Below are 72,089 nucleotides of genomic sequence, written 5' to 3'. Positions count from 1 at the left end.
ATTCTAACTTTCCGAGATATGTTTTCGCCTTCCACACATTCTTCAATGCTCCCAGATCCTTCGCATCGTCTTCCACCCTGTGACTCACATCCGCTTCCGTGGTTCCATCCGCTGCCAAATCCACTCCCAGATATCTAAAACACCTCACTTCCTCCAATTTTCCTCCATTCAAACTTACCTCCCCAATTGACTTGTCCCTCAACCCTACTGTACCTAATAACCTTGCTCTTATTCACATTTACTCTCAACTTTCCTCTTTCACACACTTTACCAAACTCAGTCACCAGCTTCTGTACTTTCTCATCCGAATCAGGCACCAATGCTGTGTCATCAGTGAACAACTGACTCACTTCCTAACCCCTTTCATCCGCAACAGACTGCATACTTGCCCCTCTCTCAAAAACTCTTGTATTCACCCCCCTAACAACCTCATCCATAAACAAATTAAACAACCATGGAGACATCACGCACCCCTGCCATAAACCGACATTCACTGGGAACCAATCACTTTCCTCTCTCCCTACTCGTACACTTTCCTTTCATCCCGATAAAAACTTTTCACTGCTTCTAACAAATTGCCTCCCAAACCATATACTCTTAATACCTTTCACAGAGCATCTCTATCAACTCTGTCATATGCCTTCTCACATACATTCTTCACAGTAAACACCTGATCCACACATCCTCTACCACTTCTGAAACCACACTGCTCTTCCCCAATCTGATGCTCGTTACATGCCCTGGCCCTCTCAATCAATATCCTCAACATATAATTTCACATGAATACTCTAAAAACTTATACCTTTGTAATTTGAACACTCACCTTTATCCTTTTTGCCTTTGTACAATGGCACTATGCATGCATTCCGCCAATCCCCAGGCATTTTACCATGAGACATGCATACATTAAACATCTTCACCAACCAGTCAACAACAGAGTCAACCCATTTTTCAATAAATTCTTCTGCAATACCATCCATATCCGCCACCTTGCCGGGTTTCATCTTACGCAAAGTTTTCACTACCTCTACTCTGTTTACCAAACCATTCTCCCTAACCACTCTCCTTGCACTACACCTCGACCAAAATACCCTATATCTGCCACTCTATCATCTAACACGTTCAACAAACCTTCAAAATACTCGCTCCATTTCCTTCTCACATCACAACTACTGGCCATTACTTCCCTATTTGCCCCCTTCACCGATATTCCCATTTGTTCTCTTGTCTTATGCACTTTATTTACCTCCTTCCAAAACATCTTTTTATTTTCCCTAAAATTTAATGATACTCTCTCGCTCCAACTCTCATTTGCCCTCTTTTTCACCTCTTGTTCTTTTCTCTTGACCTCTTTCCTCGTTCTTTTATACATCTCCCAGTCATTTGCACTATTTCCCTGCAAAAATCGTCTAAATGCCTCTCTCTTCTCTTTCACTAATAATCTTACTTCCTCATCCCACCACTCACTACCTTTTCTAATCTGCCCACCTCCCACGCTTCTCATGCCACAAGCATCTTTTGCGCAAGGTATCACTGCTTCCCCTAAATGCATCCCATTCCTCCCCAACTCCCCTTACGTCCTTTGGTCTCACCTTTTTCCATTCTGCACTCAGTCTCTCATGGTACTTCCTCACACACGTCTCTTTCCCAGGCTTACTTACTCTCACTACTCTCTTCACCCCAACATTTCTCTTCTTTTCTGAAAACCTCTAGAAATCTTCACCTTCGCCTCCACAAGATAATGATCAAACACCCCTGCAGTTGCACGTCTCAGCACAATAACATCCAAAAGTCTCTCTATCACGCGCCTATCAATTAACACGTAATCCGATAATGCTCTCTGGCCATCTCTCCTACTTACATACGTATAATTATGTATATCTCCATTTTAAACCAGGTATCCCCAGTCATCAATCGTTTTTCAGCACAAAAATCTACAAGCTCTTCACCATTTCCATCTACAACACTGAACACCCCGTGAACTCCAATTATTCCCTCAACTGCCACATTACTCACCTTTGCATTCAAATCACCTATCACTATAACAATCAATATATATGCCTGGTTTAAAAATGAGAGATATTCATAAGTATACGTATGTGAGTAGGAGAGATGGCCAGAGAGCGTTATTGGATTAAGTGTTAATCAATAGGTGCATGAAAGAGCCTTTTCGATGAAAATGTGCTGAGAGGTGCAACTGGAGGGATGTCTGATCATTATCTTGTGGAGGCGAAGGAGAAGATTTGTAGAGGTTTTCAGAGACGAAGAGAGAATGTTGGGGTGCAGAGAGTGGTGAGAGTAAGTGAGCTTGGGAAGGAGACTTGTGTGAGGAAGTACCAGGAGAGACTGAGTACAGAATGGTAAAAAAAAGGTGAGAACAAAGGAGGTAAGGGGAGTGGGGAAGGAATGGGACGTATTTAGGGAAGCAGTGATGGCTTGCGCAGAAGATTCTTGTGGCATGAGAAGCGTGGGAGGTGGGCAGATTAGAAAGGGTAGTGAGTGGTGGGATGAAGAAGTAAGATTATTAGTGGAAGAGAAGAGAGAGGCATTTGGACGATTTTTGCAGGGAAATGATGCAAATGACTGGGAGATGTATAAATGAAAGAGGCAGGAGGTCAAGAGAAAGGTGCAAGAGGTGAAAAAGAGAGGAAATGGGAGTTAGGATGTGAGAGTATCATTTCTATTTTAGGGAGAATAAAATTATGTTTTGGAAGGAGGTAAATAAAGTGCGTAAGACAAGGTAACAAATGGAAACGTCAGTGAATGGGGCTAATGGGGAGGTGATAACAAGTAGTGGTGATGTGAGAAGATGGAGTGAGTATTTTGAAGGTTTATTGAATGTGTTTGATGATAGAGTGGCAGATATAGGGTGTTTTGGTCGAGGTGGTGTGCAAAGTGAGAGGGTTAGTGAAAATGATTTGGTAAACAGAGAAGAGATATCAAAAGCTTTGCGGAAGATGAAACCCGGCAAGGCAGCGGGTTTGGATGGTATTGCAGTGGAATTCATTAAGAAAGGGGGTGATTGTGTTGTTGACTGGGTGGTAAGGTTATTCAATCTATGTATGACTCATGGTGAGGTGCCTGAGGATTGGCGAAATGCTTGCATAGTGCCATTGTACAAAGGCAAAGGGGATAAAAGTGAGTGCTCAATTTACAGAGGTATACGTTTGTTGAGTATTCCTGGGAAATGATATGGGAGGGTATTGATTAATAGAGTGAAGGCATGTACAGAGCATCAGACTGGGGAAGAGCAGTATGGTTTCAGAAGTGGTAGAGGATGTGCGGATCAGGTGTTTGCTTTAAGGAATGCATGTGGGAAATACTTAGAAAAGCAAATGGATTTGTATGTAGCATTTATGGATCTGGAGAAGGCATATGATAGAGTTGATAGAGATGCTTTGTGGAAGGTATTAAGAATATATGGTGTGGGAGGCAAGTTGTTACAAGCAGCGAAAAGTTTTTATCGTGGATTTAAGGCATGTGTACGAGTAGGAAGAGAGGAAAGTGATTGGTTCTCAGTTGATGTTGGTTTGCGGCAGGGGTGCGTTTTTTCTCCATGGCTGTTTAGTTTGTTTATGGATGGGGTTGTTAAGGAGGTGAATGCAAGACTTTTGGAATGAGGGGCAAGTATGCAGTTTGTTGTGGATAAGAGAGCTTGGGAGGTGAGTCAGTAGTTGTTCGCTGATGATACAGCGCTGGTGGCTGATTCGGGTGAGAAACTGCAAAAGTTGTTGAATGAGTTTGTTAAAGTGTGTGAAAGAAGAAAGCTGTCAGTAAATGTGAATAAGAGCAAGGTTATCAGGTTCAGTAGGGAGTTACAAGTCAATTGGGAGGTAAGTTTGAATGGAGAAAACCTGGAGGAAGTGAAGTGTTTAGATATCTGGGAGTCATTTGGCAGCGGATGTAAACATGGAAGTGGAAGTGAATCATAGGGTGGGAGGGGTAGGACGAAAGTTCTGGAGCGTTGAAAAATGTGTGGAAGTCGAGAACGTTATCTCAGAAAACAAAAATGGGTAAGTTTGAAGGAATAGTGGTTCCAACAATGTTATATGGTTGCGAGGCGTGGGCTATAGATATAGTTGTGCGGAGGAGGGTGGATGTGCTGGAAATGAGATGTTTGAAGACAATATGTGGTGTGAGGTGGTTTGATCGAGTAAGTAATGAAAGGGAAAGAGAGATGTGTGGTAATAAAAAGAGTGTGGTTGAGAGAGCAGAAGAGGGTGTTTTGAAATGGTTTCGTCACATGGAGAGAATGAGTGAGGAAAGATTGACAAAGAGATATATGTGTCAGAGGAGGAGCGAACGAGGAGAAGTGGAAGACCAGATTGGAGGTGGAAAGATGGAGTGAAAAAGGTTTTGAGTGATCGGGGCCTGAACATGCAGGAGGGTGAAAGGCGTGCAAGGAATAGAGTGAATTGAAACGATGTGGTATACCGGTGTCGACGTGCTGTCAATGGATTGAACCAGGGCATGAAAAGCGTCTGGGGTAAACCATGGAAAGTTTTGTGGGGCCTGGATGTGGAAATGGAGCTGTGGTTTCGGTGCATTATACATGACAGCTAGAGACAGAGTGTGAACGAATGGGGCCTTTGTTGTTATTCCTAGCGCTACCTCGGGCACATGCCGGGGGAGGGGGTTGTCATTTCATGTGTGGTGGGGTGGCGACGGGAATGAACAAGGGCAGACAGTATGAATTATGTACATATGTATATATACATTATGTATATGTCTGTGTGTGTATATATATGTATACTTTGAGATGTATAGGTAGGCATATGTGCGTCTGTGGACGTGTATGTGTATACATGTGTATGGGGGTGGGTTGGGTCTTTCTTCCGTCTGTTTTCTCGCCCTACCCCGCTAACGTGGGAGACAGCGGCAAAATATAATAAATGATATATTTATATATATATATTATTATTATTATTATACTTTGTCGCTGTCTCCCGCGTTTGCGAGGTAGCGCAAGGAAACAGACGAAAGAAATGGCCCAACCCACCCCCATACACGTGTATATACATACGTCCACACACGCAAATATACATACCTACACAGCTTTCCATGGTTTACCCCAGACGCTTCACATGGCTTGATTCAATCCACTGACAGCACGTCAACCCCGGTATACCACATCGCTCCAATTCACTCTATTCCTTGCCCTCCTTTCACCCTCCTGCATGTTCAGGCCCCGATCACACAAAATCTTTTTCACTCCATCTTTCCACCTCCAATTTGGTCTCCCTCTTCTCCTTGTTCCCTCCACCTCCGACACATATATCCTCTTGGTCAATCTTTCCTCACTCATCCTCTCCATGTGCCCAAACCACTTCAAAACACCCTCTTCTGCTCTCTCAACCACGCTCTTTTTATTTCCACACATCTCTCTTACCCTTACGTTACTCACTCGATCAAACCACCTCACACCACACATTGTCCTCAAACATCTCATTTCCAGCACATCCATCCTCCTGCGCACAACTCTATCCATAGTCCACGCCTCGCAACCATACAACATTGTTGGAACCACTATTCCTTCAAACATACCCATTTTTGCTTTCCGAGATAATGTTCTCGACTTCCACACATTCTTCAAGGCTCCCAGAATTTTCGCCCCCTCCCCCAACCTATGATCCACTTACGCTTCCATGGTTCCATCCGCTGCCAGATCCACTCCCAGATATCTAAAACACTTCACTTCCTCCAGTTTTTCTCCATTCAAACACACCTCCCAATTGAATTGACCCTCAACCCTACTGTACCTAATAACCTTGCTCTTATTCACATTTACTCTTAACTTTCTTCTTTCACACACTTTACCAAACTCAGTCACCAGCTTATGCAGTTTCTCACATTAATCAGCCACCAGCGCTGTATCATCAGCGAACAACAACTGACTCACTTCCCAAGCTCTCTCATCCCCAACAGACTTCATACTTGCCCCTCTTTCCAAAACTCTTGCATTCACCTCCCTAACAACCCCATCCATAAACAAATTAAACAACCATGGAGACATCACACACCCCTGCCGCAAACCTACATTCACTGAGAACCAATCACTTTCCTCTCTTCCTACACGTACACATGCCTTACATCCTCGATAAAAACTTTTCACTGCTTCTAACAACTTGCCTCCCACACCATATATTCTTAATACCTTCCACAGAGCATCTCTATCAACTCTATCATATGCCTTCTCCAGATCCATAAATGCTACATACAAATCCATTTGCTTTTCTAAGTATTTCTCACATACATTCTTGAAAGCAAACACCTGATCCACACATCCTCTACTACTTCTGAAACCACACTGCTCTTCCCCAATCTGATGGTCTGTACATGCCTTCACCCTCTCAATCAATACCCTCCCATAGAATTTGCCAGGAATACTCAACAAACTTATACCTCTGTAATTTGAGCACTCACTCTTATCCCCTTTGCCTTTGTACAATGGCACTATGCACGCATTCCGCCAATCCTCAGGCACCTCACCATGAGTCATACATACATTAAATAACATTACCAACCAGTCAATAATACAGTCACCCACCTTTTTTAATAAATTCCAGTGCAATACCATCCAAACCTGCTGCCTTGCCGGCTTTCATCTTCCGCAAAGCTTTTACTACCTATTCTCTGTTTACCAACTCATTTTCCCTAACCCTTGCACTTTGCACACCACCTCGACCAAAACACCCTATATCTGCCATTCTATCATCAAACACATACAACAAACCTTCAAAATACTCACTCCATCTCCTTCTCACATCACCACTACTTGTTATCACCTCCCCATTTGCGCCCTTCACTGAAGTTCCCATTTGCTCCCTTGTCTTACGCACTTTATTTACCTCCTTCCAGAACATCTTTTTATTCTCCCTAAAATTTAATAATAATCTCTCACCCCAACTCTCATTTGCCCTTTTTTTCACCTCTTGCACCTTTCTCTTGACCTCCTGTCTCTTTCTTTTATACGTCTCCCACTCAATTTCATTTTTTCCCTGCAAAAATCATCCAAATGCCTCTCTCTTCTCTTTCACTAATACTCTTACTTCTTCATCCCACCACTCACTACCCTTTCTAATCAACCCACCTCCCACTCTTCTCATGCCACAAGCATCTTTTGCGCAATCCATCACTGATTCCCTAAATACATCCCATTCCTCCCCCACTCCCCTTACTTCCATTGTTCTCACCTTTTTCCATTCTGTACTCAGTCTCTCCTGGTACTTCCTCACACAAGTCTTCTTCCCAAGCTCACTTACTCTCACCACCCTCTTCACCCCAACATTCACTCTTCTTTTCTGAAAACCCATACAAATCTTCACCTTAGCTTCCACAAGATAATGATCAGGCATCCCTCCACTTGCACCTCTCAGCACATTAACATCCAAAAGTCTCTCTTTCGCGCGCCTGTCAATTAACACGTAATACAATAACGCTCTCTGGCCATCTCTCCTACTTACATAAGTATACTTATGTATATCTCGCTTTTTAAACCAGGTATTCCCAATCATCAATCCTTTTTCAGCACATAAATCTACAAGCTCTTCACCATTTCCATTTACAACACTGAAAACCCCATGTATACCAATTATTCCCTGAACTGCCACATTACTCACCTTTGCATTCAAATCACCCAACACTATAACCCGGTCTCGTGCATCAAAACCACTAACACACTCATTCAGCTGCTCCCAAAACACTTGCCTCTCATGATCTTTCTTCTCATGCCCAGGTGCATATGCACCAATAATCACCCATCTCTCTCCATCAACTTTCAGTTTTACCCATATCAATCGAGAATTTACTTTCTTACATTCTATCACATACTTCCACAACTCCTGTTTCAGGAGTACTGCTACTCCTTTCCTTTCTCTTGTCCTCTCACTAACCCCTGACTTTACTCCCAAGACATTCCCAAACCACTCTTCCCCTTTACCCTTGAGCTTCGTTTCACTCAGAGCCAAAACATCCAGGTTCCTTTCCTCAAACATACTACCTATCTCTCCTTTTTTCACATCTTGGTTACATCCACACACATTTAGGCACCCCAATCTGAGCCTTCGAGGAGGATGAGCACTCCCCGCGTGACTCCTTCTTCTGTTTCCCATTTAAGAAAGTTAAAAAAATACAAGGAGGGGAGGATTTCTGGCCCCCCGCTCCCGTCCCCTCTAGTCGCTCTCTACGACACGCGAGGAATGCGTGGGAAGTATTCTTTCACCCCTATCCCCAGGGATAATATACATATATATATACACATACACACACATACACACACACACGCACACATACACACACACACACATACATATATATACATGTGAAAATGTAAGAAACAATTTAGAAAACTGAAATATATATATGTATATATATATATATATATATATATATATATATATATATATATATATATATTTTTTTTTTTATACTTTGTCGCTGTCTCCCGCGTTTGCGAGGTAGCGCAAGGAAACAGACGAAAGAAATGGCCCAACCCCCCCCATACACATGTACATACACACGTCCACACACGCAAATATACATACCTACATAGCTTTCCATGGTTTACCCCGGACGCTTCACATGCCTTGATTCAATCCACTGACAGCACGTCAACCCCTGTATACCACATCGCTCCAATTCACTCTATTCCTTGCCCTCCTTTCACCCTCCTGCATGTTCAGGCCCCGATCACACAAAATCCTTTTCACTCCATCTTTCCACCTCCAATTTGGTCTCCCTCTTCTCATCGTTCCCTCCACCTCCGACACATATATCCTCTTGGTCAATCTTTCCTCACTCATTCTCTCCATGTGCCCAAACCACTTCAAAACACCCTCTTCTGCTCTCTCAACCACGCTCTTTTTATTTCCACACATCTCTCTTACCCTTTCGTTACTTACTCGATCAAATCACCTCACACCACACATTGTCCTCAAACATCTAATTTCCAGCACATCCATCCTCCTGCGCACAACTCTATCCATAGCCCACGCCTCGCTACCATACAACATTGTTGGAACCACTATTCCTTCAAACATACCCATTTTTGCTTTCCGGGATAATGTTCTCGACTTCCACACATTTTTCAAGGCTCCCAAAATTTTCGCCCCCTCCCCCACCCTATGATCCACTTCCGCTTCCATGGTTCCATCCGCTGACAGATCCACTCCCAGATATCTAAAACACTTCACTTCCTCCAGTTTTTCTCCATTCAAACTCACCTCCCAATTGACTTGACCCTCAACCCTACTGTACCTAATAACCTTGCTCTTATTCACATTTACTTTTAACTTTCTTCTTCCACACACTTTACCAAACTCCGTCACCAGCTTCTGCAGTTTCTTACAGAAAAAAAAAAAAAAAAAATATATATATATATATATATATATATATATATATATATATATATATATATATATATATATATATATATATATATATATATATATATATATATATATATATATATATATATATATATATATGTTAAGATGTATAGGTATATATATTTGTGTGTGTGGACGTGTATGTATATACGTGTATGTGGGTGGGTTGGGCCATTTCTTTCATCTGTTTCCTTGCGCTACCTCGCTAACGCGGGAGACAGCGACAAAGCAAAATAAATATAAATAAATAGAATAAATATATATATATATATATATATATATATATATATATATATATATATATATATATATATATATATATATATATATATATATAATGTTTACGAAATGGCGTCCTAGCTTCGTCTCTTCGATGTATATCAACTGAATGTTATATTTCTCTCTTGTGTCTCCCCTGATGATGTGACTATTACACGAAAGTGCCCTTGGGAACTTTTCGTGTTTCATTTTCCCCGTGGACTCATAGGAATATCTTCATCACGCGCAAAATTGTTTACCAAATGGCGTCCTAGCTTCGTCTCTTCGATGTATATCAACTGACTGTTATATTTCTCTCTTTTGGCTCCCCTGATGATGTGATTATTACACGAAAGTGCACTTGGGAACTTTTCGTGTTTTATTTTCCCCGTGGACTCATAGGAATATATATATATATATATATATATATATATATATATATATATATATATATATATATATATATATATATATATATATATATATATATATATATATATATATATGTATATATATATATTATCTATTTTATTCATTTTTATTTTGCTTTGTCGCTGTCTCCCGCGTTAGCGAGGTAGCGCGAGGAAACAGACGAAAGAATGGCCCAACCCGCCCACAAACACATATATATACATACACATATACATACATACACGAGGATGTAAGGCATGTGTACGTGTAGGAAGAGAGGAAAGTGATTGGTTCTCAGTGAATGTAGGTTTGCGGCAGGGGTGTGTGATGTCTCCATGGTTGTTTAATTTGTTTATGGATGGGGTTGTTAGGGAGGTGAATGCAAGAGTTTTGGAAAGAGGGGCAAGTATGAAGTCTGTTGGGGATGAGAGAGCTTGGGATGTGAGTCAGTTGTTGTTCGCTGATGATACAGCGCTGGTGGCTGATTCATGTGAGAAACTGCAGAAGCTGGTGACTGAGTTTGGTAAAGTGTGTGAAAGAAGAAAGTTAAGAGTAAATGTGAATAAGAGCAAGGTTATTAGGTACAGTAGGGTGTGAGGGTCAAGTCAATTGGGAGGTGAGTTTGAATGGAGAAAAACTGGAGGAAGTGAAGTGTTTTATATATCTGGGAGTGGATCTGGCAGCGGATGGAACCATGGAAGCGGAAGTGGATCATAGGGTGGGGGAGGGGGCGAAAATTCTGAGGGCCTTGAAGAATGTGTGGAAGTCGAGAACATTATCTCGGAAAGCAAAAATGGGTATGTTTGAAGGAATAGTGGTTCCAACAATGTTGTATGGTTGCCAGGCGTGGGTTATGGATAGAGTTGTGCGCAGGAGGATGGATGTGCTGGAAATGAGATGTTTGAGGACAATGTGTGATGTGAGGTGGTTTGATCGAGTAAGTAACGTAAGGGTAAGAGAGATGTGTGGAAATAAAAAGAGCGTGGTTGAGAGAGCAGAAGAGGGTGTTTTGAAATGGTTTGGGCACATGGAGAGGATGAGTGAGGAAAGATTGACCAAGAGGATATATGTGTCGGAGGTGGAGGGAACGAGGAGAAGAGGGAGACCAAATTGGAGGTGGAAAGATGGAGTGAAAAAGATTTTGTGTGATCGGGGCCTGAACATGCAGGAGGGTGAGAGGAGGGCAAGGAATAGAGTGAATTGGAGCGATGTGGTATACCGGGGTTGACGTGCTGTCAGTGGATTGAATCGGGGCATGTGAAGCGTCTGCGGTAAACCATGGAAAGCTGTGTAGGTATGTATATTTGCGTGTGTGGACGTATGTATATACATGTATATGGGGGTGGGTTGGGCCATTTCTTTCGTCTGTTTCCTTGCGCTACCTCGCAAACGCGGGAGACAGCGACAAAAAAAAAAAAAGTCCACACACGCAAATATACATACCTATACATCTCAATGTACACATATATATACACACACAGACATATACATATATACACATGTACATAATTCATACTATCTGCGTTTATTTGTTCCCATCGCCACCTCGCCACACATGGAATAACAACCCCCTCCCCCCTCATGTGTGCGAGGTAGCGCTAGGAAAGACACCAAAGGCCACATTCGTTCACACTCATTCTCTAGCTGTCATGTAATAATGCACCGGAACCACAGCTCCCTTTCCACATCCAGGCCCCACACACTTTCCATGGTTTACCCCAGACGCTTCACATGCCCTGGTTCAATCCATTGACAGCACGTCGACCCCGGTATACCACATCGTTCCAATTCACTCTATTCCTTGAACGCCTTTCATCCTCCTGCATGTTCAGGACCCGATCACTCAAAATCTTTTTCACTCCATCTATCCACCTCCAATTTGGTCTCCCAAATTGGAGGTGGAAAGTCCTTTGACATCATATATATATATATATATATATATATATATATATATATATATATATATATATATATATATATATATATATATATATATATATATATATATTTATTTCTCATGCATGTATTTATACATATTTACTTTCGTCCTTTCTTGAAGCCACTCCCCACACCCCCACCACAGGAAAAGCATAAATGCGTGAAGGAAAAGACAAAAGAAAACATATATTATCTTTTCTCCGACGCTCGATTACCAACCCTTGATGTCATGTGGAACGCACCGAAACCACGGTTCCCTGTCCATATCCAGGCCCCACAGACCTTTCCTTCGTTTACCCCAGACGTTTCACATGCCCTGGTTCAGTCCTTTGACATCACGTCCATCCCGGTATACCACATTGTTCCAATTCACTCTATTCCTTGCAAGCCTTTTATCCTCCCGGATGTTCAGGCCCTAAATCTTTTTCACTTTACTTCCATCTTTAATTTGTTGTCTCAGTTCGTCTTCTCGCTACTTCTGATACATATTCCTATTTGTTAAAGTGTCATTGCTCATTCTCGTCATTTCTCCAAGCTATTTCAGCACACCCTCTTCTGCTCTCTCAACCTCACTCTGTTTTATTCCCACACATCTCTCTTACCCTTTCATTACTTACAGTATCGAACCACCTCACATGACATATTGTCCTCAAACATTTCCATGATATTCGCTCTCCTCCGTACATCCCTATCTATAGCCCATGCATCGTAATCATATTTGTTGGAACAACTATTTCCTTAAACATACCCACTTTTGCTCTCCGATACAACGTTCTTTCTTTCCATACATTCTTCAACGCTCCCAGAACCTTCGCCCCTTCCCCCACCCCATGGCTCACTTCAGCTTCCATGGTTCCATTCGCTGCCAACTCATCTTCCAGATAACTGAAACACTTCACTTCCTCCATTTTTTCCACATTCAGCCTTGCATCCCAAATAACTTGTCCCTCTATCCTACTAAACCGAATGACCTCTATTTTCCTTGCATGTCATAGAAGGTGGCATAAATGGGTGGGAGTGGGGCTGGGGTAGAAAACCTTCCCTTCTGTTTGGCTTTCCTAAAGAAGGAAGAGCGAAGGGGGTAAAGTGAGGATTTGTCTCTCTTAGGCTCTGTCATCTGCACTTGACACTGTCTCACTGACGTGGGAAATGGCGAATGTGTACGAAAATGATATATTCCTGGATTTCTTAAATGATAAATATTGGAGTAGTATTATAGTCGTAGTAGTAGTATTAGTACAAGTAGTAGTAGTAGTAGTAGTAGTAGTAGTAGTAGTAGTAGTAGTAGTAGTAGTAGTAGTAGTACAGTGGTAGAAGTAGTAGTGGTAGTAGTAGTAGCAGTAGTAGTAGTAGTAGTACAGTAGTAATAGTAGTAGTGGTGGTAGTACAGTAGAAGTAGTAGTAGTAGTAGTAGTAGTAGTAGTAGTAGTAGTAGTAGTAGTAGTAGTAGTAGTAGTAGTAGTACAGTAGTAATAGTAGTAGTAGTAGTAGTACAGTAGAAGTAGTAGTAGTAGTAGTAGTAGCAGTAGTAGTAGTAGTAGTAGTAAGGGATGAGTCACATGAAGAATATCAACCAAGCATCAGCTACTTCAAGAAAGACAAAGTGCGAAAAATACATTTGTAACTTTCATTCGAAGACGTAACTTCAGCGGTTGTTATTACGAGGGAAATTATTTGATCTTTTCCAACCGACCATAATAAATTTTGATGAGTGGAACAGCGTTTTTTCTGCGTTAAGTGTGAGATGATCAATCCACAGATGGAGTGTCAGAAAAATTGAAGAGCACATTGAAGGTCAGGGAAGTGTTAGGTTTTGACGTTCGGTTCGGTTCAAACATTCAAACCAACCTAACTCTGCACCAGCCAGGGAGTTGCCGTCCGGTCCCACAGGCCAGGGCTGCCCCAACATAACCTCGAGATGGACAACATTTGCTGTTTGGACACCAGCTGGAAACATTTAGACACCAGCTGGCCACATTTCTGAGTGTGCTCAAACATCGCTTGAGGCTATGCGTGTTGGCTCTTCCGGTATATATATACATATCTTTGAGATATTACTTTTACACCGTAACATTGTCTAAAGAGAAAATACAAACATTACAAAACTTTTCTGAATTAATTATATGAAGGAAAGATGATAAATGATGTTAAAGAATGAGGCATTAATAATAGAATCAAGGATATGATATGCTGCCGGCAAGAGTTGACAACTCCTGCTAGACGGAAATCACTTCTTTGCACATCAAAATAAATAATTGTAAGGATCTCGATAAGTGTAACAACTTTATATGAAATATGAAAAGTCGATAGATCCAGTAATGAAATCTTTCTTAGAAACGTTAACACTGAAATCTAGGGAGGTGTGTCTCCTACAGCGACCGCTTCCCGCCTCTCCCGAGCCACATACACCAAGTGCAGGCGGCGTGGCAGGCAGCCCGTTAGTCGACACAGCGGCCTCAGCTCATCTGCTCCGCCATACCTTACCGTTAACAGCCTGGTAAGCGCCAGTGCACAACGGGGCCTATAGCGCATTCTGTTACCTCCCTCACGACACCTCTGTCTAGCCATCCGTCACCAGTCTCTCTTCTGTGGACCTGGCCCGTGACGAGGGAACCTTCCGGGGTCTGCCACTCACCAGTTAGTCTTGCTCACACGAACAACTTGGACTCTACTGGTGTCATCGTCCGCGAGCCTCACTGGTGCGGACACGTTTCCTTATCAATACCTCTTGTTCACGTCACTTTGTGATGACGTCAATAGTTACTTGATGTGAAAATCAGAGCCTGAGACAAACTTAAACAGCAGCTAATCAGCAGCTCTTACAAAAAACGACAATCATATCTCTTGCAAATATAACGGATACATGCATACATATATACATACATACATACATACATGCATACACATATACATACGCACATCAACGGATTCGTAGTATAAAAATCAGCAAAGACATAACTACTGTGAATTTGGATTGTCAACAAAATTGACATCTTAACGATTTGTTCACGAGAATATCTGAAATGTTACGAGGAATCTGTACTGAGGAGGAGAGGCGTAAGCATCGTTAAGTGTACTGTGTAGACAACAGTGAAATAGCGTGAACACATAGACTGTTACGTGGCACATTTACACAAGTCCATCGCCGATAAAGGACGAATTCCCCAAGACACACAGGGCCTCAAGGGTGGCACAGTTACCGACGTGAACCCTACCTGCCTGCAGGAGTCAGTGCCATACAAGTGTTCATGTTGTGTGACGAGCGGCTGAGCTGTAAGTAAACAAGATAAAGGACACCACTTGTCAGGGGAACAGAGGCCTTAATCAACACTACTATGGAAGGACTCGACTTCCTGCCGGAGGACATGGTGCTCTCCTTCTCTGACCTGACGCAGCTTATGGTGGACAAGGTGACGGGCACACTGCAGCAGTCGCAAACGGCGGAAGAACCAAGGTGAGGTCACCAATATCACCCTGCAGGAGGACACCAACCAGCCTTACTAGCTGTATCAACATGTATCACCAAGCTCTGGCGTACACCACTGATGATGGCTAATGCCACTAGTGCATGTATCACTGATAGTAGCTGTACAGGTGCATGTATCACTGATAATAGCCGTACAGGTGCATGTATCACTGATAGTAGCCGAACAGGTGCATGTATCACTGATAATAGCTGTACAAGTGCATGTATCACTGATAGTAGCTGTACAGGTGCATGTATCACTGATAATAGCCGTACAGGTGCATGTATCACTGATAGTAGCTGTACAGGTGCATGTATCACTGATAATAGCTGTACAGGTGCATGTATCACTGATAATAGCTGTACAAGTGCATGTATCACTGATAGTAGCTGTACAGGAGCATGTATCACTGATAGTAGCTGTACAGGTGCATGTATCACTGATAATAACCGTACAGGTGCGTGTATCACTGATAGTAGCCGAACAGGTGCATGTATCACTGATGGTAGATGTACAGGTGCATGTATCACTGATAATAGCCGTACAGGTGCATGTATCACTGATAGTAGCCGAACAGGTGCATGTATCACTGATGGTAGATGTACAGGTGCATGTATCACTGATAATAGCCGTACAGGTGCATGTATGACTGATAGTAGCTGTACAAGTGCATGTATCACTGATAGTAGCTGTACAGGTGCATGTATCACTGATAGTAGCTGTACAGGTGCATGTATCACTGATAGTAGCTGTACAGGTGCATGTATCACTGATAGTAGCTGTACAGGTGCATGTATCACTGATAGTAGCTGTACAGGTGCATGTATCACTGATAGTAGCTGTACAGGTGCATGTATCACTGATAGTAGCTGTACAGGTGCATGTATCACTGATAGTAGCTGTACAGGTGCATGTATCACTGATAGTAGCTGTACAGGTGCATGTATCACTGATAGTAGCTGTACAGGTGCATGTATCACTGATAGTAGCGTACAGTGCATGTATATGCAGTAGCTGCATGTATGTGTCACTGATAGTAGCTGTACAGGTGCATGTATCACTGATAGTAGCTGCTACTATTGATGCATTTATCACTGATGGTGGCTGCTATCATTATGCATGTATCACTGATAGTGAATGATACCACTGGTGCATGTATCACTGATAGTTCCTGATACCACTGGTGCATGTATCACTGATAGTGGCTGATACCACTGGTGCATGTATCACTGATAGTAGCTGCTACTATTGATGCATTTATCACTGATGGTGGCTGCTATCATTATGCATGTATCACTGATAGTGTTTGATACCACTGGTGCATGTATCACTGATAGTGCCCGATATCACTGGTGCATGTATCACTGATAGTGGCTGATACCACTGGTGCATGTATCACTGATAGTTCCTGATACCACTGGTGCATGTATCACTGATAGTGGCTGATACCACTGGTGCATGTATCACTGATAGTTCCTGATACCACTGGTGCAGGTATCACTGATAGTGGCTGATACCACTGGTGCATGTATCACTGATAATAGCTGCTACTATTGATGCATTCATCACTGATGGTGGCTGCTATCATTATGCATGTATCACTGATAGTGTTTGATACCACTGGTGCATGTATCACTGATAAGAAGTGTTACCACTGTTACATGTATCACTGATAGTAGCTGTTACCATTACTGCATGTATCACCGATGGTCGCTGCTGCCAATGGGGTATGTATCACTAATGGTGGCTGCTACTAGTAGTGCATGTATCACTGATATTTGCTGTCATCATTAGTGCATGCACCACTGGTTGTGGCCGCTCCCACTGGTGCATGTATCGGTGATGGCAGCTGCTACCACTGGTGCATGTATCACTCACTGATGGTGGCTACTACCAATAATACATGTACCACTGATGGTGGCTGCTGCCACTGGTGCATGTATCATGTTTTAAGTAGATTCTGGTCTTCAAAGTTGATAATTGACTTGGGTGACTGTTGTTATATAATTCAGACTTACCAACACATTACTTCGCTATCTCTTTACCTGTTAACATGACTAGTTGACATATACATTTGAAGGAGAAATCTGAGTTAGTAGATAAGTTTCGATTAACATTATCGTAATTATTTGAAATACAACGATGTTATTCGGACATGTTGCATTCAGCCAATCACGACCAACCTGACAAGTGCATCTTCGCCTCGATAGAAAAAAATAAAAAAGACAGAGCATAAATTCCTCATCCCTCCACCCCTGCAGCTTCCTGCTCCAGTAGGATCCTCGTTCCACCTACCCTGTAGCCTCCCACTCTAGCAGATGTCTTATCTTTCCACCCCCGCAACCTCCGCCCGCAGTAAGTTCCTCATCTTTCCAACCCTGCAGCCTTCCCCAACACCCCTACAGCCTTCCCTTCCAGTAGCTCCTCATCCCTCCACTCCTGTCGCCTCCTCCCTCCAGTAAGATCCTCATTCCTGCACCCCAGCAGCCTTCCCAAGCAGTGGGCTCCCCATCCCTCCAACCTTGCAGCCTCCCTCTGCAGTAAGCTCCTCATCCCTCTGTTCCTGCAGCCTCCTTTAGCACGTTCCTTTATCCTTCACTCATGATGGTTCCCCCACCAGCAGATAATTCATCCCTCCTGTCCTGCAGCCTCCACCCTCAGTGGGATCCTTATCCCCCCATCCCTGCAGCCTGTCCTTCCTGCAGGTTCCTCATCCAACCACCAATGCAGCCTTCCTCCCCATTACAGGTTCCCCATCCCTCCACCCTTGCAGTTTCCTCTTCCAATTGGATCATCATCCCTCTACCCCTGCAGCCTCCCCTCAGGTAGGTTCGGCATCGCTCAACCTATACAGCCTCCCCCTTCGGTAGGTTCCACCTCCCTTAACCCCTGCAGCCTCCCCTTCAGTAGGTTTCTCTGTAACACACACACACAAACACACACACACACACACACACACACACACACACACACACACACACACACACACACACACACACATACACACACACACACACACACACACACACACACACACACACACACACACACACACACCATTGATTTTTCATTGATCATGTGTTATCACTATCTTACTATGAGTCGGTTGTGCTATGCATGTGTATTAGCATATATCAGATCGTTGGATCATATGGAAAGTCCCTATTAGCTCACTGTGGAATCTTCCACTCGTGTTGTTTGATCAGGAGGAGCTGACCTCAGCGAAACCAGGGCCGGGCGCTTGTGGGCGCCGGCCCTCAGTATGCGCAGCGAGGCGACTCAAGACAGTACTGACGGTGTGTGTCTCAGCACTTGTAAATCAGAGTGCCATAGATATACATATCAATTCTTCCTAATAAAACTGTATAAAGGCCACCAGATCTTCAGTAAGTAACTACAGAAACAAAGAACGTCTCTTCTTTCCTTACACCTTATCCCTCCTTCTCTGCAGCCTCCCCCTCCAGTGAGATCATCATCCCTCCACCCTGCATCCTTATCTCACTACCCTTACAGCCTCTCCCTACACTGGGATTCTTCATTCCTTCACCCCTGCAGCCTTACTTCCAGCTGGTTTCTCATCCCTTCACCCGTTTAGCCTCTCTTCCAGTACATTCCTTAACATTCTACTCCAGCAGCCTCCCCCTCCAATAGGTTCCACATCCCTCCACTCCTGTAGCCTCCCCCTCCAGGAGGTTCATCATCCCTCCACCTCTGCAGCCAATCCCTTACAGTAGGTTCCTCATTCACTTCATCCCTGCCGCCACCCCCTCATTTAGGTTCCTCATCCCGCTACTCCTACAGCCTACCCCTCCAGTGGGATCCTCAGCCCTCCAACCTTGCAGCGTCCCCCGCTAGTAGGATCCTCATCCCTCCACCCCTGCTGTCTCCCCCTCCAGTAAGATCGTCAATCCTCCAATCATGCAGCCTCCCCCTCCACTAAGATCCTCATCCCTACACCCCTACAGTCTTCCCCTCTAGCAGGATTCTCATTCTTCTATCTCTGCCGCCTTTCCCTCTAATAGCTTCCACATTCTTCCATTCATGCAGCCACCCCTTCCGATATGCTTCTCATGCCTCAGTCTTGAGATCCTCATCCCTACACCCCTACAGTCTTCCCCTCTAGCAGGATTCTCATTCTTCTATCTCTGCCGCCTTTCCCTCTAATAGCTTCCACATTCTTCCATTCATGCAGCCACCCCTTCCGATATGCTTCTCATGCCTCAGTCCTTGCAGCCTATCCTGCCAGGAAGACCCTCATCCTTGCAACCCGACAGCCTCTCCCGCCGGTGAGTTCCTCATTCCACCACTCTTCAGCATCCCTTTTCCAAGAGGATCCTCATGTCTCCATCCCTGCTGCCTACCCTCCAGTAGGATCCTCACCCGTTCCACCTCTGAAGCTTCCAGTCCGGTAGGATCCTTATCCCTCCATCCCTGCAGCCTCACCCTCAAGTAAAATCATCATCCCTCCATCCATGCAACCTCTCCATTCTGTAGAATCCTCATTCGTAAACACCTGCAGCCTCCCCTCGAGTAGGATCTTCATTCCTCCATCCATGCAGCCTCCCCCTCTATTAGGATCCTCATTTCTCTTACCATGTAGCCTATCCATCCAGTAGGATTCTCATCCCTCAATCTCTGAAGCCTTCCCCTCCTGAAAGATCCCCATCCTTTGATTCCTGCAACTTCTACCTCCAGTAGGAGCCTTATTCCTCCGCTCATATAGCTTACCCCTATAGTAGGATCCTAGGCCCTTCACCCTTGTAGCCTCACCCTCCAGTAAGATCCTCATTTCTGCACCCCTGCAGACTCCTCCCTCACATTTATCCTCGTTCTTCCATCTCTGCAGCCTCCCCCTCTAGTATTATCCTCATGCCTCCACCCCTCCAGCCTCCCTCTTCAGTAAAATCCTCAGTCCTCCACCTATGCAGCCTCCAGTAGGGTCCTCATTCCTTCACCTATGCGGTCTCATACTCCAGTAAGACCCATATTCCTCCAACTGTGCAGCTTTCCCTTCCAGTAGGATCCTCATCCTTCCATTCCTGTAGTTTCCCCCTCCAGTAGGATCCTTATTCCTCCACTCATGCAGCCTATCCTTCCAGTAGGATCTTCATCCCTCGACCCCTGTAGCCTCCCCCCTCCAGTGGGATCCTCATTCCTTCAGACCTGTAGCCTCGCCCTCCAGTAAGATCCGCAATCTTCCACCCATGCAACCTCCCCCTCCAGTGGGATCCTCATTCTTCCATCCAGGCAGCCTCCCCCTCCAGTAATACCCTCATCCCTTAACCCTTGTAGTCTTCCCCTCCTGTAGGATCCTCATTCCTTCTTCCATGCAGTCACCCCTCACCATTACAGCTTCTCCCTCTACTAGGATCTTCATCGCTCCACTCCTGCAGCATTGCCCATCGACTAGGATCATCATCCTTTCACCCCTGCAGCCATCCCCTTCAATAGGTTTCTCATCCCACCACCCAAGTAGCGTCCCCTCTAGTACACTCTACTCCTGCAGCCTCCCCTTCCAATAGGTTCCTCATCCCTCAGTTCCTAAAGTCCCACGCTAAGAGGTTCATCATCCCTCCACTCCTGCAGTCAATCCCTTCCATGAGGTTCTTCATTCACTCCTTCCGTTCAGCCAACCCTTCATGTAGGTTCCTCATCTCGCTACTCTTACAGCCTATTCTTCCAGTAGGATCGTAATCCCTCCATCCCTGCTTCCTCCCCTCCAGCAGGATTTTCCTCCTACACCCCTGCGAACTCCCCCTTCAGTAGGATCCTCATCCCTCCAACCCTGCAGCCTCCTCCTCCAATAAGTTCCTCATCTTTTCTTCCCTGCAGCCTCCTCCTAGAGTAGATTACTATATCCCTCCTCCCCTGCAATATACCCCTCCAGTAGGTTCGCCATTCTTCCAACCTTGAAACTTCCTTTCAAGTGGCTTCCTCATCCCACTACCTTGCAGCCTACCCCTCCAGTACGATCCTTATTTCACCATCCCTGCAGCATCCCCCTCTAATAGAATTCTCATCCCTCCAGTAGGATCCTCATCTCTCCTTTCCTGTTGCCTCCTCCTCCAGTAGGATCTTTATCCCTCCAACCCTGCAGCCTCCCCTTCCAGTAGAATCCTCATCCTTTCATACCTCCCGCCTTTCCTTCCAGTAGGATCCTGATCCCTCCAGCCCTGCAGCCTCCCCCTCTGGTAGGATCCTCATTCCTCCACCCATGCAGCCCCCCCTCCAGCAGCATCCTCATTCCTCCATCAATACAGCTTCCCCCTCCAGGATGATCCTTATTCCTCAAACCTTGCAGCCATACCCTCTAGGAGGATCCTCAACCTTCCATTACTGCAGCTTCCCCCTACAGTAGGATCTTTTTTTCTCCACTCATGCAGCCTTCCTCTCCAGTAGGATCATCACCACACCTGTAGCCTCCTTGACTAATAGGATCCTCATTAATACACCCCTGCAGCCTCCTCCTCCTCCGGTAGGATCCTCATACCTCCAAAACTGCAGCCTCCCCTTCCAGTAGGATCCTCATTCCTTCACCACCGCAGCTATTCCCTCTAGTAGGATCCTCATACTTCCATCCCTGCAGCTTCCCTCTCCAGTGGGATCCTCATCCCTCCACTCATAAAGTCTATCCCTCCGTTAGGCTCCTCAGCCCTCCACCCCTGCAACTTCCCCGTACAGGAGGATCCCCATATCTCCTACCCTGCAGCCTTCTCCTTCACAAGGATCCTCATCCTTCCATCATCCAAGCCCTCCCTTCCAGCAAGATCCCTTTTCCTCCACTCAGGTAACGTACTCCTTCAGTAGGATCTTCAGTCCTCCACCCATTGTAGCCTACCCCTCCACAACGATCCTCATCCTTCCATCTCTGCAGCCTCCCCCTCCAGCATTATCCTCATTCCTCCACCCCTCCAGCCGCCCCCTCCAGTAAGATTCTCAATCCCCCACCCAGGCAGCCTCCTCCTCCAGTATCATCCTCATTCCTCTACCCATGTAGCCTCACCCTCCAGTGCTATACTCATCTCTCCTCCCCTGCAGCCTCCCCCTCAAGTAGAATCCTCATAACTCTACCCCTGCAGCCTCCCCCTCAAGTAGAATCCTCATTACTCTACCCCTGCAGCCTCCCCCTCCAGTAGGATCTTCATCCCTCTAACCCTACAGCCTCATCCTCCAGTAGGTGTCTCATCCCAACATCCCAGCAGCCTCCCTCTGTGATAGGTTCCTCATTCCTCCACCCCTGCAGCTTCCTTTTGGAGTACTCCCTCATCGCTTCACCCCTACAGTTATCCCTTTCAGTTGGTTATTCATCCCTCTATCCCTGCAGCTATCCCCCTCCAATAGCTTCCTCATCCCTCAATCCCTACAGCTTTCCCCTCCGTTTGGTTCCTCATCCTTCCATCCCTGCAGCCTCCCACTCCAGTAGGATCCTCATTCTTCCACTCATCCAGCCTCCCCCTCCAGTAGGATCTTTATTCCTCCACCGCTGCAGTTTCCTCCTCCGGTAGGTCCCTCATCTTTCCATCCCTGCAACTTCCCCTCCACTAGGTTTCTCATCCCTCCATAGCTCTAGCTTCTCCCTGCGGTAGGTTCCTCATCCCCAACCAATGCAACCTCCCCCTCCAGAAAGATCATTTTCTTCACCGCTGCAGCACTGCCCATCCACCACGATCATCATCCCTCCTCCCCCACAGCCACCTCCTCCAACAGGTTTCTCATCCCACCATCCATGCAGCCTCCCAACTAGTACACTCCCCGTCACTCTACTCCTGCAGCCTCCCCTTCCAATAGGTTCCTCATCCCTCCACTCCTGCAGTCTACCTTTCCAGGAGGTTCATCATCCCTCCACTCCTGCAGCCAATCCCTTCCATGAGGTTCCTTATTTACTATATCCCTTTAACCATCCCCTCAAATAGGTTCCTCATCCCGCCACTCCTACAGCCTCCCCCTCCGGTAGGATCGCAATCCCTCTATCCCTGCTTCCTCTCCTCCAGCAGAGTTTTCATCATACATCTCTGCAACGTCCCCCTCCAGTAGGTGCTTTATCCCTCCACCCTTGCAGCATACCCCTTCTGTATGTTCCTCATACTCCACTCCTACAGCGTCTCCCTCCAGTAGGAGCCTCGACCCTCCACCCTAGCAGCATTCCCTTCTTTTACCTCCAGTAGGATCCTCATCCCTCCATCCCTGCAGCCTTCCCCTAAAGTAGGAGCCTCATCCCTCCATCCTAACAGCATTACCATCCTTTCCATCCACTAGGATCCTCATCCCTCCATCACTGCAGAATCTCCCTCCAGTATGATCCGCATCCCTATATCCCTGCAGCCTACCTCTCCAGTAAGATACTTATCCATCCACCCATACAGCATCTCCATCCTGTAGGATCCTCATCCCTCCATACCTGTAGCCTACTCTTCCTTCCCCTCAACTACGATCCTCATCCCTCCACCCTCGAAGCCCCTCCTCCAGTATGAACCCATTCTTCCATCCCTGCAGCCTCCCTTTGCAGTAGGATCCTAATTCCTCCTCTGATGCAACTTCCCCTCCAGTATGATCCTCCTCCCTTCAGTCTTGCAGCCATCTCCTCTGGTAGGATCCTTATCCTTCAATTCTTGCAGTTTCCACCCACAAATGGATCTTCATTCTTCCACTCATGCAGCCTATTGCTCCAGTAGGATCCTCATCACTCCGCCCCTGTAGCTTCCCCTTCCAGTAGGATCCTCATTCCTCCACCCTTGCAGCCTCTCCCTCCACAAGGATCCTCGTCCTTCCATCACTGAAGTTTCTCCCTTCAGTAGGATCCTCATTCCTCCATGCCTGCAGGCTCCCCCTTCTAGTAGGATCCTCATCCCTCCATTCCTGAAGTCTCCCACTCCACTGGAATCCTAATCCCACCATCCCTGCATCCTCCCCCTTCAGTGTGATCTTCATCCCTTCACCCTTGCAGCCTTTCCCTCCAGTAGATCCTCATTTTTCCAAAAGTGCAGCCTCCCCCTCCAGTAGGATCCTCATTTCTCCACCCACGCAGCCTTCCCCTCCACTAGGATCCTCTTCCCTCCACCCCTGCTGCTTACCCATCCAGTGAGATCCTAATTCCTCCACCCCTGCCGCATCTCTCTCCAGTAGGATCATAATCCCTCCAACCCTGCAGCCTTCCCCTAGAGTAGGATTCTCATCCTTCCATTACTGAAGCTTCCCTCTCCAGTTGGATCCTCATTCCTCCACTCACGTAGTCTACCCATCCAGTGGGATCCTTAGCCACCCACCCCTGCAGCCTCCCCCTTCAGTAGGATCCTCATCTCACCATCTCTGCATCCTCCTCCTTCAGTATGATCCTCATCCCTTCACCTCTGCAGCCTTTCCCCATAGGATCCTCATTTCTAAACCCATGCAGCCTCCTCCTCCAGTAGGATCCTCATATCTCCAACCCTGCAGCCTCCCTCTCAAGTAAGGTCATCATCCTTCCATCCCTGCAGCCTCCCTATCCATTAAGATTTTCATCCCTCCATCCCTTTCAGCCTCCAACTTCAGTAAGATCCTCATTCCTTTATTGCTGCAGGTTCCTCCTCCAGTGGGATCCTCATCCCACCATTCCTGCATTCTTCCCCTCCGGTATGATCCTCATCCCTTAACCCCTGCAGCCTCTCCCCTCAGTAGGATCCTCATTTCTCCACCTATGAAGTCTTATCCTCCAGTAGAATCCTCATCCGTCCATCCACGCAGCTTCTCCATCCAGTAAGATCCTAATCCTCCTTTTGCCGCATCTCTCTCGAGTCGGAACTTCATCCCTCCACCCCTGCAGCTTCCCCAAGAATAGGATCTTAATCCTTTCATAGCAGCAGCTTCCCTCTCCAGTAGGATCCGCATTTTTCCACTCATGTAGTCTACCCATCCAGTGGGATCCTTAGCCACCTACCCCTGCAGCCTCCCCCTTCAGTAGGATCCTCATCTCACCATCTCTGCATCCTCCTCCTTCAGTATGAACCTCATACCTTCACCTCTGCAGCCTTTCCCATAGGATCCTTATTTCTAAACCCATGCAGCCTCCCTCTCCACTGGGATCCTCATTCGTCCACCCCCGCAACCTTCCCATCCAGTCGGATAATCATCCCTCCACCCCTGCAGCCTTCCTCTCCACAAGGATTCTCATCCTTCCATCACTTCAGCCACCCCTTCCAGTAAGATCCTCATCCCTCTATTCGTGCAGCTTCCTCCTCTTGTAAGATCCTCATCCCTCCTTCCGTACAGCTTCAATCTCCACTAGGATCCTCATCCCTCCTTTTCTGCAGCCTTCCCCTCTAGTAGGATTATCATCCTACCATCCCTGCATCCTTCCCCTACAGTATGACCCTCATCCCTTCATCCAACGCCGCCCTTCCCTCCAGTAGGATCTTCATTTCTCCACCCACGCAGCCTCAACTCCATTAGATCCTCATCCATCTACCCATGCAGCCACCCCGTCCAGTAAGATCTTTACTCCTCCATCCCTGCCGCATCTCTCTCGGTAGGATCCTCATCCATCCATCCCCACAGAATCTCCCTCCTATAGGATCCTCATCCCTCCAGTCATGCAGCTTTTCCCTAGAGTAGGATCCTCATCCTGCTGCCCATGTAGCCTCTCCATCCGGTAGGATCCTTATTTCTCCATCCCTGCAGCCTCCTCCTCCAGTAAGATCCTCATCCCTTCATTCCTGCAGTCTCACCCTCCAGTATGATCTTCAATCCTCCATCTGTACAGCTTCCCCCTACAGTAGAATCCTTATCCCTCCATTCCCGTAGCCTGCCCCTTCACAAGGCTCCACATTGCTCCACCCGCGAACATCTTTTCGAAATGCAAGAAAATGCGGAAACTAGGACAAATGGAATAAAAATCAAAGCTAAGAGATGTAGTATGGACGTGAGAATAGGCTTCTTTTCCTATAGGTATGTTGAGCAGTGAATGCTAAAACGATTAATACCTTCAAAAGTAGTTTAGATAAATATCTTATAAATTCAGGTATACTTTATGAAAAACGCAAGAAATAAACGTATAAACTACTGCGATAAAAGAGACATTAGAAGGAAAATATGTAGCAGCGGGGAGTCAGTGGTAGCTTAAAAAGTACTGAGTGGAATTAAATTCTTCTTTGTCAAGTTAATTTAATTTTTTTCAGGCATCCCAGTCGTGGGCCAGTCAGGCGCTCTTGTTGTCTGTCTTTCTCATCCTTCTCCAATAGGATCTCATCTCCGCCGCTGCAGCCTCCCCCTTTACTAGGATTTTCATCTCTCCATCCATGTTGACTCCCCCTCCGGTAGGATTCTTCTTCCTCCATACCTATAGCCTCTTCCTTCCAGTACGATCCTCATCTCTCAACCCATGCAGCCTCCCCCTCCGTTAGGATCTTCATCCCTCCACCCCTGCATCCTCTATCTCCACAAAGATTCTCATCCTTTCATCCTGCAACCTCACCCTCCAGTGGGATCCTAATCGCCACACTCCTGAGGCCTCCCCTCCAGTAGGTTCCTTATCCTTCTACCCCTGCAACCTTCCTCTTTACTAGGATCCTCATCCTTACACTCGAGCAGCCTCCACCTTCAATAGGATCTTCATCCCTTCACGTCTGCAGCCTCCCCCTCCAGTAGGATCATCATCCCTCCACCCATGAAGCCTCCCCTCCAGTAGGTTTCTTATTGTTTCTTTCATGCAGACTCTCCCTCCAGTAGGTTCCTCATCCCTCAATCCCTGCAGCCGTCCCCTCTAGTAAGATCCTCATCCTTCCATCCCTGCAGCTTACCTCTCTAGTAGGATCCTCATCTCTCCACTCATGCAGTCTAAACTTCAAGTAGGATCCTCAATATTCCATCCCTGCAACATTCCTCTCCAATAGGATCCTCATTCCTCACTCTTGCAGTTTCCCTCTCCGTTATGATCCTCATCCTTCAATCCCTGTAGCCTCCCCCTCCAGTAAAATCCTCATCCGTGCACCATACAGCCTCTACTTCCAGTAGATTCCTCATTCATCCATCCCTAAAGCCTCCCCCTTCAATAGGAACCTCAACCCTCCATCCCTGCTGCCTTCCCTCCGGTAAATTCCTCATCCGTACACCCTTGCATCCCCTCTCCATTAGGATCCTCATCCCTCCATACCTGGAGCTATTCTTTACATTACAATCCTTATCCCTCCATCCCTACAGCCTCCCTCTCCAGTAAAATCCTCATCCCTCCATCCCTTCCGCCTTTCCCTCCAGTAGGATCCTTATTCCTCCACCCATCCAGCTTCCCCATCCAATAGGATCCTCATTCCTCCACCCATGCATATTCCTCTTTCGGTATGATATTCATTCCTCCAACCTTGCAGCCATCCCCTCTAGTAGGATCATTATCCTCCCATTCCTGCAGCTTACCCTTACAATAGGATCCTCATTCCAACACTCATGCAGCCTACCTCTCCAGTAGGACCCTCATTCCTCCACACCTGCAGCCTTCCCCTCCACAAGGATCCTCATCCTTCCATCACTGCAGCTTCCCCCTGCAGTAGGATCCTCATTCCTTTACCCATTCAGCCTCCCCCTCCTTTAGGACCCTCATCCCTCCACCTCTGCTGCCTCCTCCTCCAGTAGGATCATCATCCCTCCATCCCTGAATCTTCCCTTCCAATATGATTCTCATTCCTTCACCCCTGCAGGCTCCCCCTCAAGTAGGATCCTTATTTCTCCCCTCATGCAACCTTCCCATGCAGGCTCCCTCTCCAGTAAGATCATCATTTCTCCATCCCTTCAGTCTCCCCTTCAAATAGAATCCTCATCCCTCTAACCCTGCAGTCTCCCCATCCAGTAGGATCCTAATTTCTCCATCCCTGCCGCATCTCTCTTCAGTAGGATCCTCATCCCTCCACCCCTGCAGTTCCCCAGGGTGGGATCCTCATCATTCCATTCCTGCAGCTTCCCTTTCCACCAGGATCCTTATTCCTCCACTCATGCGGAGTACCACTCCAGTAGGATCGTCAGCCATCCACCCCTGCAGCCTCCCCGTGCAGAAGGGTCCTCATCACTCCACCCTTGCAGCCTTCCCCTCCAATAACATCCTTATCCCTCTGTTCCTGCAGCTTCCCCTTCCAGTACGATCTTCATCCCTCCATCCGTATAGCTTCAACCTCCAGCAGGATCCTCATCCCTCCTCTCTTCCAGCCTCACTTTTCAATGGGGTCCTCGTCTCAACCTCCCTGCATCTTCAACCCCTACAGGATGATCCTAATCTCTTCACCCCTGCAGCCTTCCCCTCCAGTAGAATCCTCAGCTCTCCATCCATGCAGCCTCCCCCTCCATTAGGAACCTCATTCCTCTATCCCTGCAGCCTCCTTATCCAGTAAGATCCTTACCCCTTCATCCCTGCCGTATCTTTTTCAGTAGGATCTTCATCCCTCCAGCCCTGGAGACTCCCCCTACAATAGGATCCCCATCCCTCTACCCATGCAGCTTCCCCTTCCAGTAGGATCCTAATTCCTCCACCCATGCAGCCTCCCCATCCGGTAGGATCCATATTCCTCCATCCCTTCAGCCTCCTGCCCCAGTATGATCCTCATCCCTTCATCCCTGCAGCCTCCCCCTCCAATATGACCTTGAATCTTCCATCTGTGCAGCTTCCTCCTCCAGTAAGATGCTGATCCCTCCAATGCTATAGCCTCTCCCTGCAGTAGGAGCCTTATTCCTCCACAAGCAGCCTCCCTCTACGGTAGGATCCTTTTCCCTCCAACCATACAGCCACCCTTTAGGTAGGATCCTCATTCCTCCACGCATGCAGCCTCCACTCCGGTAGAATTCTCATCCTTCCACTCACCTGCTGCCTCCATCTCCCCAAAGATACTCATTCTTCCATTGCTGCAGCCTTCCCAACAAGTAGGATTCTCCTTCCTCTACCCATGCAGCCTCTTCCTCCAGTATCATCCTCATACCTTTATCCCTGCCGACTGCCCCTCGAATTGGATACTTATTTCTCCCCTCATGCAGCCTCCTCTCCAGTTGGGTCCTCATCCCTCCACCCATGCAGCCTCCCCCTCATGTAAGATCCACGTCCCTCCATCTCTGCCTCTTCTCCCTCCAATACGATACTCATCCCATCATCCCTGCATCCTCCCTTTTCCATAGTAACCTTATCCCTCCACCCCTACTGCCTCCTCTCCAGTAGAATCCTCATCCCTCCACCACTGCGTCCTGCATCTTCACAAAGATCCTCATCTTTTTATCACTGCAGCCTCCCCTCCAGAAGGATCCTAATTCCTCCATTCATGCAGTCTCTCCCTCAGGTAAGATCCTCATCCCTCCATCCCCGCCACTTCTCCCTCCGGTAGGATTCTCATCCCTCCACCCCTACAGCCTCCTCCTTCAGTAAGATCCTCATTCCTCCAACCATGCAGCCTCCCCCTCCAATACGATTCTCATTCCTTCACTTATGCTTCCTAACCCTCCAGGAAGGTTGTCATCCCTACACCCCTGCAACCTCCCCCCCCCCCCCACGGTAGGATCCTCATTCCTCCACTCATACAGCCTCTTCCTACAGAAGGATTCTCATTCCTCCATCTTGCCGCCTCCCCCTCCAGTAGGATCCTTATTACTGCACCCATGCAGCCCTCACCTCAAGTAAGATCCTCATCCCTTCATCCCTGCCACCTCCAACTCCAGTGGGATCCTCAATCCTTCACCCAAGCAGCTTCCCACTCCAGTAGGAGCATCATCCCTTCACCCGTGCTGCCTCTCCCTCTAATAGGATTTTCATCCCTCCACCCCTGCAGCCTTCCCCTCCGATGGGATCCTCATCCCTCCATCCCTGCCACCTCTCCTTCCAGTAGGATCGTCATTCCTCAACCCATGCAGCCTCCCAGTCCAGTAGTATCCAAATTTCTCCACTCCTTCAGCCTCCCCTCCAGGAAGATCCTCAATCCTCCAACTATGCAGCTTCCCTCTCCAGTATGATCTCCATGTGTCCGCTGCTGTAGCCTCCCCCTCTAGTTGGATCCTCGTTCCTCCACTTATACAGCCTACCCCTTAGGTAGGATCCTCATCCATCTATCCATGCAGACTCCTCCCTCCTGTAGGATTCTTCTCCCTCCATCCCTGCAGCCTCCCCCTTCCAGTACGTCCTTATCTGAACCCATGCAACCTCCCCATCCGTTAGGATCTTCATCTTTCCATCCCTGTGTCCATCTCCAAAAAGATCCCCATCCTTTGATTACCGCAACCTCATCCTCCAGTAGGATCCTCATCCCATACTCTTGCAGCCTCCCCCTCCATTGGATTCCTCATCTTTCCATCCCTGTAACCTTCCCCTCTACTTGGATCCTCATCCTTACACCCAAGCCGCCTCCCCCTCCAACGGGATCCTCATCCGTCCACCTCTATAACCTCTCCCTCCAATAAGATCATCCCTCCACACCTGCAATCTCACCCTCTAGTAGGATTCTCATCCCTCCAACCTTGCAGCCTCCCTTCACCTCAGGAGGATCCTCATCCTTCCAAACCCGTATCCTCCTTCTCCGGTAGGTTCTTCATCACTCCACCCGTGCACCCTACCCCTCCAGCAGGTTCTTCATATCTACACTCCTGCAGCCTTTCTCTCCAGTACGAGTCTCATCCCTCTACTCTAGCAGCCTTCTCCTCCTTTCTCTCCTGTTGGATCCTCATTACTCCATCCCTGCAACCTCCCCTCCTTCCCTTCAACTATAATCCTCATCCCTACACCCCTGAAGCCTCCCCCTCCAGGAGGATCCTCATTCCTCCATCACTGCAGCATACCCTCCAATAGGATCCTCGTTCTTCCACTCCTGCAGTCTCCGCCTCCATTATGATCCTCATCCTTCAACCCCTGCAGCCTCCTTCTCCAGTAAAATCCTCATCCGCGCAACCCCACAGCCTCTAACTCTAGTAGTCTCCTCATTCATCCATCCCTAGAGCCTCCCCCTTCAATAGGAACCTCGACCTTATATACTTGCTGCCTCCTCCTCCAATAAAATCCTCATCCCTCCATTCCTGTAGCCTCCCCCTCCAGTAGAATCTTCAACCTTCTATTCCTGCAGCTTCCCCTGCAGTAAAATCTTTATCCCTACTTCCCTGCAGCCTCCCCCTCGAGAATAATCCTCATCCCTTTATCCCTGCCCCCTTTCCCTTCAGTAGGATTCTCATCCCGCCAGCCCTGTGGCCTCCCCCTCCAGTAGGATCCATATCCCTCCACCCATCCAGTCTCCCCCTCCAGTAGGATCCTCATTCCTTCACCCGTGCAGCGTCCCCTTCCAGCATGATCCTCATCCCTCCGCTCTTGCAGCCATCACCTCTCGTAGGTTCCTAATCCTTCCATTCCTGCAGCTACCCCCAACAATGAGATCCTCATTCTTCCACTCATGCAGCCTAACTCTCCACAGGGATCATCATCCTTCCATCTCTGCAGCTTCCCTCTGCAGTAGGATCCTCATTCTTCTACCCATTCAGCCTTCCTCTCCGGAGGGATCTCATCCCTCTACCCCTGCAGCCTTCCCCTAGAGTAGGATCCTCATCCTTCCATCACTGTAGTTTACCTCTCCCGTAGGATCCTCATCCCTCCATCCCTGCAGCCTAAACCTCCTTTCCGTTAATAAGATCTTCATCCTCCACCCCTGAAGCTTCCCCCTCTAGTTGGATCATCATCCTTCCATCCCTGCAGGATACACCTCCAATACCATCCTCATTCCTCCACTCCTGTAGCCTCCTCCTCCGTCATGATCCTCATCCTTCAATCCCTGCAACCTCCCCTCCAGTAGAATCCTTATGCTTCTATCCCTGCAGGATACCTCTCCAATAGGATCCTCACTCTTCCACTCCTACAGCCTCCTCTCCATCTTGGTCCTCATCCTTCAATCCCTGCAGCCTCCCCCTCCAGTAAAATCCTCATCCGTGCACCATACAGCCTCTACTTCTAGTAGTCTCCTCATTCATCTATCCCTAAAGCCTTCCCCTTCAATAGGAACCTTGACTCTAGATGCATGCTGCCTCTCCCCCTTCAGTAAAATCCTTATTCCTCAATTCATGGAGCCTCCCCCTCCAGTAGAATCCTTATCCCTCCATTTCTGCAGCTTTCCTCTACAGGAAAATCCTTATCCCTCCATCCCTGCAGCCTCCCCCTCCAGTATAATCCTCATCCCTCTATCCCTGCCGTCTTTACCTCCTGTAGGATCCTCATCCTTTCAACCCTGCAGCCTCCCCCTCCAGTAGGTTCCTCATTCCTCCACCCATCCAGCCTCCTCTTCCAGTATGGTTTTCATCCCTTCACCCTTGCAGCCATCCCCTCTCGGAGAATCCTCATCGTTTTATATCTGCAGATTATCTCTACAACAGGATTCTCATTCCTCCACTCATGCAGCCTAACTCTTTATAAGGATTCCCATTCATCCATCACTGTAGCTTAACCCTGCAGTAGAATCTTTATTTCTCTATCCTCATCCCTCCACTCCTGGAGCTTTCCCCTAGAGTAATATCCTCATCCTTCTATCATTGCAACTTCCCGATCCAGCAGGATCCTCATTCCTCCACCTTCTTTATCACTGCAGCTTCCTCCCCAGTAAGATCTGCATCCCTCCATTCCTGCAGCCTCCACCTCCAGTATGATCTTCAATCTTCCATCTGTACAGCTTCCTTCTCCAGCAGGATCCTTATCCCTCCATTCCTATAGCCTGCCCCTGCAGTAGAATCCTCATTCCTCTATCCACACAGCCTCACTCTCCAGTAGAATCCTCATCCCTTCAACCCCGCTGCCTCTCCCTCCAGTAGGATCCTTATCCCTCCACCCATGTAGCCCCCTCCTCCAGTTGGATCCTCATCCTTTCATCTTTGCCGACTCCCCCTCCAGGAGGATCCATATTTTCCAACTCATGCAGCCTCCCTCTCCAGTAGGATCCTTATCCTTCCACCCCTGCGGCCTACCCCTCCATGAAGCTCCCCATCCCTCCATCCTTGTCGCCTATTCTTCCAATAGGATCCTCATCCCTCCACTCCTGCAGCCTCCCCCTCCAGTATGATCCTCATTTCTCCACCCAAGTAGCCTCACCCTCCAGTAGGATCCTCATTTCATCACCCCTGCATCCTCCCTCTCCAGTATGATCCTCATCCCTTCACCCCTGCAGCCTCCCCTTCTAGTATGATCCTCATTCCATGCAGCCTTCCCCTGAATTACGATCGTCATCCCTCCATGCGTGCCACTTCCCCCTGCAGTAAGATCCTCATCCTCTTTGCCCATGCATCATCCCCCTCCTGTAGGATCCTTTTCCTCCATTCATGCAGCCTCCCCCTCAAGGAAGATCCTCAATCCTCCACCTATGCAGCCTCTTCCTCCAGTAGGATCCTCATCCCTTTATTGCTGCCACCTCTCCCTCTAGTAGGGTCCTTATCCCTCCACCCATGCAACCTCCCTTGAGTAATATTCTCATTCTTTCATCCATGAAGCCTCGCATTCCAGTAGGATCCTCATCCCTTCACCCATTCATCCATATTCCTTAAAGATTTCATCCTTCAATTACCGCAGCTACCCCATCAAAAAGGATCCATATTCCTCCACTCATGCAACCTCCCCATCAAGAAGGATCCATATTCCTCCACTCATCCAACCTCCCCATCAAGAAGGATCCACTTTCCTCCACCCATGCATCCTCCCCATCCAGTAGGATCATCATCCCTCCACTCATTCCGCTTCCCCTCAAGTAAGACCCTCATCCCACTATCTCTGTCAACTCTCCTCCAGTAGGATCCTCATCACTCCACCCCTTCTGCCTCCTCCTTCAATAGAATCATCCTTCCGCCAACCATGCAGCCTTCCCCTTCCAGTGCGATCCTCATTCCTCCACTCATGTAACCTCCCCTCCAGCAGGATCCTCATTTCTCCACCTAAGCAGCCTCCCTCTCCAGTAAGATCCTCTTACCTCCACCGATGCAGCCTCCCTCTCAAGTAAGATTCTTATCCTTCCATCCCTGCAGCTTCCTAGTAAGATTCTCACCCCTCTGTTCCTGCAGCTTCTCCCTCCAGTGCGATCCTCATCCCTCAATCCGTAAAGCTTCAACCTCCAGTAGAAACCTCATCCCTCCTTTCATGGAGTTTCCTCTCCCACTAGGATTCACATCCCACCATCACTGCATCCTTCTACTCCACTATGATCCTTGTCCCTTCGTCCCTGCAGCCTTCACTTCCAATAGGATCCTCATTTCTCCACCCATGCAGCCTCTCCCTCCATTAGGATCCTCATCCCTCTACAATTGCAGCCTCCCTTTTCACTAACATCATCTACGCTCCATCCCTTCAGCTTCCTCCAGTAAGATCCTCATACTTCAATTGCTGCCATCCCTCTCTAGTACGATCCTCATTCCTCAATCCGTACAGCTTCATCCTCCATTAGGATCCCCATCCCTCCTTTCATGCAGCATTCCCCTCCAGTAGGATCCTCATCCCACCATCTCTGCATCCTCCCCCTCCATGATGATCCTTATCCCTTCACCCGTGCAGCCTTCCCCTCCTCATTTCTCCATCCATGCAGCCTCCCCCTCCATTAGGATCCTCATTCTTCCACCCCTGCAGTCTCATCCTCCACAAGAATTCTCATCCTTTCATTACTGCAGCCTCTCCCTGCAGTAGGATCCTCGGTCCTCCACCCCTGCAGCCTCTCCATCCAGTAGGATCATCATCCCTCCACACCTGCAGCCTCTCCTTCACAAGGATTCTCATCCTCCATCACTGTAGCCTCTCCCTGCAGTGAGATCCTCATCCCTCCACCCATGTAGCCTCCCGTTCTAGTAGGATTCTCATTCCTCCACCAATGCAGCCTTCCCCTCGTTTAAGATCCTCATTCTCCATCCCTGCCACCTCTTCCTCTGGTAAGATTCTCGTCCCCCTATCCCTACATCCTCCCTCTCCAGTAGTATCCTCAGCCCTCCAGCTCTGCTGCCTCCTCCTCCTACAGGATTCTTATTCCTCCAACCCTGCTGCCTCCCCCTCTCGAAGGATTTTCATTCCTCCAACCACGAAGCCTCTCCCTCCAGTAGTATCTTCACCCCTCAACCCTTGCAGCCTCGCCCTCCAGTGGGATCCTTATTCCCTCCACCCATGCAGCCTCCCTCTCCGGTAGGATCCTCAACCCTTCACCCCTGCATCCTCCTTCTCCACAAAGATACTCATCCCTCCATCACTGCAGCCTCTCCCTCAAGTAGGATCCTCATTCCTCTACCCACGCAGCCTCCTTCTACAGTAGGATCCTCATTCCTTCATCCAACTCCCCCTCAGCAGGATCCTTATTTCTCCAATCATGCTGCCTACCTATCCAGTAGGATCCTAATTCCTCCACCGATGCAGCCTCCCCCTCAATTGTGATTCTCATCTCTTCATACTGAAGCCTCCCTCTCTGCAGGATCCTTATTTCCACCTCAAGTAAGATTCTCATCCTTTCATCCCTGCCACCTCTCCACTAGGATCCTCATTTCTCCCCAAACGCAGCTTCTCCACCTTAATAAGATCCTCAATCCTCCACTCACACAGCTTCCCCATCCAGCAGGATCATTATCCCTCCTCCCTCGCTGCTTCCTCATCCAAGAGGATTTCTCTGGCAGGTTCATCATCTCCGACCCCTTACAGTGACCTTATCTCTGGCAGGTTCATCATCTCCGACCCCTACAGTGACCTTATCTCTGGTAGGTTCATCATCTCCGACCCTTACAGTGACCTTATCTCTGGTAGGTTCATCATCTCCGACCCCTACAGTGACCTTATCTCTGGTAGGTTCATCATCTCCGACCCCTACAGTGACCTTATCTCTGGTAGGTTCATCATCTCCGACCCCTACAGTGACCTTATCTCTGGCAGGTTCATCATCTACAGTGACCTTATCTCTGGCAGGTTCATCATCTCCGACCCCAACAGTGACCTTATCTCTGGCAGGTTCATCATCTCCGACCTCAACAATGACCTTATCTCTGGCAGGTTCATCATCTCCTACAATGACTTTATCTCTGGTAGGTTCATCATCCCCGATCCCTACAGTGACCTTATCTCTGGCAGGTTCATCATCTCCTACAGTGACCTTATCCCTGGCAGGTTCATCATCCCTGAACCCTACAGTGACCTTATCTCTGGCAGGATCATCATCACCGACCCTTAGTGACCTATCTCTGGCAAGTTCATTATCCCCGACCCCCACAGTGACCTCATCTCTGGCAGGTTCATCATCCTTGAACACTACAGTGACCTTATCTCTGGCAGGTTCATCATCCCCGACCCCTACAGTGACCTTATCTCTGGCAGGTTCATCATCCTCGAACCCTACAGTGACCTTATCTCTGACAGGTTCATCATCCCCGATCCCTTCAGTGACCTTATCTCTGACAGGTTTATCATCCCTGAACCCTACAGTGACCTTATCTCTGACAGGTTCATCATGCCCGACCCCTACAGTGACCTCATCTCTGGCAGGTTCATCATCCCCGAACCCTACAGTGACCTTATCTCTGGCAGGTTCATCATCTCCTACAGTGACTTTATCTCTGGAAGGTTCATCATCCCTTACCCCTACAGTGACCTTATCTCTGACAGGTTCATCATCCTTGAACCCTACAGTGATCATATCTCTAGCAGGTTAATCATCCCCGACCCCTACAGTGACCTTATCTCTGGCAGGTTTATCATCCCCGACCCCTACAGTGACCTTATCTCTGGCAGTTTCATCATCCCCGACCCCTACAGTGACCTTATCTCTGGCAGGTTCATCATTCCCGACCCCTACAGTGACCTTATCTCTGGCAGGTTCATCATCCCGACCCCTACAGTGACCTTATCTCTGGCAGGTTCATCATCCCCGACCCCTACAGTGACCTTATCTCTGGCAGGTTCATCATCCCCGACCCCTACAGTGACCTTATCTCTGGCAGGTTCATCATCCCTGAACCCTACAGTGACCTTATCTCTGACAGGTTCATCACCCCCGACCCCTACAGTAACCTTTACTCTGATAGGTTCATCATCCCTGAACCCTACAGTGACCTTATCTCTGGCAGGTTCATCATGCCCGACCCCTACAGTGACCTTATCTCTGCAGTTTCAACATCTCCTACAGTGACCTTATCCCTGCATGTTCATCATCACACCTGAACCCTACATGACCTTATCGCTGCGTTCATCATCCCCGACCCCACAGTGACCTTGTCTCTGGCAGGTTCATCATCCCCGACCCCAACAGGACCTTATCTCTGGCAGGTTCAATCATGCCCGACCCTAAGTGACCTTATCTCTGGGGCATGGTACATCATCTCCTACAGTGACACTTATCCCAGGCAGGTTCATCATCCCTGAACCCTACAGTGACCTTATCTCTGGCAGGTTCATCATCCCCGACCCCTACAGTGACCTTGTCTCTGGCAGGTTCATCATCTCCTACAGTGACCTTATCCCTGGCAGGTTCATCATCCCTGAACCCTACAGTGACCTAATCTCTTGCAGGTTCATCATCCCCGACTCCTACAGTGACCTTATCTCTGGCAGGTTCATCATCCCCTTCTTCAGTGGTCACGGCGGGTGTAACGATGCCTTCTCTGGCTTCGGTTTCCTGGCTTTCTTACTGGCGCTGCTGGATCTCATCCTGGAGCTGCAGGACGACGGTGTTACCAGGAAGCGGAGGGACTTGAGTGGTTGGAGCGAAGACGCGTCCCTGATGGATCTACAGGTAGGTGCTCAAACCTCCGCCAACCTGGGAGGTAAGAAAGAAATGTGCGATAGAAATGTTTTCACTTTACAATTGGTTATTCAAATTTTCCACCCCTATGGTTGAATTATATGTTTAAGATACCTAATTTTAAGCAGGAATTATTGATTTTATTATGATAACAGTAAAGATCATTGTAGACATCTGTTGTACTTCATATTTTCACCCTCCTCCCCCAACTCTCCGCTGTTTACGTCTATTTCAGACCTGACACATCATCATATTGTCCCATCATTGTCATTCCACAAATACGTATATAATGTTGGTCATACCTACAATTTCTTGGTTGCAATGTAATATTGGTCATACTAACAATTTCTTGCTTGCTATGTTATGATGGTCATACTAACAATTTCTTGGTTGCTATATAATAATGGCCATACTCACTATTTAATGTTTATTATACAATGTTGGCTATATTCACCATATGTTGTTTGTGATACAATGCTGGTTATACTCACAATATAATGTTTATTATACAATGGTGGCTATACTCACAATATATTCCTTATTCTACAATGTTGGCTATAATCATAATATATTGCTTATTATGCAATGTTGGCTATACTCACGATATATTGTTTGCTATACAATATTGGCCATACTCACGATATATTCTTTGTTATACAATATTGGCTATACTCATGATATATTGTTTGCTATACAATATTGGCCATACTCATGATATATTGTTTGATATTTACTACTGACTGTACTCACGATATATTGTTTCTAATACAATATTAGCTATACGGATGATATATTGTTTGTTATACAATATTAGCCATACTCACGATGTATTCTTTGTCATATACTAATAACTATACTTACGATATTTTGTTTCTTATAGAATAATCGCTGAACTGACGCTATATAGTTTGTTATACAATATTAGCTATACTCACGATATACTGTTTGCTATACTATATTGACAATACTCACAATATATTGTTTGTTATACAACATTAGCCACACTCACGATACATTTTTTGTTAAACAATATTGGCCATATTCACGATATTTTGTTATACAATATTGGCTATACTCACGATACATTGTGTCATACAATATTGGCCATACTCACGACATATTGTTTGTTATACAGTATTGGCCATACTCACGATATATTGTTTGTTCTACACTATCGGCCATACTCGCGATATGTTCTATGTTATACAATATTGGCTATACTCACGATACATTGTATGTCATACAATGTCGGCCATACTCACGATATATCCTTTGATATACAATATTGGCCATACTTACGATATATTGTTTGTTATACAATATCGGCCATACTCACGATATATCCTTTGATATACAATATTGGCCATACTTACGATATATTGTTTGTTATACAATATCGGCCATACTCACGATATATCCTTTGATATACAATACTGGCCATACTTACGATATATTGTTTGTTATACAATATTGGCCATACTCACGATATATTGTTTGCTATACGATATTGGCCATATTTACGATATCCTGCACTGAAGTATCAGAATCCTCACACTGTGCATGTGTCCTCACACTATGCATGTGTCCTCACACTGTGCATGTGTCCTCGCACTGTGCATGTGTCCTCACACTGTGTATGTGTCCTCACACTGTGCACGTGTCCTCACGCTATGCATGTGTCCTCACACTGTGCATGTGTCCTCGCACTGTGCATGTGTCCTCACACTGTGTATGTGTCCTCACAATGTGCATGTGTCCTCACACTGTGTATGTGTCTTCACAATGTGCATGTGTCCTCGCACTGTGCATGTGTCCTCACACTGTGTATGTGTCCTCACAATGTGCATGTGTCCTCACACTGTGTATGTGTCTTCACAATGTGCATGTGTTCTGACACTCTGCATGTGTCGTGTGTTGTGTTTGTGCTATAACCCTTTCTGTCACTTTCCTTTAATGGTGCGACTGCTTAGCTACTGGGGTTCCAACACGACAATGTCTTCTTCCCTTCTAAGTCAAACTTACTTTTACCATTACTTACGTACTTACAAGTTTCCTAGTAACCTCTCTTCTAAGTCTAACTTACTTTCCCATTACTTATGTACCTACAAGTTTCCTTAGTAACCTCTCTTCTAAGTCTAACTTAATTTTACCATTACTTATATACTTACAAGTTTCCCTGGTAACCTCCCTTCTAACTTACTTTTACCATTACTTACGTACTTACAAGTTTCCTAGTAACCTCGTTACATCATATCAGTACAAGACATTACATATCTTTTTATATGTTCACATCTGTAGTCCATATTGTTACCTCTACCCATAATGCGTTCACTTATCTCCCCTTCCCATATGTCTCGTTATCTGCTCTTCCCATAATATGTTTCTCTCCCATTCCCATAATATGTCTCGTTACCTCCTTTTCACATAAAGTGTCTCGTTATCTCCCCCTCCCATATGTCTCGTTATCTCCTATTACTATAATGTGTCTCGTTACCTCCTCTTCCCAGAATGTGTCTCGTTATCTCCCCTTCCCATATGTCTTGTTATCTCCCCTTCCCATATGTCTCGTTATCTCCCCTTCCTATTATCTGTCTAGTTATCTCCTATTTCCATAACGTGTCTCTTTATCTCCCCTCCCCATAATGAGATTCATTATCTCTCCTTCCCATAATGTGCCTCGCAACCTCTCCCTCCTGTAGTGTCTCGTTACCTCTGCCTCTAACAACCCTCATCTTTGCCATAGCAGGAGTCGGAGTCACCAGGGTGGTCGGCGTGCTACAGCATGTACCGAGGCTTCCTCAACGCCCTGGCCACCACAGACGCCGCCTGTGCCAACAGGTTCTTGTGTGAGGGGTCGGAGGAGGCTGCTGCCACCGGCACACTTGGCCAGATGATCGCTAACGTCGCAAGGTCCGTTAAGGTGTTGTGTGTGGTGGGGGAGTTGTACATGTAAGGTGTTGTGTGTGGTGGGGGAGTTGTACATGTAAGGTGTTGTGTGTGGTGGGGGAGTTGTACATATAAGGTGTTGTGTGTGGAGGGGGAGTTGTACATGTAAGGTGTTGTGTGTGGTGGGGGAGTTGTACATGTAAGGTGTTGTGTGTGGTGGGGGAGTTGTACATGTAAGGTGTTGTGTGTGGAGGGGGAGTTGTACATGTAAGGTGTTGTGTGTGGTGGGGGAGTTGTACATGTAAGGTGTTGTGTGTGGAGGGGGAGTTGTACATGTAAGGTGTTGTGTGTGGAGGGGGAGTTGTACATGTAAGGTGTTGTGTGTGGTGGGGGAGTTGTACATGTAAGGTGTTCTGTGTGGTGGGGGAGTTGTACATGTAAGGTATTGTGTGTGGTGGGGGAGTTGTACATGTAAGGTGTTGTGTGTGGTGGGGGAGTTGTACATGTAAGGTGTTCTGTGTGGTGGGGGAGTTGTACATGTAAGGTGTTGTGTGTGGTGGGGGAGTTGTACATGTAAGGTGTTGTGTGTGGTGGGGGAGTTGTACATGTAAGGTGTTGTGTGTGGAGGGGGAGTTGTACATGTAAGGTGTTGTGTGTGGTGGGGGAGTTGTACATGTAAGGTGTTGTGTGTGGTGGGGGAGTTGTACATGTAAGGTATTGTGTGTGGTGGGGGAGTTGTACATGTAAGGTGTTGTGTGTGGATGGGGGAGTTGTACATGTAAGGTGTTGTGTGTGGTGGGGATGGGGAGTTGTACATGTAAGGTGTTGTGTGTGGTGGGGGAGTTGTACATGTAAGGTGTTGTGTGTGGTGGGGGAGTTGTAAATGTAAGGTGTTGTGTGTGGTGGGGGAGTTGTAAATGTAAGGTGTTGTGTGTGGTGGGGGAGTTGTACATGTAAGGTGTTGTGCGTGGTGGGGGAATTGTAAATGTAAGGTGTTGTGTGTGGTGGGGGAATTGTAAATGTAATGTGTTGTGTGTGGTGGGGGAATTGTAAATGTAAGGTGTTGTGTGTGGTGGGGGAGTTGTACATGTAAGGTGTTGTGCGTGGTGGGGGAATTGTAAATGTAAGGTGTTGTGTGTGGTGAGGGAATTGTAAATGTAATGTGTTGTGTGTGGTGGGGAGATTGTACATGTAAGGTGTTGTGTGTGGTGGGGGAGTTGTACATGTAAGGTGTTGTGCGTGGTGTGGGAATTGTAAATGTAAGGTGTTGTGTGTGGTGGGGGAATTGTAAATGTAAGGTGAGTGTGTGTGGTGGGGAGTTGTACATGTAAGGTGTTGTGTGTGGTGGGGGAATTGTAAATGTAAGGTGTTGTGTGTGGTGGGGGAATTGTAAATGTAATGTGTTGTGTGTGGTGGGGGAGTTGTACATGTAAGGTGTTGTGTGTGGTGGGGAGTTGTACATGTAAGGTGTTGTGTGTGGTGGGAGAATTGTAAATGTAAGGTGTTGTGTGTGGTGGGGGAATTGTAAATGTAAGGTGTTGTGTGGGGTCGGGGAATTGTACATGTAAGGTGTTGTGTGTGGTGGGGGAATTGTAAATGTAAGGTGTTGTGTGTGGTGGGGGAGTTGTACATGTAAGGTGTTGTGTGTGGTGGGGGAGTTGTACATGTAAGGTGTTGTGTGTGGTGGGGGAGTTGTAAATGTAAGGTGTTGTGTGTGGTGGGGGAATTGTAAATGTAAGGTGTTGTGTGTGGTGAGGGAATTGTAAATGTAAGGTGTTGTGTGTGGTGGGGAAGTTGTACATGTAAGGTGTTGTGTGTGGTGGGGGAGTTGTACATGTAAGGTGTTGTGTGTGGTGGGGGAGTTGTAAATGTAAGGTGTTGTGTGTGGTGGGGGAGTTGTACATGTAAGGTGTTGTGTGTGGTGGGGGAGTTGTACATGTAAGGTGTTGTGTGTGGTGGGGGAGTTGTACATGTAAGGTGTTGTGTGTGGTGGGGGAATTGTAAATGTAAGGTGTTGTGTGTGGTGGGGAATTGTAAATGTAAGGTGTTGTGTGTGGTGGGGGAGTTGTACATGTAAGGTGTTGTGTGTGGTGGGGGAATTGTAAATGTAAGGTGTTGTGTGTGGTGGGGGAATTGTAAATGTAAGTGTTGTGTGTGGTGGGGGAATTGTACATGTAAGGTGTTGTGTGTGGTGGGGGAGTTGTACATGTAAGGTGTTGTGTGTGGTGGGGAGTTGTACATGTAAGGTGTTGTGTGTGGTGGGGGAGTTGTACATGTAAGGTGTTGTGTGTGGTGGGGGAGTTGTACATGTAAGGTGTTGTGTGTGGCTGGGGGAAACGTTGTGTGTGGGGAGTTGTACATGTAGGTGATGTGACGTGGTGGGGAGTTGTTACTAGAAGTTAAGGTATGGTGTGTGGTGGGGGAGTTGTAACATGTAGGTGTTGTGTGTGGTGTGGGAGATATTGTACGTGTAAGGTGTTGTGTGTTTTTGGTGGGGGGTTCTTGTACATGTAAGGTGTTGTGTGTGGTGGGGGGAGTTGTACATGTTAAATGTGTTGTGTGTGGTGGGGTAGTATGTACATGTAAGGTGTTGTGTGTTGAGAGGGGGAGTTTGTACATGTAAGGTGTTGTGGTGGTGGGGGGGTTTGTTCTGTAAGGTGTTGTGTGTGGTGGGGGATTGTACATGTAAGGTGTCTGTTGTGTGTGGTGGGGGAGTTGTACATGGTACGGTGTATGTGTGTGGTGGGGGAGTTGTAAATGTAAGGTAATATGTGTGGGTGGGCGTTGTACAGAGCAAGGTTGTTGTGTGTGGTAGGGGAGTTGTACTATGTAAGGTGTTGATGTGGTGGGGGAGTTGTACATGTAAGGTGTTGTGTGTGGTGGGGGAGTTGTACATGTAAGGTGTTGTGTGTGGCGGGGGAGTTGTACATGTAAGTGTTGTGTGTGGTGGGGGAGTTGTACATGTAAGGTGTTGTGTGTGGTGGGGGAGTTGTACATGTAAGGTGTTGTGTGTGGTGGGGGAGTTGTACATGTAAGGTATTGTGTGTGGTGGGGGAGTTGTACATGTAAGGTGTTGTGTGTGGTGGGGGAGTTGTACATGTAAGGTGTTGTGTGTGGTGGGGGAGTTGTACATGTAAGGTGTTGTGTGTGGTGGGGGAGTTGTACATGTAAGGTGTTGTGTGTGGTGGGGGAGTTGTACATGTAAGGTGTTGTGTGTGGTGGGGGAGTTGTACATGTAAGGTGTTGTGTGTGGTGGGGGAGTTGTACATGTAAGGTGTTGTGTGTGGTGGGGGAGTTGTACATGTAAGGTGTTGTGTGTGGTGGGGGAGTTGTACATGTAAGGTGTTGTGTGTGGTGTGGGGGAATTGTAAATGTAATGTGTTTTGTGTGTGGTTGGGGAATTGTAAATGTTAAGGTGTGGTGTGTGGTGGGCGGAGTTGTACATGTAATGTGTTGTGCGTGGTGGGGGAATTGTATTTGTAAGGTGTTGTGTGCGGTGGGGAATTGTAAATGTAATGTGCTGTGTGTGGTGGGGGAGTTGTACATGTAGGTGTTGTGCGTGGTGGGGGAATTGTAAATGTAGGTGTTGTGTGTGGTGCGGGAATTGTAAAATGTAATGTGTTTTGTGTGGTGGGGGGGGATTGTAAATGTAAGGTGTAGTGTGTGGAGGGAGAGTTGCACATGTAAGGTGTGTTGCGTGGTGGGAATTGTAAATGTAAGGTGTTGTGTGGGTGTGAGAAGGAATTGTAAATGTATGTTGTTGTGTAGGGTCGGGGAATTGTAAATGTAAGGTGTTGTATGTGGATGGGGGAGCTGTAACAATGAAAGGTGTTGTGGTGTGGTGAGGGAGTGTACATTGTAAGGTGTTGCCTGCTCTTGGGGAGTTGTACATGTAAGGTGTTGTGTGTGGTGGGGGAGTTGTATATAAAAGGTGTTGTGTGTGGTGGGGGAGTTGTACATGTAAGGTGTTATGCGTGGTGGGGGAGTTATAACTGTAAGGTTTTATGTGTGATGGGGAGTTGTAAATGTAATGTGTTCTGTGTGGTGGGGATTTCTACATGTAACGTGTTGTGTGTGGTGGGGGAGTTGTACATGTAAGGTGTTGTGTGTGGTGTGGGAGTTGTACATGTAAGCTGTTGTGTAAATTGGGGGAGTCGTACTTGTAAGGTGTTGTGTGTGGTGGGGGAGTTGTATATGTAAGGTGTTGTGTGTATTGGAGGATTTGTACATGAAAGGTGTTGTGCGTGGAGGGGGAGTTGTACATATAAGGTGCTGTGTGGTGGAGGAGTTGTATATGTAAGGTGTGTGGTGGGGGAGTTGTACATGTAGAGCGTTAATTGAGATGGGGGAGTTGTACTTGTAAGGTGTTATTTGTGGTCGTGGAAGTTGTAAATGTATGGTGTTGTGTGTGGTGTGGGATTTGCATATGAAATGTGATGTGTGTGGTGAGGGGATAGTAAGTCGTCCATGTAATGTGTTGTGTGTGGTGGGGGAGTCGTACATGTAAAGTGTTGTTTTAGGCTGGAGAGTTGTACATGTAAGGTGTCGTGTGTGGTTGAGGGAGTCGTCTATGTAAGGTGTGTGTGGTGGGGCGGTGGTCCATGTAAGGTGTTGTGTGTTGTTGGAGGAATCGTCCATGTAAAGTGTTGTGTGTGGTGGGGGAGTCGTTCGTATATGCCAGCGTGTAGCTTTGTGCCAAACATTGGAATCTGTTATGTGGGGAAAGGCGAAACTTCGGTTCATGCAGTAATGGATAATGTGCTGTGAGTCTTGTGAATGGATTTTGTGGATTACCTGAGAGTGGGCCAGTGTGGTTGTAGAGGCGTGTATAGCAAGTGCTGTAGAGAAGTTGTGTGTGCTGACACTGGAGCAAAGGTGTGTGTGTGTGTGTGTGTGTGTGTGTGGGGATGGTGAAGGAGGACATTTTCGCCATTTTGTCGAAAAATGGATATAAAACAGATAGATGAAACAACAAATGGCTTATTAAATCATTTTTTTTTTCGTTTCAATACTTTATTCCTTGATAGAGGAACGGGATTCTAGTGCTGTCACTATGTACCCCTGCACAACACTACCAGAAGCATCTGACAAGTGTCACGAGTACATATAAAAATGGGGCTTACTAAAGCTTAAGGAAGGAAGGACATGCCTTCAACACATCATCAATGTTGTTTACATAATATCTGGCCAGTAGGGGGAAGATCATCGTCAGGGGGTCGTGAGTGGTGGTCCAGCTGGCGGACGTCACGGAAGGTGGTGAACAAGGGTGCGGCTGTCGGGTCTTTTGTATAATGCACAAGCGCGTTGCTCGGTGGAGGTTGGGATGCCAGTCTCCCAAGCAAAGTCGTACCTTATGATGATACGGGCAGCAACTACGTTCCTTTTCCGCGACCCTTCCCCATAAACATACGAGAGGTCAGGGAGTTGACGGAGGATATCGTACCATGTGGGAGGGGAGTCAGGGGGATGGCTGTTTCCCGAGCCTCTGTCTACTGGCGGCGAATCTGGGTCTTAAATTGTAGAACTGTTCGAGGAACAATGTAGTCACGCGTGGCCTTGTTACAGCCGGTCTTGGCAAAGCTGCCTCAATCCCCGCTATACCGACATGACTTGGTATCCATAGAAATGTCACACGACGGCCTGCAACCTAGAGTGTTGATGTTAGCCCTCGACTTTGGAGGATGACGTCCTTATTCTCCCCTGATCCTAATGCAATGCCATCGAGAGCAGACCTGGAGTCGCAGCAGGCAAGCAGGGAGCAGAAACCTTTCTTGAATCTAGGCTGCAATTCGGCTAAAAGTACACAGATATTACAGAGCCAGCAGATCACAATAGTAACTTGTTAACTAACCATAAAGGAGCTTAAGATTAAGGTGGGGCTGGATGTTTCTTCGCTTTCGATAACCACATGTGTGAGGTACATCTGCATAGTTACGGTTTATACAGGAAGGTTTACATTATGGTTTATACATTATGCACTTAGTGATAATCACTTGAATGTTAAGCGATGAGTATTTGCAGTAATACAGTAGTTAACATACCACAGGAATTATCTAAAAGAAAACTGAACAGTTTTATTTACTTAGCTGTGTGTGTGTGTGTGTGTGTGTGTGTGTGTGTGTGTGTGTGTGTGTGTGTGTGTGTGATTACCTATTTATACTGCGCTGGGGAGTAAGTGCCACGCTCGCTGGGCCCCGTCTTTTATGTTTCACTAGGGATTGTCTGTCTATATTGTATACGCTAAGCCGGATTTACCTTATTTTCGTGAACTTAAGCAATAAGACGTAGGTCAGACCAGTGCATAACACCCGTTATAACACTGTATAGTTCCAAGATGTCATTCTGAATTGCCTAGTGTGGGCCTTGGCTGTCCTGACCGTTCCTCTCTCTCGTTACAGCATCAACGCAGCCACCTGGCTCCTGCGTGAGAACTCCACGCGGTACAAGGGGGCGGCAGAGGCAGGGCTGGTGGGGGCGCAAGGGGGTCTGTGTAGCGCGAGGTTTCCACATTGCTCCACCTTGCCACCCACCTACAGCTACCCTCGGGTCTACACTGGCGACCCCGTCAGGGATTTCCGGATACCAGGCATCCACGACCTTTGACACCTGACCCCACCCTCATCCAAGACCTTTGTCCTATGTTTACCTCCAAGAAATCATACGTATAATCCCTTCTCAGAAAAAATGTGGATCTCATTGAAGTCAGACAATACTTTATCTTTTTAACAGAGACTTTTACAGTCAGCCAGAAACCTACAGGAACCTATTGTCACCTGACATTCTATCATAAGCCAATACTGTACTGTCACCAGACACACCAAATCAACATCCACTTTTCCAATATTTGCGAACAACTACCACAACTCGACATCAGCTCCTTCTCTGCATACCTTCAACCCTACGTCCTCCGAACACAGTAGAATATCAAGTAGCTAAGACGCCTTCAGCATCTTAAAACCAAATGCTCAACCACACCCAAGATCTTCCAGCGAAACTGTACGAGGATTTATCCCATGAATTAGCTTCACCATTAACTGCCATAATCAATGCTTCTCTTAAACAGTCCAATGCCCCACAGCTTGGAGGACAGCATATGTCCCTCCACTACCCAAATTCACCAGCCCAAAGTCTCTTAATACCTTAGGACCTGTTGCAACCACTCAATTCCACAAATAAATTTCTGGAAGCTTGCGTTTGACTTGGCCTATGCTAACATTGCCGATTCAGTAGAACCTCGGCAGTATGGAAACATGAAGTCTTCCTCCACCACTCCCAGCCTTGTCAGCCTCCTAGACTTCGTTTACCGCAACTTGGAGAAACGCAAGAGTTTGGTGGCGCTCGCCTTCGCAGATTTCACTAAGGCTTTCGATTTAGTAAAAAACAACATCACAAGGAAAGCCATTGATGTGGGACTACCTGGGTGTCTGGTTTATGGGAGCCACATCGGCATCACTAGTGACCCCTAACATGCTGTGTATCACAGGGCGCCAAGATGGGGCAGCTCTGCTTCCTCATCCTTATCAATGACGCCCTGAAGGACACAAGCCACCGCAGGAAGTACGGAGACGACTCCATCTTTGGCATCACTATCAACAACAACTCTCCTGACTTCAGTGCCCTCCAGCACGTCATGAACAACCTTCAGGAGTGGACTACGGACAACGACGTCACTATCAATTACATCAGAACTGTGATGATACACCTCACCCTGGGCGCAGACAACATCCTGCTCCCTGTCGTCAAACAATTACAGACGACGTTTTAAACTGGAGGAATCATGTCATCACTATCACAAAATATTTCTCATACCGTCTGTACCTTCTCCCCCGACTGAAATTACGCGTTCATCTAACTGAGATTAGAAACGTCTTTACCATCTTCATCCTACCTGAGCTTACCCCAACCTGGTCATCCTCACTAACAGCTACACAGAGGAACGAGATTGAAGAGTACAGAAAAGAGTTTGCAGAATCATCCTGGGCCCCTCTTACACCTGTCCACTATCTCCAACTCACACCGGCAGCTCATATGGCACTTTGGTAAAAAACTATTGAACCCCCCCCTTCCCCCCACCCCACCTCCTGTTAAAGGGACTTACTCCCACCCCCGATCCCCTTACACCACGGCCCGCCGTTCCTCACCACAATGGACTTATTCCAGTCAGAACTCGTACAGACAGATATAAGAACAGTCATGCACCTACCACCGTGATCTTTTAAACATTCCATGAATAAGTGCACAGCTATGCAAGTGAAAGGCTCAATTATCTGTTAGCTAGGCTGTGTCATGTCAACTACTGTGTTACTGCAACTGTTCATCACTTAATGTTCAGTCAGGCTGATGATTATGAACATAACATTGTAAACACCCCTGTATACCTGCCAGCCTGGCTATCTAAATGTACTTCACCCAAATATTTATTCACAGAGTGGAAATATCCAGCCCCCATTAAGCTCTTGTATGTTTAGTAGACTTGCAATTATCATGACCTCTCAGGTCTGTAATATCTGTAATACCTCAGCTGTATGACTTCAGCCAAACGGCTGCCTGCTTCAAATAAATAGCTATTTGTTGGGAAGTGAGTTAGTTGTTGTTCGCTGATGATACAGCGCTGGTGGCTGATTCGGGTGAGAAACTGTAGAAGCTGGTGACTAAGTTTGGTAAAGAGTGTGAAAGAAGAAAGCTGAGATTGAATGTGAATAAGAGCAAGGCTATTAGGTTCAGTAGGGTTGAGGGACAAGTTAATTGGGAGGTGAGTATAAATGAAGAAAAACTGGAGAAAGCGAATGTTTTAGATATCTAGGAGTGGATTTAGCAGCGAATGGAACCATGGAAGTGGAAGTGAGTCACAGTGTGGAGGAGAGCAAAAATGGGTATGTTTGAAGGAATAGTGGTTCCAACAATGTCATATGGTTGTGAGGCATGGACTACAGATACGGTTATGCGGAGGAGGGTGGATGTGTTGGAAATGAAATGTTTGAGGACAATATGTGGTGTGAGGTGGTTTGATCGAGTAAGTAAGGAAAGGATAAGAGAGATGTGTGGTAGTAAAAAGAGTGTGGGTGGGAGAGCAGAAGAGGGTGTATTAAAATGGTTTGGTCAAATAGAGAGAAAGAGTGAGGAAAGATTGACAAAGAGGATATATGTGTCAGAGGTGGAGGGAACGAGGAGAGGTGGGAGACTAAATTGGAGGTGGAAGGATGGAGTGAAAAACGTTTTCAGCGATCAGGGCCTGAACATACAGGAGGATGAAACGAATAGAGTGAACTAGAAAGATGTGGTATACTGGGGTTGACGTGCTGTCAGTGGATTGGACCAGGGCATGTGACGCGTCTGGGGTAAACCATGGAAAGTTTTGTGGGGCCTGGACGTGGAAAGGGAGCTGTGGTTTCGTTGCATTACACATGACAGCCAGAGACACTGTGAACGAATGTGGCATCATTTGTCTTTTTCTAGCGCTACCTAGCGCGCGCGCGGGGGGAGGATGGTGCCATTTCATATGTGGAGGGGTGGCGACGTAATGGATGAAGGCACCAAGTATGAATATGTAAATGTGTATATATTTATATGTCTGTGTATGTATATGTATCTATACGTTGAAATGTATAGGTATGTACAAGTGCATGCGTGGGCGTTAATGTATATACATGTGTATGTTGGTGGGTTAGGCCATTCTTTCGTCTGTTTCCCTGCGCCATGTCGCTAACCCGGGAGACAGCGACAAAGTATAAAGAACATAATAATATACCATTCATATCATTATCAGCTTATCATTACCCTGGATGCGGTAAACTCATGGTTCATAAGGCTGTATGGTGGTAGACACATTGTACTGGAACATTTGTGACATCATAAAAGAATCCGCGACGTCAGCCTCAGTGACTCGGGAAACCCACATGACGATGTCAAATACAAGTGTGTGGGACCCAGATGACGATGTCAAATACAAGTGTGTGAGACCCACATGACGATGTCAAATACAAGTGTGTGGGACCCACATGACGATGTCAAATACAAGTGTGTGGGACCCAGATGACGAGATAAAATACAAGTGTGTGGGACCCAGATGACGATGTCAAATACAAGTGTGTGGGACCCAGATGACGATGTCAAATACAAGTGTGTGGGACCCAGATGACGAGATAAAATACAAGTGTGTGGGACCCAGATGACGAGATAAAATACAAGTGTGTGGGACCCAGATGACGATGTCAAATACAAGTGTGTGGGACCCAGATGACGAGATAAAATACAAGTGTGTGGGACCCAGATGACGATGTCAAATACAAGTGTGTGGGACCCAGAGGACGAGATTAAATACAAGTGTGCGGGACCCAGATGACGAGGTCAAATACAAGTGTGTGGGACCCAGATGACCAGATGAAATACAAGTGTGTGGGACCCAGATGACGAGGTCAAATACAAGTGTGTGGGACCCAGATGACGATGTCAAATACAAGTGTGTGGGACCCAGATGACGAGATAAAATACAAGTGTGTGGGACCCAGATGACGAGGTCAAATACAAATGTGTGGGACCCAGATGACGAGATAAAATACAAGTGTGTGGGACCCAGATGGCGAGGTCAAATACAAGTGTGTGGGACCCAGATGACGAGATAAAATACAAGTGTGTGGGACCCAGATGACGATGTAAAATACAAGTGTGTGGGACCCAGATGACGAGGTCAAATACAAGTGTGTGGGACCCAGATGACGAGATAAAATACAAGGGTGTGGGACCCAGATGACGAGATAAAATACAAGTGTGCGGGACCCAGATGGCGAGATGAAATACAAGTGTGTGGGACCCAGATGACGAGATAAAATACAAGTGTGTGGGACCCAGATGACGATGTAAAATACAAGTGTGTGGGACCCAGATGACGAGGTAGAATACAAGTGTGTGGGACCCAGATGACGAGATAAAATACAAGTGTGTGTGACCCAGATGACGAGGTGAAATACAAGTGTGTGGGACCCAGATGACGAGGTAGAATACAAGTGTGTGGGACCCAGATGACGAGATAAAATACAAGTGTGTGGGACCCAGATGACGAGGTGAAATACAAGTGTGTGGGACCCAGATGACGAGATAAAATACAAGTGTGTGGGACCCAGATGACGAGGTAGAATACAAGTGTGTGGGACCCAGATGACGAGATAAAATACAAGTGTGTGGGACCCAGATGACGAGGTCAAATACAAATGTGTGGGACCCAGATGACGAGATAAAATACAAGTGTGTGGGACCAGATGGCGAGGTCAAATACAAGTGTGTGGACCAGATGACGAGATAAAATACAAGTGTGTGGGGACCCAGATGACGATGTAAAAATACAAGTGTGTGGGACCCAGATGACGAGGTCAAATACAAGTGTGTGGGACCCAGATGACGAGATAAAATACAAGGGTGTGGGACCCAGATGACGAGATAAAATACAAGTGTGCGGGACCCAGATGGCGAGATGAAATACAAGTGTGTGGGACCCAGATGACGAGATAAAATACAAGTGTGTGGGACCCAGATGACGAGTAAAATACAAGTGTGTGGGACCCAGATGACGAGGTAAAATACAAGTGTGTGGGACCCAGATGACGAGATAAAATACAAGTGTGTGGGACCCAGATGACGAGATAAAATACAAGTGTGTGGGACCCAGATGACGAGATAGAATACAAGTGTGTGGGACCCAGATGACGAGGTCAAATACAAGTGTGTGGGACCGAGATGACGAGATAAAATACAAGTGTGTTGGACCCAGATGACGATGTAAAATACAAGTGTGTGGGACCCAGATGACGAGGTAGAATACAAGTGTGTGGGACCCAGATGACGAGATAAAATACAAGTGTGTGGGACCCAGATGACGAGGTAAATACAAGTGTGTGGGACCCAGATGACGAGGTAGAATACAAGTGTGTGGGACCCAGATGACGGAGGTGAAATACAAGTGTGTGGGACCCAGATGACGAGGTAAAATACAAGTGTGTGGGACCCAGATGACGAGGTGAAATACAAGTGTGTGGGACCCAGATGAGATAAATACAAGTGTGTGGGACCCAGATGACGATGTAAAATACAAGTGTGTGGGACCCAGATGACGAGGTCGAAATACAAGTGTGTGGGACCCAGATGACGAGATAAAATACAAGTGTGTGGGACCAGATGACGATGTAAAATACAAGTGTGTGGGACCCAGATGACGAGGTAGAATACAAGTGTGTGGGACCCAGATGACGAGGATAAAAATACAAGTGTGTGGGACCCAGATGACGAGATAAAATACAAGTGTGTGGGACCCAGATGACGAGATAAATACAAGTGTGTGGGACCCAGATGACGAGGTAAAATACAAGGTGTGTGGGACCCAGATGACGAGGTAAAATACAAGTGTGTGGGACCCAGATGACGAGTAAATACAAGTGTGTGGGACCCAGATGACGAGGTAAATACAAGTGTGTGGGACCCAGATGACGAGATAAAATACAAGTGTGTGGGACCCAGATGACGAGGTGAAATACAAGTGTGTGGGACCCAGATGGCGAGGTCCTAATACAAGTGTGTGGGACCAGATGACGAGATGAAATACAAGGTGTGGGACCCAGATGACGAGATAAAATACAAGTGTGCGGGACCCAGATGACGAGATGAAATACATGTTGTGGGACCCAGATGCGAGGTCAAATACAAGTGTGTGGGACCAGAAGACGAGATTAAAATACAAGGGTGTGGGACCCCAGATGACGAGATAAAATACAAGTGTGGGGACCCAGATGACGAGATGAAATACAAGTGTGTGGGACCCAGATGACGAGATAAAATACAAGTGTGTGGGACCGGATGACGATGTAAATACAAGTGTGGGACCCAGATGACGAGGTAGAATACAAGTGTGTGGGACCCAGATGACGAGATAAAATACAAGGGTGTGGGACCAGATGACGAGATAAAATACAAGTGTGCGGGACCCCAGATGACGAGATGCAAATACAAGTGTGTGGGACCCAGATGACGAGATAAAATACAAGTGTGTGGGACCCAGATGACGATGTAAAATACAAGTGTGTGGGACCCAGATGACGAGGTAGAATACAAGTGTGTGGGACCCAGATGACGAGATAAAATACAAGTGTGTGTGACCCAGATGACGAGGTAAAATACAAGTGTGTGGGACCCAGATGACGAGATAGAATACAAGTGTGTGGGACCCAGATGACGAGGTAGAATACAAGTGTGTGGGACCCAGATGACGAGATAAAATACAAGTGTGTGGGACCCAGATGACGATGTAAAATACAAGTGTGTGGGACCCAGATGACGAGGTGAAATACAAGTGTGTGGGACCCAGATGACGAGGTGAAATACAAGTGTGTGGGACCGAGATGACGAGGTGAAATACAAGTGTGTGGGACCCAGATCACGAGATGAAATACATGTGTGTGGGACCCAGATGACGAGATGAAATACAAGTGTGTGGGACCCAGATGACGAGGTCAAATACAAGTGTGTGGGACCCAGATGACGAGATGAAATACAAGTGTGTGGGACCCAGATGACGAGGTCAAATACAAGTGTGTGGGACCCAGATGACGAGGTCAAATACAAGTGTGTGGGACCCAGATGACGAGGTGAAATACAAGTGTGTGGGACCCAGATGACGAGGTAAAATAAAAGTGTGTAGGAACCAGATGACGAGGTAAAATACAAGTGTTTGGGACCCAGATGACAAGGAAAATTCAAATGTGTTGGACCCAGATGACGAGGTAAAATATAGTTATGTAGAAACACGGATGACAGGATACAATTATGTGGAAACACGTATGACAAGATAAGATATAAGTGTGTAGGACCTCGATGACGAGATAAATATAAGTGCTTGTGACCCAGATGACGAGGTAAAATACAAATATGTAGAACCAAGATGACAAGGTAAAATGCAAGTGTGTGAGACCCAGACGACGAGGTAAAATACAAGAGTGTAGAACCCAGATAAAGAGGTACAATGCAAGTGTCTGGGACCCAGATGACAAGGTGACTAAAGCTGTGTAGGACCCAGATGAGGAGATAGAATACAAGTGTGTGGGACCCAGATGAGGTAAACTGCAAGAGTGTAGGACCCAGATGACAGGTAATATAAGTGTTGGAAACCATATGACGAGGTGAAATACAAGTGTGTGGGAACCTGATGACGATGTAAAATACAAGTGTGTGGGACCCAGATGACGAGGTAGAATACAAGTGTGTGGGACCCAGATGACGAGATAAAATACAAGTGTGTGGGACCCAGATGACGATGTAAAATACAAGTGTGTGGGACCCAGATGACGAGGTGAAATACAAGTGTGTGGGACCCAGATGATGAGGTGAAATACAATTGTTTGGGACCCAGATGTCGAGGTAAAATAGTGTGCACGACCCAGAATGAAGTAAAATACAAGTGTCGGAACCAGATGTCGAGGTAAAATAGAAGTTTGTGAAAACCAAATCGCGAGGTAAATTACAAGTGTTTAGGACCCAGATGACGAGGTGAAATACAAGTGTGTAGGACCCAGATGACAAGGTAAAATACAAGTGTGTGGGAACCATATGATGAGGTGAAATACAAGAGTGTAGAACCCAGATGACGAAGTAAAATACAAGAGTGTAGGACCCAGATGACGAAGTAAAATACAAGTGTGTAGGACCCAGATGAGGAGATAAAATGCAAGTGTGTATGACCCAGGTGAAGAGGTATAATACAAGTGTGTGAGAACCGGATGACGATTTTCAATACGAGTGTCTAGGACCCAGAAGACGAGGTAGAATACAAGTGTGCAGCAACCAGATGACGAAGTAAAATACGAAAGTGTGAGACCCAGATGTCGAGGTAAAATACAACTGTGCACGACCCAGATGACGAGGTAAAGTGCAAGTCTGTGGGAAGAAGAAGCTGAGGTAAAACATATGTGTGCGACAAATATGACGTGGTAAAATACATGCCCATGTCTATGTCCCAGATGGCGAGGTAAAATAGAAGTTTGTAGGAACTAGATGACAAGGTAGAATACAAGTGTTTCGGACCAAGATGACGAGGAAAACTACAAGTGTGTAAAACCCAGATGACGAGGTGAAATACAAGTGTGTGGAAACAAGATGACGAAATAAAATGCAAGTGAGTGGGACCTTTATGACGAGGTAAAATACAAGTGTGTATGACCCACATGACGAGTTAGAATACAAGTGTTTCGGACCCAGATGACGAGGAAATATACAAGTGTGTAAGACCCAGATGACAAGATAAAATACAAGTGCCTGAAAGCCAGACAACGAGGTATAATAAAAGTGTGTACGGCTCACATGATGAGGTAAGATACAAGCGTTTTGGACCCAGATGACGAGGTGAAATAAAAGTGTGTGTGAACCAGATGACGAAGTAGAATGCAAGTGTGTTGTACCTAGATGACAAGATAAGATACAAGTGTTTAGGGCCCAGATGACGAGGTAAAATACAAGTGTCTGGGACCTAGATGACAAGGTAAAATACTCGTGTGTTGGACCTAGATGACGAGGTAGAATGCAAGTGTCTGGTATACAGATGAGGAGGTAAAATACAAGTGTATAGGGCCCAAATGACGAGGTAGAATACAATTGTGTGGAAACCAGATGACGAGGTAAAATATATATGTGTAAGACCCAGGTGATGAGGTAAAATACAAGTGTTTGGGGAACAGATGACGAGGTAAAATAAAAGTTTGTGGGAACCAGATGACGAAGTAAAATGCAAGTGTGTGGGACCTAGATGACGAGGTAAAATACAAGTGTTTGGGACCCTAATGACGAGGTAAAATACAATTGTTTGGGACCCTAATGACGAGGTAAAATACAAGTGTTTGGGACCCTAATGACGAGGTAAAATACAAGTGTGTAGGACCCAGAGTAAGAGATAAAATACAAGTGTGTTGGACCCAGATGACGAGGTAGAATACAAGTGTCTGGTACACAGATAACAAGGTAGAATACAAGTGCACAGGGCCCAAATGACGAGGTAAAGTACAAGTGTGTGGAAACCAGATGACGTGGCAAAATATAAGTGTGTACGACCCAGATGATGAGGTAAAATAAATATGTGTGGGAACCAGATGACGAAATATAATGCAAGTGTGTGGGACCTAGATGACAAGGTAAATTACAAGTGTTTGGGACCCAGATGATGAGGTAAAATACAAGTGTGTAGGACACAGAGTAAAAGATAAAATACAAGTGTGTAGGGCTCAGATGAGGTAAAATACAAGTGTCTGGGACCTAGATGACAAGGAAAATACAAGTGTCCGGGAAATAGATGACGAGGTAAAATAAAATTGTGTAGGAACTAGAAGACGAGGTAAAATATAAGTGTGTGGGAACCGGAGGACGATTTTGAATATAAGTGTGTAGGACCCAAATGATGAGGTAGAATACAAGTATGTGGAAACCAGATGATGAAGTAAAGGACAAGCTTGTGGGACCTAGATGACGAGGTGAAATACAAGTGTGTAGGACCGAGATGACGAGGTAAAGTACAAGTCTGTGGGAAGATGATAACAAGGTAAAACACGAGTGTCTGCGACACATATGACGTGGTAAAATATATGCCGATGTCTATGTCCCAGATGGCGAGGTAAGATAGAAGTTTGTAGGAACTAGATGACAAGGTAGAATACAAGTGTTTCGGATCAAGATGACGAGGAAAACTACAAGTGTGTAAGACCCAGATGACGAGGTGAAATACCAGTGTGTGGCAATCAGATGACGAGGTAAAATAAAAGTGTGTACGGCTCACATGATGAGGTAAGATACAAGTGTTTGGGACCCAGATGACGAGGTGAAATACCAGTGTGTGGAAACCAGATGACGAGGTAAAATAAAAGTGTGTTCGACCCACATGATGATGTAAGATACAAGTGTTTTGGACCCAGATGACGAGGTGAAATAAAAGTTCGTGGGAAGCAGATGACGAAATACAAAGTTAGTGTGTGGGACCTTTATGACGAGGTAAAATACAAGTGTGTAGAACCCAGATAACGAGGTAGAATACAAGTGTTTCGGACTCAGATGACGAGGAAAAATACAAGTGTGTGGGAACCAGATGACGAGGTAAAGTGTTAGTGTCTGAGACCCAAACGACGAAGTAAAATACAAGTGTGTAGAACCCAGATATCGAGGTAGAATACAAGTGTGTGGGAACCAGATGACGAAGTAAAATACAAGTGTGACAGACCCAGATGACGAGGTAAAGTACAAGTGCATAGGACCGAGATGACGAGGTAAAGTACAATTCTGTCTGAAGAAGATGACGAGGCAAAACAAATGTGTGCGATACATATGACGTGGTAAAATATAAGTGTCTATGTCCTAGATGACGAGGTGAAATATAAGTGTCTATGTCCCAGATGACGAGGTAAAATATAAGTGTCTATGTCCCAGATGACGAGGTAAAATAGAAGTGTCTATGTCCCAGATGACGAGGTAAAATAGAAGTGAGTAGGAACTAGATGACAACGTAGAATATACGTGTTTCGGACCCAGAAGAAGAGGAAAAATGATAGTGTGTGGGACCCAGATGACGAGGTAAAATACAAGTGTCTAGTATCCAGATAACGTGATAAATCACAAGTGTGGGGGAACCATATGACGAGCTAAAACACAAGTGTGTAGGGCCCAGATGACGAGCTAAGATACAAGTGTTTGGGACCCAGATGACAAGGTAAAATACTAGTGTGCTGGAACTAGATGACGAGCTAGAATGCAAGTGTCTGGTATACAGATGAGGTAAAATACAAGTGTGATGGACGCAGATGACGAGGTAAAGTGCAAGTCTGTGGGAAGAAGACGAGGTAAAACACAAATGTGTGCCAAACATATGACTTGGTAAAATATAAGTGCCTATGTCTCAGATGAAGAGGAAAAATAATAGTGTGTTGGACCCAGATGACGAGGTATAATACAAGTGTTTGGGACCTAGATGACGAGGTAAAATACAAGTGTTTGGGACCCTAATGACGAGGTGAAATACAAGTGTGTAGGACCCAGAGTAAGAGATAAAATACAAGTGTGTTGGACCCAGATGACGAAGTAGAATGCAAGTGTCTGGTACACAGATGACAAGGTAGAATACAAGTGCACAGGGCCCAAATGACGAGGTAAAGTACAATTGTGTGGAAATCAGATGACGAGGTAAAATATAAGTGTGTACGACCCAGATGATGAGGTAAAATAAATATGTGTGGGAACCAGATGACGAAATATGATGCAAGTGTGTGGGACCTAGATGACAAGGTAAAATACAAGTGTTTGGGACCCAGATGACAAGGTAAAATACAAGTGTGTTGGACCCAGATGACGAGGTAAAATACAAGTGTGTAGGACTCAGAGTAAAAGATAAAATACAAGTGTGTAGGGCTCAGATGACGAGGTAAAATACAAGTGTCTGGGACCTAGATGACAAGGAAAATACAAGTGTCCGGGAAATAGATGACGAGGTAAAATGCAGTTGTATAGGAACTAGAAGACGAGTTAAAATATAAGTGTGTGGGAACCGGAGGACGATTTTGAATATAAGTGTGTAGGACCCAAATTATGAGGTAGAATACAAGTATGTGGAAACCAGATGATGAAGTAAAGTACAAGCTTGTGGGACCTAGATGACGAGGTGAAATACAAGTGTGTAGGACCGAGATGACGAGGTAAAGTACAAGTCTGTGGGAAGATGATAACAAGGTAAAACACGAGTGTCTGCGACACATATGACGTGGTAAAATATATGCCGATGTCTATGTCCCAGATGGCGAGGTAAGATAGAAGTTTGTAGGAACTAGATGACAAGGTAGAATACAAGTGTTTCGGATCAAGATGACGAGGAAAACTACAAGTGTGTAAGACCCAGATGACGAGGTGAAATACCAGTGTGTGGCAATCAGATGACGAGGTAAAATAAAAGTGTGTACGGCTCACATGATGAGGTAAGATACAAGTGTTTGGGACCCAGATGACGAGGTGAAATAATAGTGTGTGGAAACAAGATGACGAAATAAAATGCAAGTGTGTGGGACCTTTATGACGAGGTAAAATACAAGTGTGTATGACCCACATGACGAGGTAGAATACAGGTGTTTCGGACCCAGATGACGAGGACAGACACAAGTGTGTGGGAACCAGATGACGAGGTGAAATATTAGTGAGTTGGGAGTAGATGACGAGGTAAAATGGCAGTGTCTTGGACCCAAATGACGAAGTAAAATACAAGTGTTTAGGACCCAGATGACGAGGTAGAATACATGTGTGTGGAAACCAGATGACGAAGTAAAATGCAAGTGTTTGAGACCCAGATGAAGAGGTAAAATACAAGTCTGTGGGAAGAAGAAGGTGAGGTAAAACAAAATATGCGCGACACATATGACGTGGTAAAATACTAGTGTGTATGTCTCAGATGACGAGGTAAAATAGAAGTGTGTAGGAACTAGATGACAAGGTAGAATACAAGTGTTTCAGACACAGATGAAGATGAAAAATACAAGTGTGTGGGAACCAGATGACGAGATAAAATACAAGTATCTAGTATCCAGATAACGTGATAAATTACAAGTGTGGGGGAACCATATGACGAGCTAAAATACAATTGTGTAGGGCCCATATGAGGTAAAATACAAGTGTGTACGACCCAGATGACAAGGTAAAATACTCGTGTGTTGGACCCGGATGACGAGGTGAAATACAAGTGTCTGGTAAACAGATGACGAGGTAAAATACAAGTGTATAGCGCTCAGATGACGAGGTAAAGTACAATTGTGTGAAAGCCAGATGACGTGGAAAAATATTAGTGTGTACGACGCAAATGATGAGGTAAAATGCAAGTGTGTGGGACCTAGATGACGAGGTAAAATACAAGTGTCTGGTACACGGATGACAAGGTAAAATACAAGTGTAGAGGGGCCAGATGACGAGGTATAGTACAATTGTGTGGAAACCAGTTGACGAGGTAAAATATAAGTGTGTATAACCTAGATGATGAGGTAAAATAGGAGTGTTTGGGACCCAGATGACGAGGAAAATAAAAATGTGTGGGAACCAGATGACGAAGTAAAATACAAGTGTATGGGACCCAGATGACGAGATAAAATACAAATGTGCAGGACCCAGAAGACGAGATAAAATACAAGTGTGTAGGACTTTCAGATGATGAGGTAAAGTACAACTTTTTGGGAAAATAGTGACGAGGTAAAATACAAGTGTGTGGGAACCAGATGACGAGGTAAGATACACGTGTGTGGGAAGTAGATGAGGTAAAATGCAAGTGTCTGGGACCCAGATGACGAAGTAAAACACAAGTGTGTGGGACCCAGATGAGGAGGTAAAATGCAAGTGTGTATGACCCTGATGACGAGGTATGATACAAGTGTGTAGGAACCAGATGACGATTTTGAATACAAGTGTGTAGGACCCAGATGACGAGGTAGAATACAAGTGTGCAGCAACCAGATGACGAGGTAAAATACAAGTGTGTAGGACCTAGATGACGAGGTGAAATACAAGTCTGTGGGTAGAAGATGACGAGGTAAAACACGAATGTATGCGACACATATGACGTGGTAAAATATAAGTGTCTATGTCCCAGATGACGAGGTAAAATAGAAGTGTCTATGTCCCAGATGACGAGGTAAAATAGAAGTGAGTAGGAACTAGATGACAACGTAGAATATACGTGTTTCGGACCCAGAAGAAGAGGAAAAATGATAGTGTGTGGGACCCAGATGACGAGGTAAAATACAAGTGTCTAGTATCCAGATAACGTGATGAATTACGAGTGTGGGGGAACCATATGACGAGCTAGAATACAAATGTTTAGGGCCCAGATGACAAGGTGAAATACTCGTATGTTGGACGAGGTAGAATGCAAGTATCTGGTACCCAGATGACAAGGCAAAATACAAGTGTATAGGGCCCAGATGACGAGGTAAAGTACAATTGTGTTGGACCCAGATGACGAGGTAAAATACAATTGTGTGGAAACCAGAGGACGAGGTAAAATATAAATGTGTACGACCCAGATGATGGTAAAATTCAAGAGTTTAGAACCCAGATGACGAGGTAAAATAAATGTGTGTGGGAACCAGATGACGAAGGAAAATGCAAGTGTGTGGGACCTAGATGACGAGGTAAGATAGAAGTTTGTAGGACCCCGATGACGAGGAAAACAGAAGTGTGTAGAACCCAGAGTACTAGATAAAATAAAAGTGTGTAGGGCCCAGATGACGAGGAAAATACAAGTGTCTGGGACCAAGATGACGAGGTAAAATACAAGTGTCTGGGAACCGGATGACGATTTTAAATACAAGTGTATAGGACCCAGATGACGAGGTAGAATACAAATGTTTCGGACCCAGATGACGAGGAAAAATACAAGCGTGTGGGAACCAGATGACGAAGTAAAATACAAGTGTGTAGGACCCAGATGAGGAGGTAAAATGCAAGTGTGTATGACTCAAATGACGAGGTATAATACAAGTGTCTGGGAACCGGATGACGATTCTAAATACAAGTGCGTAGGACCCAGATGACGACCTAGAATACAAGTGTCTGGGAACCAGACGACGAAGTGAAATACAAGTGTGTGAGACCCAGATGACGAGGTGAAATGCAAGTGTGTAGGACCCAGATGACGAGGTAAAGTACAAGTCTGTGTGAAGAAGATGACGAGGTAAAACACAAGTGTGCGACACATATGGTAAAATTCATGTGTCTATGTCCCAGATTACGAGGTAAAATATAAGTGTGTACGACCCAGATGATGAGGTATAATACAAGTCTTTGGGACCCAGATGACGAGGTAAAATAAAAGTGTGTGGGAACCAGATGACGAAGTATAATACAATGATCCCTTTTGTTAGTAGTGGTAATATGTATGTAGCATTTATGGATCTGGAAAATGCATGTGATAGAGTTGCTCTGTGGAAGGTATTAAGAATATATAGTGTGGGAGGCAAGTTGTTAGAAGCAGCGAAAAGTTTTTATCGGGGATGTAAGGCGTGTACGATTAGGAAGAGAGGAAAGTGATTGGTTCTCAGTGAATGTCGGTTTGCGGCAGGGGTGCGTGATGTCTCCAAGGTTGTTTGATTTGTTTATGGATGGGGTTGTTAGGGAGGTGAAAGCAACAGTTTTGGATGAGGGGCAAGTATGCAGTCTGTTGTGGATGAGAGAACTTGGGAAGTGAGTCATTTCTTGTTCGCTAATGATACAGCGCTGGTGGCTGATTCGGGTGAGAAACTGCAGAAACTGGTGACTGAGTTTGGTAAAGTGTGTGAAAGAAGAAAGCTGAAAGTAAATGTGAATAAGAACATGGTTATTAGGCACAGTAGGGTTGAGGGACAAGTCAATTGGGAGGTACGTTTGAATGGAGAAAAACTGCAGGAAGTGAAGTGTTTTAGATACCTGGAAGTGGATTTGGCAGCGGATGGAACCATGGAAGCGGAAGTGAGTCATAGGGTTGGGGAGGGGGCGAAAGTTCTGGGAGCGTTGAAAAATGTGTTATATGGTTGTGAGGCGTGGGCTATAGATAGAGTTGTGCGGAGGAGGGTGGATGTGTTGGAAATGAAATGTTTGAGGACAATATGTGGTGTGGGGTGATCTGATTGAATGAGTAATGAAAGGGTAAGAGAGATGTGTGGTAATAAAAAGAGTGTAGTTGAGAGAGCAGAGGAAGGTGTTTTGAAATGGTTTGGTCACATGGAGAGAGTGAGTGAGGAAAGATTGACCAAGAGGATATATGTGTCAGAGGTGGAGGGAACGAGGAGAGTAGGAGACCAAATTCGAGGTGGAAAGATGGAGTGAAAATTATTTTGAGTGATCGGGGCCTGAACATGCAGGAGGGTGAAAGGCGTGCAATGAATAGAGTGAAGTAGAACGATGTGGTATACCGTGGTCGACGTGCTGTCAATGGATTGAACCAGGGCATGTGAAGCGTCTGGGGTAAATCATGGAAAGTTCTATGGGGCTTGGATGAGGAAACGGAGCTGTGGTTTCGGTGCATTATACATGACAGCTAGAGACTGAGTGTGAACGAATGTGGCCTTTGTTGTCTTTTCCTAGTGCTACCTTGCGCACATTTGGGGGGAGGGGTTTGTCATTTCATGTGTGGCGGGGTGGCGACGGGAATGAATAAGGGCAGGCAGGATGAATTATGTACATGTGTATATATGTATATGTCTGTGTGTATATATGTACATGTATACGTTGAGATGTATAGGTATGTGTATGTGCGTGTGTGGACGTGTATGTATATACATGTGTATGTGGGTAGGTTGGGCCGTTCTTTCGTCTGTTTCCTTGCGCTGCCTCGCTAACGCGGGAGACAGCGACAAAGTATAATAGAATATAAAAATGAATATACCTTCCTTCTGTAGTGGTCATCAACAATGATCCCTTCCTTTGTAGTGGTCATCCACAATGATCCCTTTCTTGTGTAGTGGTCATCCACAATGATCCCTTTCTTCTGTAGTGGTCTATAACATTATTCCCTGTCCTTTCTATTGACTATCAATAATGACCCCTTCTTTCTCTAGTGGTAATCAAAAATGATCCCTTCCTTATGTAGTGGTTATCAACAATAATACCTTACTTTTGTAGTGGTCATTAACACTAATCACTTCCTTCTGTTATGGTCATAAATAATAATACCTTCCTTCTGTACTGGTTAACACCAATGATTCTTTCCTTTTTTAATGGTTATCAACAATGATACATTCTTTATGTAGTGGTCATGAACAACGATCCCTTCTTCGTGTAGTGGTCAATAACAATGATTACTTTCTTCTGTAGTGGTCATCAACAATGATCCCTTCCTTTTGTAGTGGTCATCAACAATGATCCCTTCCTTTTGTAGTGGTCATCACCAATGATCCCTTCCTTTTGTAGTGGTCAAAAACAATGATCCCTTCCTTCTGTAGTGGTCATCAACAATGATCCTTTCCTTTTGTAGTGGTCATCAACAATGATCCTTTCCTTTTGTAGTGGTCATCAACAATGATCCCTTCCTTTTGTAGTGGTCATCAACAATGATCCTTTCCTTTTGTAGTGGTCATCAACAATGATCCCTTCCTTTTTTAGTGGTCATCAACAATGATCCCTTCCTTTTGTACTGGTCATCAACAATGATCCCCTCCATGTGTAGTGGTCATCAACAATGATCCCTTCCTTCTGTAGTGGTCATCAACAATGATCCCCTCCATGTGTAGTGGTCATCAACAATGATCCTTTCCTTTTGTAGTGGTCATCAACAATGATCCCTTCCTTTTGTAGTGGTCATCAACAATGATCGCTTCCTTCTGTTGTGGTCAGCAACAATGATCCCCTCCATGTGTAGTGGTCATCAACAATGATCCCTTCCTTCCGTAGTGGTCATCAACAATGATCCCCTCCATGTGTTGTGGTCATCAACAATGATCCCTTCCTTCTGTAGTTGCCATCAACAATGATCTCTTCCTTCTGTAATGGTCATCAACAATGATCCCTTCCTTCTGTAATGATAATCATCAATGATCCCTTCCTTTTGTAATGGTCATCATCAATGATCCCTTCCTTCTGTAATGATAATCATCAATGATCCCTTCCTTCTGTAATGATAATCAACAATGATCCCTTCCTTCTCTAATGATAATCATCAATGATCCCTTCCTTCTGTAATGGTCATCATCAATGATCCCTTCCTTCTGTAATGATAATCATCAGTGATCCCTTCCTTCTGTAATGATAATCATCAATGATCCCTTCCTTCTGTAATGATAATCATCAATGATCCCTTTCTTCTGTAATGATAATCATCAATGATCCCTTCTTTCTGTAATGATAATCATCAGTGATCCCTTCCTTCTGTAATGATAATCATCAATGATCCCTTCTTTCTGTAATGATAATCATCAGTGATCCCTTCCTTCTGTAATGATAATCATCAATGATCCCTTCCTTCTGTAATGATAATCATCAACTGTAATCCATTCCTTCAGTAGCGGTCATCAACAGTGATCCCTTCCTTCCGTAGTGGTCATCAACAGTGATCCCTTCCTTCTGTAGTGGTCATCAACAGTGATCCCTTCCTTCTGTTGTGGTCATCAAGAATAATCCCTTCCCTCTGTATTAGTAATCAAAAATGATCCCTTTCTTCTGTATTGGTCATCAACAGTAATCACTTCTTTCTGTACTTGTCATCAACAATGACCCCTTTCTTCCTTACTGGTCATCAACAATGACCCCTTTCTTCTGTACTGGTCATCAACAATGATCCCTTTCTTCTGCACTGGTCAACAATAATGATTCCTTCCTTTCTACTGGTCATCATCAATGATACCTTCTTTCTGTAGTGGTTATCAACAATGACGCCCTCCTTCAGTAGTAGTCAACAATGATCCCTTCCTTTTGTAGAGGTCATCAACTATGATCTATTTTCTTTTGTATTAGTCATCAACAATGATCCCTTCCATCTATCGTGGTTATCAACAACCTTCCTTCTGTAGCGCTCATCATCAATGATCCATTCCTTCTGTGCTGGTCATCAACAATCGTATCTTCCTTCTATAGTGGTCAAGAATAATCCCCACCCTCTGTTCTGGTCATTAACAATGACCACTTCTTCTATTGTGGTCATCAACAATGATACCTTCGTTTTGTTCTGGTCAATAATAATGATTCCTTCGTTCCTACTGGTCATCAACAATGATACGTTCTTTCTGTAATTTTCATCAATAACGACCCCTTCCTTCTGTAGCGGTCATGAACAATGATACCTTCCTTCTACATTGGTCATCAACAATGATCCCCTTTCTTCTGTACTGTGTTACGAACCTGCGTGTTCGTTGTGTCTGTGTTATACGAATTTGTGTTATAGAGATGGGTGAGCCAATGGTGACCTAGGAGGTCTCAAGAGATTCCTCGACCGCTTCCACGACTACCTGAATGCCACACACTTCAAGCCAAGAGACCAAAATTAGCGGTGCATGTCGCAATCGTTCGCTAATCATTCTTCAGGTCCCATCGTCAAGAGACCTGGGGTCAACCACGAGGTCATGCCTGGGAAAGGTCGCCCACCCATCCTAGTTGAGTCGTCAGAGATGCATGGCTGAGCCTTTAGACAGTATGAGGGCCCTCAGCCAATCACGTCGGATGCAGGCTTTCCTTGTCTCAAAGCCCGTAGCAACCGCTGCCCTAAATTGTAAGATGTTAGAGTGTGTTATGTTAGGTCTGACTGTAACAATGTATCATAACTTGTCATAGAATTCCCCAACGAATAAGTGTCTCTCATATGTTTCTCTAGTCAGCTTGTCGTAAAGGAAAGAGATCTGGTTTGATATCATATCTGAAACGTAGAATGTAGAATATCGAATGTTAAGTGTTAACATATATGATTTATGCCTGATTAATGTGCTTTTATTATCCTCTATTCTTATTTTCTTGTATGTAGATTTAACCCTGGTGTTTGCTTTCATCAAATAACGTTGGGATAGCGTTATCCAGTGTGCGTAACAGATGAACTGACTACCCTGCTAGAATAGTAACAAATGATTAGCGTCTTTGCAAGGAGTTCATAACAACTGGTCAGCAATAATGATTCCTTTCTTTCTGTTGGTCACGAACAATGATACCTTCTTTCTTTAGTGGTCATCAGCAACGATGCGTTCCTTCTGTAGTGGCTGTGAACAATGACACTCTTCTTCTGTAGTGGTCATCAACAATGATCCCTTCCTTCTGTAGTGGTCATCAACAATGATCCCTTCCTTCTGTAGTGGTCATCAACAATGATCCCTTCCTTCTGTAGTGGTCATCAACAATGATCGCTTCCTTCTTTAGTGGTCATCAACAATGATCCTTTCCTTCTGTAGCGCTCATCAACAATTATACCTTCCTTCTGTAGTGGTCAACAATAATTCCTACCCTCTGTTCTGGTCATTAACAATGATACCTTACTGCTGTAGTGGTCATCAACAATGATCCCTTCCTTCTGTACTGGTCATCAACAATGATCCCTTCCTTTTGTACTGGTCATCAACAGTGATCCCTTCCTTTTGTACTGGTCTTCAACAATGATCCCTTCCTTTTGTACTGGTCATCAACAATGATCCCTTCCTTTTGTACTGGTCATCAACAATGATCCCTTCCTTTTGTACTGGTCATCAACAATGATCCCTTCCTTTTGTACTGGTCATCAACAATGATCCCTTCCTTCTGTAGTGGTCATCAACAATGATCCCTTCCTTTTGTACTAGTCATCAACAATGATCCCTTCCATTTGTTATCTTTATTAACGATGATCCCTTCCTGCTGTACTGGCGATCAAGAATTTTCCCTATCCTCTGTTCTGGTCATCAATGATTGTTCCTAGCTTGTTTATTGGTCATTAGCAATGATCCCCTCTTTCTGTAGTGGTCATCAACATTGATCCCTTCTTTCTGTAGTGGTCATCAACATTGATCCCTTCTTTCTGTAGTGGTCATCAACACTGATCCCTTCTTTCTGTAGTAGCCATCACCAATAATTCCTATTCTCTGTAATGATTATCAACAATGACTCTTTCTTGCTGTAGTTGTCATCAACAATTATCTCTTCCTTCCGTACTGGTCATCAACAATTATCTCTTCATTCCGTATTGATCATCAACAATTATCTCTTCCTTCCGTACTGGTCATCAACAATTATCTCTTCCTTCCGTACTGGTCATCAAGAATGATCCCATTCTTCTGTAGTGGTAGTTGATAATAACCCCTACCCTCTGTAGTGGTCGTCATCGGTAATTCCTCCCCTCATTGAACTGGTCATCATCTCTCCTTTCTGTACTAGCCATTTGTTTTGTGGTGGTGATCGTCAGTATTATGTTTACCGCATAAGTTCAGGCATATGTAAACACCTTCGACATCGTGGCCTCACATAACTTACATACTGTTATCATAGCAAGTTTTGTCAGAGGATTTTGGACTTTTTAAACTTATCATTTTACTACGAAAACAAAGTTGTTGCCTCCTGCTGAAGCAGTCTCTTATATGGGTATGATCTGTCTTATAATGTATAAATAGGTAGGAGTAGAGGCATTTGGATTGTGCTCATAGAACTATTTGCGTTAACCGCAGGCGTTGCCATCCATGGAGTCGGTACGAATGTTCCTTTCACCAACACTGATGGTGGAAAATTGTCGTAGTGTTATGAATTTATCATGAACTGGGGTGGAGTCAACTTGGGGAGGTAAGAACCACTCACAGCGGCCGGGTGACGTAGTGAGGGTGTTGGATGGATGACAAGCAGAAAGGGTTGCGGCCACTGGGTCGGCGGCCTCAGTCATCTTCCGGACTCCCTCACCGTTACGTACCGTTACCAGATCATTTGTACAAGGCTATCTGGGCTAGCGTCACATTAGCTGCTTCTACCGTTACTTCTGTTGTATAACACTTACTTGCATCGCCATCAGTACACTTCTACAATTGTAAACATTAATGCTCTCTTTTATTCCATCAGTTCCATCTTCACTACTGTGGCACAGCTTCTTCCATCACGGCAACATTAGCCCATATGTAACATTTTCACAGTTGTCCGTGAAGAATGAGAAGGACAAGTGACATCTTTATCCTATCTGTTTCACTCCTCCACATACCTGCAACAGATTCTTACCAGATCTTGGCTACCCAACATTATGTAACTACCATCATTACAGTGAAGGACCCGTTAAGGGCTCCGCTTGAAGTGTTCTAATACTGGATCTTTGTACAAAGTTACCTAAATTTCGTTTTAAGATGCCTGCTAGCTACAAAAGCAATCGGCTCCATCATAGACAGTCATGTGGACGTTTGGTGTACCGTACATTAGGTCAGGGTTACCTACATAAACACACATACACATCTTTCCTCAGATCCTGAGCTAACTAAGGTTTCATATGAAAGGAATAATTTACAGTAACTCTCCCTCTCAAGAGCCAAGGTAACAATCAAATCAATGAGTGTGTGAACAGTTAGTATAACAGATAAGCAGGTTAATGATACACTGGTAAAGACCAGAGACTTTCACTCTTAAGTAAATATTGTTTCAAATTAAGGTGCAAACCAAAAAATACAGCTGATATTATATGAATGGCTGAAATGTAGAGTTACAGTGAGATGTTCAGGTGTGTAATTCCCTTTTGAATGAAGTAATTGTGTGTGAGGGAGATAAGTGGGGCAGGACAGGCCAGGGCGTGAGATGGGCCTCCCGATAGCTGCAGCAGAGCCGTCATCAGGCCCGAGCCCATAGCCTGTTCCACAGACATGTTCAGGTTCTCCTGCGACTGACGTGCAAAACCCGTGAAGAAGGCGGGGTGCTTCCTAGGGTGGAGGCGAGCAAGCAGTTCTTTCCACACTCCCCGCAGTGCTCTCTTCTTGCGCCGCCCCCGGTGACCCAGGAGGTGGAAGAGGCTTGGTAGGAAGGTGCCGGAGAGCGAGTTAGCCATGGATCCCGTTGCCAATGACACCAACGTCGCCAGCAAGGAGAAGGCGTACACTACGAACGTCAGGAAATTGAAGATGCCCAGTGCTGAGCTGCCTGCCAGACAAAATCCACATTAATCAAAAAAAGTGATTTTCCCCAACAAATCAGCAACAACCGTAATAGTAACATTATTCCTGTGAATGTGCTGGTCTGTTTAGAGGAAGAACTTTACAAATGATATAGTGTGGATAAACTTTTTATCGACATACAATCTTTACAGCGAAGATCAGTGCAGCCAGAGATACTAGCGAACTCTTCCACACAACCAACATAACAACTACATCCTGACCGTTACTAATATGATGCTCACATCAAAATAAGTAATGAAGACATAGTAACATGTCTGCTTGCCCGCGTCACATTCCCTTTTTACTTAAATAACACTGTAACACATTTCTTCTTAAATGGTAAGTGTTATATCCTAATTGCTTATGCGTAAAGAAAACAGAGAAAAAGGCTATCAATCCCTTCAAACTTTGCTTTCATGACCAGGACAATGATATTTTGAAAATGACCCATTTCCAGTTGGACAACGGGCAAATTTGCACAATCTTATTCATACAAAGTCAGAAAAACAACATAAAAATCAAAATTAACATGTATTTACACTAATTTTAAGTAAAAGTAATCATAAAAGATTTTGAAGTGAGTAGTTTTTTGAGACTTACGAATGTACTGTAAATCGCTTTCACAAATCAGACCCCGAATATAATCTTCCATCATGTTCTCGATATACTTAGTAACGGCGTTCAAAGTCCAGTACATCCTGGTGGAAGCGCTTGCCTCGGTCCTCCGAATGGTTTCCTATGTTCTTGAATTCATCAGGAGGAGCGTCAAGGGTATGGACTTTAAGGGACATCCTGCAGCCCATATTGCAGTAGTTCTTCACGATAGTCTCAACCAGCTCCACTTACTTTTCTCTCTTGTGGTTGCCCAGGAAGCCCCGAACCACTACAACAAAGCTGTACCAGCTGCTCTCTCCTTCCTCGTAAGCTTCTTGGTGAATTTCTTACCCTCCAGGATCTTCTTTATCTGTGGTCCGACGAAAACACTGGCTCTGACCTTTACCTCAGACGTCTTAGGGAAGAAGTCTTGAGGGTAATTGAGGGCTCTAGACTTCTTATGTAAAGCTGTGACAAATTGTTTCATAAGGCCTAATTTTATGTGCAGTGGTGCCATTAACACCTTCCGGGAGTCCACCAGTAGCTCCCACTTGACGTTGTTCATCCCAACAGAGAATTCGGTCCGCTGTGGCCAATCCCACCTGTGGTGTTGCGCCGCGGTGACCCTGCTGTCATAAAGGCAAAGATAACAGGGAAACTTAGTAAAAACGCTTGGAGACCCATCAAGAATGCCATCATTTTGAAGTCACCGATGACCAGCTGTACTCACATCATGCATCAAGGCGTCTAGCAATGTCTTGACACCGTTGTATTCGTCTTTGAGGTGCACCGAGTGAGCCAGGGGAAGAGACAGATACTTGTTCCCGTCATGGAGCAGCACGGCTTTGAGGTTCCTGGATGAGCTGT

At 45.7% G+C, this 72,089-nt stretch overlaps 2 protein-coding genes across 3 annotated transcripts in view; one reads left to right on the top strand and one right to left on the bottom strand.

The window, feature by feature from the left end:
* Positions 1-15,318: 15,318 nt before the first annotated feature.
* Positions 15,319-50,775, top strand: LOC139751170 (uncharacterized). Its single transcript, XM_071666332.1, has 4 exons — positions 15,319-15,447; positions 37,974-38,154; positions 40,910-41,073; positions 47,448-50,775. The coding sequence occupies exons 1-4, from the start codon at positions 15,329-15,331 to the stop codon at positions 47,650-47,652; spliced, it is 669 nt and encodes a 222-aa protein (XP_071522433.1). The 5' UTR covers positions 15,319-15,328; the 3' UTR covers positions 47,653-50,775.
* Positions 50,776-70,099: 19,324 nt separating this feature from the next.
* LOC139751027 (uncharacterized) overlaps positions 70,100-72,089 on the bottom strand; it is an 18,788-nt gene continuing 16,798 nt past the window's right edge. For both annotated transcript variants that reach the window (XM_071666171.1, XM_071666217.1), the window contains exon 4: positions 70,100-70,614. In XM_071666171.1, the coding sequence (XP_071522272.1) occupies positions 70,184-70,614 (431 nt within the window). In that variant the 3' untranslated portion in view covers positions 70,100-70,183. The remainder of the gene's footprint in view (positions 70,615-72,089) is intronic.

This window comes from Panulirus ornatus, chromosome 1, assembly GCF_036320965.1.
Source record: "Panulirus ornatus isolate Po-2019 chromosome 1, ASM3632096v1, whole genome shotgun sequence".
NCBI lineage: Eukaryota > Metazoa > Arthropoda > Malacostraca > Decapoda > Palinuridae > Panulirus > Panulirus ornatus.
The sequence above is the reverse complement of the archived record's forward strand: the minus strand, read 5'-3'. Positions and strand labels throughout refer to the sequence as shown.

What these genes read in the sequence shown, in the direction of transcription:
- LOC139751170 (XM_071666332.1), top strand. Translation starts at nt 15,329, where the DNA reads ATGGAAGGACTCGACTTCCTGCCGGAGGACATGGTGCTCTCCTTCTCT. An exon ending in CAAACGGCGGAAGAACCAAG is followed by an intron (nt 15,448 to 37,973) that starts GTGAGGTCACCA and finishes TATCTCTGGCAG; the next exon opens with GTTCATCATCCCCTTCTTCA. An exon ending in CGTCCCTGATGGATCTACAG is followed by an intron (nt 38,155 to 40,909) that starts GTAGGTGCTCAA and finishes TTGCCATAGCAG; the next exon opens with GAGTCGGAGTCACCAGGGTG.